This window comes from Convolutriloba macropyga, chromosome 2 (genome assembly GCF_964194025.1).
Source record: "Convolutriloba macropyga chromosome 2, txConMacr16.3, whole genome shotgun sequence".
Lineage (NCBI taxonomy): Eukaryota > Metazoa > Xenacoelomorpha > Acoela > Convolutidae > Convolutriloba > Convolutriloba macropyga.
Window position 1 is genome coordinate 61,687,308 of NC_134469.1, and position 72,089 is coordinate 61,759,396.

The 72,089-nt window shown below is 36.4% G+C and overlaps 1 protein-coding gene across 1 annotated transcript; it reads right to left on the bottom strand.

Moving 5' to 3' along the window:
• Positions 1 to 18,307: 18,307 nt before the first annotated feature.
• Positions 18,308 to 47,919, bottom strand: LOC142334579 (ubiquitin thioesterase zranb1-B-like). The gene is made up of 6 exons (XM_075382715.1): positions 46,369 to 47,919; positions 45,824 to 46,229; positions 36,524 to 36,763; positions 35,178 to 35,359; positions 28,287 to 28,468; positions 18,308 to 18,899 (listed from the first exon to the last, which is right to left on the bottom strand). The coding sequence occupies exons 1-6, from the start codon at positions 47,912 to 47,914 to the stop codon at positions 18,567 to 18,569; spliced, it is 2,889 nt and encodes a 962-aa protein (XP_075238830.1). The 5' UTR covers positions 47,915 to 47,919; the 3' UTR covers positions 18,308 to 18,566.
• Between the last annotated feature and the right edge of the window lie 24,170 nt (positions 47,920 to 72,089).

The window sequence follows — 72,089 nt, forward strand, 5'->3', positions numbered from 1 at the left end:
TTGCTAAGTTTGACCAACTGTTTGGGCAATATGCCTGAAGTGGGCAGGAATGGCTTGGCGTTGGGAAACAATTACCGAAAGAAATTGGAACAGGTGTCCTATGATCAGGTACATTTTCAAAGAGGCCGGTGTTATTAATGGGCCTGGTAGGGGCGAAAGTATTTTCAGCCGGAGGAAGTGTCCCACTAAAAACTGGCAGTTAAGTATTTGAAGCTGTAGACAATTGTGGGAACACACAATTTGCGCCAGTAGAGCTCTGCTTAACAATTGTTGGCTTGACAATCGGTTCTATTGGTTGAAGGGGCTGATGTTGATTGCTTGCTACGTTGTCAGAGTCTGTTTGTTCCAGTGCTGATGGCTGGAGACTATTCTGTACAAAAGAACTTATGGCTCCATTGGAGTTTTCTTGCAAAATTCCCATGGCGGACTGCACTTGTCTATGGATAGTAATCGGGTTGGATGTTGATTGATGGTCTGCCAAATTATTGACTTGTTGCTGTCGGGTATATTGCAGACTTTGGACAACTCCCGGAGACTCAGGTGCAGAAGCAACCGCTATCACTGCGTGATGAAGCGGCGCTGCTTGGACGAGTTGAAGTATTTCTGAAGGAAAGTTCATGCTTCTTCACAGTTTGTGCGATTTCTACTTTTAGCTTTGTCAAGCATGCTGCATCGTTGAGAGAGTCTTCAGCATCCACATTTTCCGATTGTGTAAGCTGGTCGACAAGTTCGTCTAGTTGTGACATCGTTCTCTTGAATTCATCATGTGTTACTGACACAACTTCGGGTTCCATACCTGAGTGTATTTGATATTCCAGCTTCTGTTTGAGCTCTTTGACAATGTTTAGTTTTCGGTGAAACAATCTAACTGTTCCAACTATTGATGGCTTTCGACCTCCCAATTTTTTTATTGGTCTAATTTTCTGAACTTCAGAGGTAAATTGAAAGGTCAAGTGGGGTGAAAATAGGTCCCTTGAAGGACACAACGTGCGCAATTTGACCTTCCAGAGGTAACTTTGAGGTGAAGTGGGGTAATCTTTTGACCTTTTACAGGTCAAGTGGGTTCACTGTTTGACCTTTTAGAGGTCAATTAGAGGTCAATTGGGTTAACCTTTTGATCTTTTAGAGGTCACTTAGAGGTCAAATGGGCTTACTGTTTCACCTTTTAAAGGTCAAGTAGTGTGACAGTTTGACCTCTCAGAGGTCAAGTGGGGTTGACAATCTGACCTTTAGAGGTCACTTAGAGGTAAAGTGGGTTGACTGTTTGACCTTTTAGAGGTCAAGTGGGGGTGACTATTTGAATTTTAGAGGTCACTTAGAGTTCAAGTGGGTTGACTGTTTGACCTTTTAGAGGTCAAGTAGTGTCACTGTTTGACCTTTTAGAATTCAAGGGGTTGACTATTTGACCTTTTATAGGTCACTTAGAGGTCAAGTGGGTTAACCTTTTGACCTATTAGAGGTCACTTAGAGGTCGAATGGGCTGACTGTTTGACCTTTTAGAGGTTAAATACGGTGACTGTTTGACCTCTCAGAGGTCAAGGGGGGTTGTCTATTTGACCTTTAGAGGTCACTTAGAGATCAAGTGGGTTGACTGTTTGACCTTTTAGAAGTCAAGTGGGGGTGACTATTTGACCTTTAGAGGTCACTTAGAGGTCAATTGGGTTGACTGTTTGACCTTTTAGAGGTCAAGTAGTGTGACTGTTTGACCTTTTAGAATTCAAGGGGTGACTTTTTGACCTTTTAGAGGTCACTTAGAGGTCAAGTGGGTTAAACTTTTGACCTTTAAGAGGTCAAGTAGGGTGACTGTTTGACCTTTTAGAGGTCAAATGGGTTTACTTTTTGACCTTTAAGGGGTCACTTAGAGGTCAAGTGTGGTGACCGTTTGACCTTTTAGAGGTCATTTAAAGGTCATTTAGAGGTCAAGTGGGTTGACTGTTTGGCCTTTTAGAGGTCAAGTAGGTTTACTTTTGACACTTTAGGGGTCACTTAGAGGTCAAGTGTGGTGACCGTTTGACATTTTAGATGTCATTTAGAGGTGAGATAGTGATTTTTGGAAGTCACTTGGGATCTCTGGAGGAAAAGAGATGACTTTCGTAAGTCACTTGGTGGGTCCCTGGAGGACAGTGGGTGACTTTTGTAGGTCACTTGGGGTGTCGATAGGGGACAATGGGTGACTTTTGTATGTCACTTGGGGGTCCATGGGGGACAATGGGTACCTTTCGTAGGTCACTTGGGTGGCCCCTGGAGGACAGTGGGTGACTTTTTTAGGTCACTTGGGGGGTCGCTGGGGACAATGGGTGAATTTTGTAGGTCACTTGGGAGGTCCCTGGGGGACAATGGGTGACTTTTTTGGGTCACTTGGGGGGTCCCTGGAGGACAGTAGGTGACTTTTGTAGGTCACTTGGGGGGTCGCTGGGGGACAATGGGTGAATCTTGTAGGCCACTTAGGGGGTCCCTGGGGGAAAATGGGTGACTTTTTTGGGTCACTTGGGGGGTGTCACTGAAGGACAGATGCACTGCAAGCTGGTTCTGCTGGCAGAACACTGGAGGCTGTTGGTGCAGCTGGTGATGGCTCCGGTTGGCCTGAGTGGGCTGGCTGGCGATTGGAGGGCAGTAGTGAGGGTCTAATGCAAGCTGGTTCTGCTGGCAGAAGACTGGAGGCTGTTGGGTGCAGCTGATGATGGCTCAGGTTGGCCTGAGTGGGCTGGCCGGCGATTGGAGGGCAGTAGTGAGGGTCTACTGCAAGCTGGTTCTGGTGGCAGAACACTGGAGGCGGTTGGGTGCAGCTGCTGATGGCTCAGGTTGGCCAGAGTGTGCTGGCTGGCGATTAGAGGGCAGTAGTGAGGGTCTACTGCAAGCTGGTTCTGCTGGCAGAACACTGGAGGCTGTTGGGTGCAGCTGCTGATGGCTCAGGTTGGCCTGAGTGGGCTGGCTGGCGATTAGAGGGCAGTAGCAAGGGTCTACTGCAAGCTGGTTCTGCTGGCAGAACACTGGAGGCTGTTGGGTGCAGCTGATGATGGCTCAGGTTGGCCTGAGTGGGCTGGCCGGCGATTGGAGGGCAGTAGTGAGGGTCTACTGCAAGCTGGTTCTGCTGGCAGAACACTGGAGGCTGTTGGGTGCAGCTGCTGGTGACTCAGGTTGGCCTGAGTGGGCTGGCTGGATCCTCTTCATCATGCTTGTCATTAAAATCATTGCAAAATTTTTCACCGGACCCAAATTCTTTAATGTAACAATTCAAAATAAACGCACACGACTATAATAATTGCTTTGATGTCCGATATATGCTAGTTGTTGATTATTTCAATGCGCAGTACAGTTATTACAGTACAATTCCCGAAAATGAAAACCCAAGTAGGAAAAAGTGGTAATCTAAGGGATGGGTATTACCTGAAGTTAGTCACGAAAATGTTAATGCTGATTCTTTATAGTTTCACAATTTTTATGCATTTCTTATCTGTGCGACGCTTTCCATTGCTCGACAGACTTGACTCATCTCCTGTTGTTTTTGCTGCCAGTGCTTCTCCATTTGATAGAGACTATCTCACCACAGCCCAATCACATTAAACCACTGTCAACCATTGAGGGCCAAACACTTCGGATGGTAGAGCATGCTTCCGTTCAATATGTCGTGTTAATGGTAATTATTTCCAAAAGCGCCAAAATGAAAACGCTTGATCCCGCAGTGATAAAGGTTATCTTCAAGGTTTCAATTCCCATAGTTTCTCTTGTTTGGTTCCTTCATACATCAATAACATCATTTTACATTTTACGGTTACAGTCGACTTCTCATTCTATTACAATTTTGGGTTATAAAGTCATAAGAATCAATCTTACAATTGCGGTAAAATCATCAAATGTGAGGCATTAACAGATAGGACTTATTCCTTACACTATTATAGTCAAAGAGTTATCATTCCTCGTACTGTGATAAAACTACAGAAAGCAACCCATACCATGAACTGATCACTATAAAAGTTTATACGTTCAGTTTGAGATTGTTGGAAATTCAATGACACTCTGCCAGACATGAGACTATCAGAAACAAAAAAACGACAATAACAAAAAGGAGCAAAATTCGCAAAGTTTAAAACTTTAACTGAAAAGCAATATCAATGAATGTGAACAAAGGGACTGTGATAAATCGAATGTTGCAAACGATACACAAAACATTAACATTAACTTGTTGCAGAAAGACAAGTGATACCACAATTCATGCTTTCTAGTGAGACCATTTCCATCCTTCTATAAAAAAGTTTTTTGATCGTTTAAGTTAAGCACATAGTTCCCCGATCCCCAATAGAAGTGTGGATCAGTCATTAAATATGGTGTCATTGCTCCGAACCCACTTTGTGGTGTGAGGAACTATATTCTCAACTGGTTATTTTTTTTACTTTTTCAATTTTCGCCGATCGATATATTGATCGTACAGTTTTGTGAGTTGTCCCGTTAGAAAGTTTGTCAAGCATGGAATTGAAAATTAAAAAGATATTTTTCGCTTTCATCCAGAGTTATCGGGTTTTTCTGAACAATTTTATTTTTGTTCAGTTTAGCTAATGTTTTTCAACTTAAGATTGTTTTAATCAAATTGTTGAAAACTACTCTTACACAAATAATTACTTACTATAAGACGAGCCACATTGAAAAGGCCTCATTTAGATCTCATCTAGAATTGTTGCAATCAAGAAGAGTGGCAATCAATTGCAAGGCTGTTCTTTTTATCTTTTTGCAAGTTTCGCGTTTTTTCCTCATGCTAATAACTGACAAATCAATTTTTTACAAAAAATCGCTAAATAACTTAAAATTTATTAAATTTCAAATGAAGCCCATTGTTTTCGGGATATCTTTCTATTCCAAAGTCCTTTTGTCCTTAATTACAGACTTAATTGGCCTCATATTGTGCTCTAAGTAAAACTTTGTCTATGCTTGCCGTTGAAAGCTAACGTTTTTAATTGCTTTGATAAAAAGAGAGATGAAAATCGAGTTATTTGCGGATATCTCATTTTGTTTGATAATCTTTTTTGAAGTCACGCTTCAACAACAATGACAAATCACTTTGTTGTTGAACTTAAACCTAAATGAACATATGGAAAAAAGGTGAATGGATTTTTCTGAACGCCTTTAACACTTTTTCTCATTTTTCGTTGATTTTCTGGTTTTTGCCAGTTTCTATTGTTCCTTTTATAGTCGTAGGGATCATTCTGATTTTAAAAAACTTTTCATCAACGTCCTACCGATAAATAAAAATTTTTATTTCATGCCGTCATTTGAAAGCTTGTGGTACAGTTGGGAAAATATGTACTAGATTTTGACTTCAATTCACTTAGGTATGATATATCTAAGACCTGTACAGTGTTCACTTGATGCCATTTTGCCTCTGTCTAGGAACGATGTATATCTGTTCGTACCGCACACATTTACTTAGTTATTCATTTTTCTCTTTAACTTAATCCAATTCAGTTGTTTTTCTTTAGCTCCTCTTTTGAGCCAAGTAATTTGAGTGAAACGTACCACGTTTCCAAACCAAATTCTCAGTGTGGAGTTGCATCGGCTATCCAATACAATCGCAACAAACTGTAAATTCAAGCACCACTTTTGAATATGGACTTGCATCGCGAATCCAATTTATCTAAATTAAACTGTACTTATAAAACAATTGCTAGTTTACTCGTTGGAGCATCACATGGCGCAGTCTGCAACGTGCTCTGCTCAGGATTGAACTTTTTTGGAGAAAAACCTACCCTGGAATCTCCACTACGATGGAAAAGATGGCGAATAATCTTCAAACTTGCAATTCCAGCAAAAGAAGAAATCTCGAACGACATTCTACGCGAATTACTTCCTGAGAAAGTAACCCTACCACTTGAACCGATCCATGAGGAAAATTTAGACAATAGCCCTGCTCAAAGCGAACGCGATCGCAACATTCGCAACGGATAACTACAGAACACTTGGCAATGCAAATGTCAAAATATTTAGGCTGCGTGTGGCGATCAACCTTGGCGAACAACTCTGCGTGGCAATCAACCTTGAAAATTTTGTTGCAGCAAAGCCATCTCCCTCTTTTATCTTGGTCTGGGCACAGAAGAGCATAGAAACTTCGGTTCCCGAGAGCCGACTGACAGGATTAATGAGAAAACAACAACGGAACTGCGAGATATTTTTGACAATGTCTTCACAAAACAGAGAAACATAACATTCGATCGCTATACCTTTTTACAAGGAAGAAAGATGAAAGAAGAAACCGCTGAAAAATTCTTTGGATGTTTGTTTGAATTTTCCTTTAATTGTGATCTCGGTAGCCATGAATAATCGATATTTCGAGACGTCTTCACCCCAAATACACAGGACAGAGAATTTCAACAGGAACTCTTAAAGGAAACACGGACCCCTAAGACAGCGCTAAATTTAGCCATCATTGTAGGGATCGTCTTTCATCGCCGACACAAAATATCGGGAACTTCAGCTTATACAGAGACTAGTTCCAATTCCAATCCACCTGTCATTAGTATTCAAAAGAATTGGAACAGTTCTCACTCCCTTTTAGGGAACTTTAAACAACAGTTTTTCCTAATTGTGGCAATACGTGGTCCCCTATTCATAGTCAAAATTGTTGAACCTGGGGCAAAACATGCGAAGGTTTTGGCATTCATAATTACATCGCCAAATTTTGTCGAAAATCGAGAAAATTCTAAGCCCAAACCTCGAGTGGAAAACGTTGAGGATCCGCAATCTGAGGCTTTAACAGTAGAAACATCACAGTTTTTTTTACCCTTAGGTCAATCAAATCGATAATATGCTAAATCAGCAAAACTTTTATGATGCAAACTACCACTCGGATTACGATGAGACGGAGGATGATTGCTCAGCAATTATTGGAGTTCATCAAACTCCCCGAACGGGCTCCAGTGGACTCCAGCAGCGTTTGCACTATTATACACAAAATATTAGCAAACGCTATCGCTATGAATCAAGCATAAGCCGACTGTCAAAATTGATCAAATAACAGAAAAGGAATTGTGGAATGTTTTCTACAGTGTCTTCACAAAGCAAAGAAACATACATAAGATTGCTATAATTTTTAACAAGGAAGCAACTCAATCGATAAACTGTTAAAAACTTTTCTGGAGTATTGTGTAAACTTTCCTATCATTGTGATCTTGATAGCTATTGAGAATCAACAATTTGAGACGTCTGCATCACATATAAACAGGTCGCGGAAATTTAATGAGAACTCTTAAAAGAAACACGGACCCTTAAAAAATCGTTCGAAGGAGCCATCATTTTACGGATGGGTATTTAAAACCAACTTAAAATATCGGGAAGATCGGTTTAAACAGAATGTAGTTCCAATTCCAATCAAGCTGTCAAACTTATTTAAAAAGAATTCGAACAGCACTCACTCAACTCTAGGGAAATTTAAACCTACTGTCTGTCCTAATTGTGTCAATGCGTGGTCCCATAGTCATAGTCAAATTGTCCGAGCTCAGGACAAAGCATGCAAAAGTTGTGGCAGTCACAACCTCTTTGCCAAAGTTTTTGGAAAGCCCGGAAAAAATAGTTAGCCAAAATCTCGAGTGAACAATGTTGAAGATCCCCAATCTGAGGCAGCAACAGTAGGAACATCGCTTTTAGTTGACGAGTAGGTCATTCAAATAGATAATATGATAAAACAACTAAACATTGATGATGGAAACTACCACAAGAATTACCATGAGATGGAGGATAATTGCGTAGCAATTGTGTAAGGTCATCAAAGTCTCCGAATGGTGGAACCAGTCAACATACAAGTGCTTTCATGAAATGTCAAGACGAAACCGCTAGTCCAATCCAGCAGCATTTGCACGGTTATACACAAAATATTAGCAAACGCTGTGGTTATGAATAATGCAGAAGCCGACAGTCAAATTTGATGAGATAACACAAAAGTAATTATGGGTTGTTTTTTACAGTGTTTTCACGAAACTAAGGAACATAACATCCGATTACTATACTTTTTTAACAAGGAAGCAACTCAAACGATAAACTGGTGAAATTTTTTCTGGAGTATTGTGTGAACCATTCTGTCATTGTGATCTTGATAGCTATTGAGAATCAATAATTTGAGACGTCTGCATCACATATGTGCAGGACGCGGAAAATTAATGAGAACTCTTAAAAGAAACACGGACCCGTAAAAAAGCGTTCAAATGAGCCATCATTTTACGGATGGGTATTCAAAACCAACTTAAAATATCGGGAAGGTCAGTTTAAACAGAAACTAGTTCCAATTCCATTCAAGCTGTCGAAATTATTCAAAAAGAATTCGAACAGCACTCACTTAACTTCAGGGAATTTTAGACCTACTGTTTGTACTAATCGTGGCAATGCATTGTCCCATAGTCATAGTCAAATTTGTCGAGTTCGGGACAAGGCATGCAAAAGTTGTGGCTGTCACAACATCTTTGCCAAAGTTTGTCGATGCACAGAAAAAATAGTTAGCCAAAGTCTCGAGTGAACAATATTGAAGATCCCCAATCTGAGGCAGCAACAGTAGGAACATCACTTTAGTTGACAATTAGGTCAATCAAATAGATAATATGCTAAAACAACGAAACATTTATGATGCAAACTACCACACGGATTACCATGTGACGGAGGATAACTGCGTAGCAATTGTGTAAGGTCATCAAAGTCTCCCAATGTTGGAACCAGTCAACCTACAAGTGCATTCATGAAATGTCGAGACAAAAGCGCTAATGGACGCCAGCAGCATTTCCACGGCTATACACAAAAAATTAGCAAACGCTGTGGTTATGAATAATGCAGTAGCCGACTGTCAAATTTGATGAGATAACAAAAAAGTAATTGTGGGTTGTTTTTTTACAGTGTTTCCACGAAACAAAGGAAAATAACATCCGATTGCTATACCTTTTTAACAAGGAAGCAACTCGAAGGATAAATTGTTGAAAATTTATACGGAGTTTTGCGTAAATTTTTCTATAATTGTGATCTCGGTTGCCATTGAGAGTCGATTATTCGAGATGTCTTTAACACTTATATGCAGGACGGAGAAAATTAATTAATGCTCTTAATGGAAACACGGGCTCCTAAGGAAGCGCTGTTTCAAAATCGAAAAGAATTGGAACAGCCCTCGCTCTAACTTCAGGGAACTTTAAACCTACTGTCTGACTTAAATGTGGCAAACTTCGGTCCCCTGGTCATAGTCCAATTTGCCGAACGCGGGCAAAGCAAGCAAAAGTTGTGGCAGTTACAACCACTTTGCCAAAATTTGTCAAAAACCGAGGAAAATAGTATCCGAAATCTCAATTGAACAATGTTGAAGATCCGTAATCTGAGGCAGCAACAGTAGGAACATCATATTTAGTTGACGATTAGGTCAATCAAATAGAAAATATGCTAAAACAACAAATTATTTATGATGCAAACTACCACTCGGATTCCAGTGAGACGAAGGATGATTTCTCAGCAATTACTGGAGTTCATCAAAATCCCCGAACGGGCGTTAGTGAATTCCAGCAGCGTTTGCACGGTTATACACAAAATTTTAGCAAACGCTATGGCTATGAATCAAGCATGAGCTGACTGTCAAAATTGATCAAATAACAGAAAAGGAATTGTGGGATGTTTTTTACAGTGTCTTCACAAAACAAAGAAACATACGTCCGATTGCTATAACTTTTTAACAAGGAAGCAACTCAAACAATAAACTGTTGAAAACTTTTCTGGAGTATTGAGTTAACTTTTCTGTCATTTTGATCTTGATAGCTATTGAGAATCAATAATTTGAGAAGCCTGCATCACATATATGCAGGACGCAGAAAATTAATGAGAACTCTTAAAAGAAACACGGACCCCTAAAAAAGCGTTCGAATGAGCCATCATTTTACGGATGGGTAATTAAAACCCCCTTAAAATATCTGGAAGGTCAGTTTAAACAGAAACTAGTTCCAATTTCAATCAAGCTGTCAAAATTATTCAAAAAGTATTCGAACAGCACTCACTTAACTTCAGGGAATTTTAGACCTACTGTCTGTAATAATTGTGGCAATGCGTGGTCCCATAGTCATAGTCAAATTTGCCGCTCGGCACAAAGCATGCAAAAGCTTTGACAGTCACAACCTCTTTGCCAAAGTTTGTTGAAAGCCCGCAAAAATTATTTAGCCAAAATCTCGTGTGAACAATGTTGAAGATCCCCAATTTGAGGCAGCAACAGTAGGAACATCACTTTTAGTTGATGATTAGGTCAATCAAAAATATAATATGCTAAAACAACGAAACATTTATGATGCAAACTACCACACGGATTACCATGAGACGGAGGATAACTGCGTAGCAATTGTGTAAGGTCATCAAAGTCTCCCAATGTTGGAACCAGTCAACCTACAAGTGCATTCATGAAATGTCGAGACAAAAGCGCTAGTGGATGCCAACAATATTTGCATGGTTATACACAAAATATTAGCAAACGCTGTGGTTATGAATAATGCAGGAGCCGATTGTCAAATTTGAAGCGATAACAAAAAAGTAATTGTGGGATGTTTTTACAGTGTCATCAAGAAAAAAAAGCAACATTACATCCGATTGCTATACCTTTTCAACAAGGAAGCAACTCAAAGGATAAATTGTTGAAATGTTATACGGAGTTTTGCGTAAATTTTTCTATAATTGTGATCTCGGTAGCCATTGAGAGTCGTTTATTCGAGATGTTCTCATCAGTTTAAAAATGCTCTTAAGCAAAACACGGATTCCTAAGGAAGCGCTGTTTCAAAATCGAAAAGAATTAGAACAGCCCTCTCTCAACTTCAGAGAACTTTAAACCTAACATCTGTTTTAATTGTGGCAATCTGTGGTCCCCTAGTCATAGTCAAATTTGCCGAGCGCGGACAAAGCAAGCAAAAGTTGTGGCAGTTACAATCACTTTGCCAAAGTTTGTCGAAAACCGAGGAAAAATAGTTAGCCAAAGTCTCGAGTGAACAATATTGAAGATCCCCAATCTGAGGCAGCAACAGTAGGAACATCACTTTAGTTGACAATTAGGTCAATCAAATAGATAATATGCTAAAACAACAAAACGTTTATGATGCAAACTACCACACTGTTTACCATGAGACTGAAGATGAATGCGTAGCAATTGTTTACGGTCATCAAAGTCTCCGAACGGTTCAACCAGTCAACATAAAAGTGTTTTCGTGAAATGTCGAGACAAAAGCTCTATTGAATTCCAGCAGCTTTTCAACAATTCTACGCAAAAGTTTACCATTTGCAGTGGCTATGAATCATGCAATAGCCGACTGTCAAAATTGATCAGATAATGAAAAAGGAATTGTGGGATAATTTTGACAGTGACTTCAGAAAACAAAGAAACATACATCCGACTGCTATAATTTTTAACAAGGAAGCAACTCAATCGATAAACTGTTGAAAAACTTTGCTGGAGTATTGTGTAAACTTTCCTATCATTCTGATCTTGATAGCTATTGAGAATCAATAATTTGAGACGTCTGCATCACATATATGCAGGATGCGGAAAATTAATGAGAACTCTTAAAAGAAACACGAACCCGTAAAAAAGCGTTCGAGTGAGCCATCATTTTACGGATGGGTATTCAAAACCAACTTAAAATATCGGGAAGGTCAGTTGATCATTTATAATCTTTCTATCCGACAAATTAACAAAAATGAAAAGTGAAATAGTAATATTTTGTCAATGCAAAATGATTTTCTTTTATTGGCTGAATTACTTTCTGCTTTCTTTAACTGTTTGTAATTTTTTCAGCATTTCTCAATGTTTTCATTTTTTAAGAGTTTTATTTTACTTAGTCTCGACAACGACACGCCTATAACTTTCAAAATTATTTGATTTCAAAGAAATTATGGTTGTAGTTTTGAATTTCACCCAATTTATTCTTCTTTTTTTCACCTCGTTATTTTGTCTCTTTAAAGACAAGTCCCATCTGCTTTCTAGTTAAAAGCAAGTGTATTTGAGTAGTTTAGGTATTGGTTGATGCTATTTTCACTTTTTTAATAGGTGCTTTTAGATATTCAATTTTCATGGAATTGATATTCTTGTTTTAATTTTGTTTATTTTGTTGTATGTTTTATATTTGATCAGAGTGCTGCGGAGCGCAGGTGTCGTGAGCACTCTAATTTAGCATGGCGTTAATTAGTTAATTTACTAGTTCGGGTACTGTGACAATTTATTCACTCAAACATCTATGTTCGAACATCTCTTCAATTGGTAACAAAAATGGATCAACGAGGTCGGAACATTAAGTGCTAACGCATATTACCAGGCCTCTTTCATATCCCATTAAGAGTCCTCCTCTTTAATTCTCAAAACGTTTTGATTGCGAAAAACATTCCAACAACTAGCTGGTATATTTCACACAATCTTTTTTGACAAAAATTGGAAAAAGTTAGGAAGTTTCAGTCTGATGACATATTAAAACTGTAAAAAAGTGTAAATGTAATAAAGCCAAGTCTCGGTTCTCCAATAGCTGAAAAATGCTTCAGAAAAGTAAAAGAAATTTAAGTGCAAAAAAAGAAAAGTGCTGTAAAGGCTGAAACAATTTTAGTGATCATAACACCTAAAATCAGATTTTTGATGTAATTTTTTGGATATTCTTTCCGAAAAATACAGTACATTCCCAATGAACATTTCTTACAACTCCAGAAAATTTTTAAACTGCCCCTGCATTGCCCAAAAAAAAGAAACCTATATTTAATTTTTAAAAAGTAAAACGACAAGCACGTTTTTGTTATTATAGAAAATGAAAAACTCAGAGGATTCAAGATACTCAATTAAACAACCCTCAAGACGCTGTGAAGTTCAGATGTTCTTTGCGTTGAGTTTTCTAATTTACCTTAAGCCTCGGATTTGATAATCAACAATTTAATCTCTTCATTTTTCCTATTTTTGCTACGTCAATGTAGATCACTTATTAGCAAATCTTCCTAACACCCCATTGCCGCCTCCTTGAAACTGCAATAAACAATTTTCTTCGTTTCTCCACAATCGTTTAGACACATTTGTCTCTAAAAGTTTAGATAAATTGTCAGGAAATGAAAACTTATTACGCCACTTCAGATAAAATATTCAGATTCGCCGTCTAACACATTTCCTGGAGTCACTCTAATCGGCGAATCGCTGTTTTACGCATGTATTTTACGCACATTTATTAAGATCAGGAAAATAAGCGAGTGCAAAAACTCCAATATGCTGGAATTTTGGTATATATGTCGCTAGTTTTTGCATTGTAGTGTGTGAATACCAGCGACAGGTCTAATTGATTCTAATCTTTTGATCTCGTCACTCTTTTCCGCACGCTGGATGATGGCGGCTACTCTTTACGTATTTTCTGAAGTTTTTCTTCGGAAAAGAGTTTTGTTTTAACTGAGAGATTTATGAAATTATTAAGTCGGATTAATTAATGACCTAAACGTAGCAATTTAAAAATCGAATAAATAGTGACCGCCGAGATGACACAGGTATGCTACAAATTGCTGCGAAAATTAGCACACCGTTTGGGGGATGTCGCCGATTTTCGCAGTGCTATTGTCGCCAGAAATCGCAGTCAGAATTAGAGACAGAATAACGCCAATTTCTGCTGATTTCGGCCAATTTACAAAATACAAAAACCAAAGAAATGAACTCTAAAGCTGCCTGCAGTATTTATGCACCTTTTTGCCGCTGATGATGTATTTAGTCCGGCATCGGAAAACTACATATTTTCATGCTTATTTGATGTCTAATGAAGAAACATTCTCTTCCACAATTGGGCATTCAAATTTGTCCATACAGTAAACGTAGACCGAAAGGTTGCAAAGTTTAGAAATCCCGATGAGTTAGGTTACACTTCAGTTAAGAAAACGTAGGTTAACAGGTTTTCATAGGGCAGGCCAAGTATCAAATTTTTAAATCTGAATTGTTTCTGAACTGTGGGGCTGTAAACCTCAAAACAACAAAATTAGATTTGGTAGGGCGCAAGCACCATATTCTTCTTCTTTTCAGGTTGTTATGAACAAGTATTCCTTGATTGGTCAAAAATAATATGACGAGAATATCGAATTTCAGAGTTTGCTAAGGGACAGTAGACATTACTAAAGCGCAGTCATTGTTCGTAGTCCTACTAGGTTGCTGCTAGAAACCAGCTTAGCATTTTTAGTGGGAAACTTGTTCGCTCATTTTGTCAGTGTTTTTCTCGAAATACATTGCTTCATAGGTTCTGGCATAACTGAATGACCATCTGTACCAAAGTAACCTGCAATTTACACAGCTTTTTAAAACTCGGATCTTTGAATCTAAATCTAATAATACTGTCCTCAGTTAGTTTTCGTTTTTAATCGGCTTCCCTTTTTTAGCTTGATATAAGTTTCAGTTGCCTCATTATTTTGGATAAGTTTTAGAGATCGTTATGAATGCATTCGATATCAATTAACAGGTATAGTTTTACCCATCTTTGGTCGCATCAACCAGAAGAGCAGCAATAAGGGAACAGATAATGAAGCGACCACACAAACTAAAAATCGAGTCTTCTCAGAAGTGAAACATTGTTCCCAGTTCAACCAGTGTATTGTCAGCCAGGTTTTGAAGAAGAGTCCAAACGAAAGCCCCGCTCCTGTCTTTGATTTTCCCTGATTGGCCAGTTAATTCATCACTTCGTAATTTTATACGGATTGAGAACGGTGACGAAGAACATCCATGAAGATGTTACAGTGGTGATTAATGTACAGTACCCCGATGAGCATGCTGCCCCAAATCACAAACGATCTCCACTATTTTGATCTTCTAATGTGGCCTCACGGCGACGACAAATCAGAGGGTGCCCAGTTCAAGGTTTGTATGCAACACGAGAAACGTTGTACTCGGAGCTCTGAAAACGTTTGGGCGTATTTGAGCGGAATACGCAACGATTACTGAAAAGGAAAAAAATGATGATCCGGCAATCGGCAGAGCGCTGCACTTCACTGCCAGCTGACTTTAGGACGAACATTAAGAAGCTCGAAGTTGTGAAAAAGTTAAAAACTTAAGAAATTACATCGTTGGCAATTGCAGGGTCTAATAAGGAGTGCACCGACCGTGGTTCACATATTTCTTACATAAGATCAAGTACGGAGAGCAGTTTGCACGCGTAGATCGGAGAATTATAAGAAGTGTCCATCACGAGAGAAGTCATGTTTGTCAAAAAAACGAAAGGTAGTGACCAGTACTTATCCATATACACATTTGAAATCATCGCATGATATTCGGTGCCGTAGACTGTGTCGCCACAGACTGTTCAAAAGCCAACTTATTTATATTTATAGAAGCAGAAAAACTTAACCTCATGGCTGATTGCAATGCGCGACATGCCAAAACTTTCATCATGGCCGTCAGGTCGTTTTGCTGCTGCTGACGTGACTTCGTCTCCGCGACCTTAAGTTTTCATAGCGCAATTGAGAAGTCAGATTCTGTCAAAGTAGCAAAGGATTGAAAGAAATGTTCTCAGCAAGAAATAACTTTGGTGTCATTGTCCTTTCAAGCGCTGGGTAGTTTGCCTTAAAGTATAAACAAATCGACATACTTGGAGACAGAAGACGCTATCAGTGGGAGGGATTTTCTATTACATTTCACATGGTGAGATTGGTGCGCCCAGTAGCCTCAATTCGTAGATCTGCTATGATGATGTTAGCCCGTCTAAGACTAACAGTTATCAGACTATCAGTCACGTAACAGTGCTCGAAACGCGAACTTTCTCAATAAACAGGATATCTGCCGTTCTAGAATCTGGCAATAGAGATCTGGAATTTTATACGTTGCACGCGTGTGTTGGAAGAGAATAACATGGTTCCGATACCTAGAGAAATCTAGACCTGGAACGATTGGACATGCCCACCTTATTTCAACATGGAAGCCTTAACTGCTACTGAGAAGCAGCTTCCGTTGATACAGCTGATAATGACTGCAATTATCACAACGGGGATGCGGGCACTCCCTTACTGGTTGACATACGCTCTGGACACGAAAATACATTGACTGAGGGCGCTTTAGATCACCAAATTTAAATTAGCGTGACAAATTTCACAGAAGTCGAATCGGTAATCCGAAACCTAATCAGATAAATGCTTAATTTAGATTGACATGTCCCAATTTTAGTATTGCTAAAATTATTTCGAAGGAAATAAAACTCGTATAAAACAATTCTATACTCACGAGTCTATAAGCCGCTTCTAACGGCTTATAAAAACTTCTACAAAAATTTTGTAGGCTGGACAGCCATGGCAAACATTGCAATCGATAGTTGAGCTGATTTTCTTAGTCGGATACTTTTTGCCATTCGTTAGTGACCTTCATCAAATAATGTCCTCTAAATTATGTCGTTAATAAATATTTCGACACGACCATTTATCTGTAAAAGGGTAACAGCTCCCCATTCGTGTCAAATATTTTGTTCCTCGCTCGATTGCGCTGCTAGGTTACGAAGAGATTGTGAAATTTGAAAAAGAGTGGATCAAATAAGAGTTATTTTCAACTTCAGCATCAAGTGAATAGAAGAGTGAACTATGAAAATGTATTTATTCCTATTGCACAAAGCTTAGTATTCGGAAATGTAATTAGAGTAGTGGTAATGTTGTATACTATGTGTATATATACGTAATCTATAGTTTAGGAACTAGTTCTAGTTTTATCTATAAGCTAACATCTATGGCGCAATAATACTTTTATGCTTCCCTCACAGCAACTTCCCAGGCATTTTGAGGAGTGACGTAGGATAGTAGTGGGTGGAAGGAGGGCATCGCGGCGAGGGGTAAGGGGGAGGGGTTGTGGTGGGTTATGAATGTAGTTGTGGTAGCAGAAGGAGGTTATATATCAATATGTGTGAAGAGTAGATATGCAATGCAACAAACGCTAACTAGTTGGAGCGGTCTCCCACCCCCCTCTCCCCTGGAAAGAATATGACCTTCTCCAACTCATTTTCATAACCTCATCATATCATGGGTTAACTCTTATGACTAGCACCTATTATTGTGCTAGAGAAACCATTATCAGTGAATATCAAAATTCGTTTGTTTGTTCACAGTCTAAGAAGGACAAATTTTCATAAGGGTAGGAGGAAATAGACCACTCCAACCATTACACCGCAGAGGTATACCCAAATCGTCACGGGCGTGCCCGATGCGTGTATCTCGTGTTCGTTTTTAATAGGTTAATAGGAGGTTAGTAGGAGGTTGGGGCATACCTTTGCGGTGTAATGACAGTGCCTCCAGCGGGCAAAAAAGGATTCCAACCCAGGCATGGTGATGTTTAACTAAATAAATAGTCATTCATTCATTCGTGAAATAGTTTAAATATTACTCTCAAAAGCATCTCAAAATGAATGAACAAACAGCTCATAATTATGAATACATAAATCCAGCGGTTAGTTAATGTGCCTGTGAATGTATTAGCAATTAATAAAACAATGTTGGTAAAAGAGCACAGCAATGAACGCAAGAGCATCTAGGTACAAGATAGAAAGTCTGTCTTAAACACAGGACCACCGCACTTAGTTCCAATTACGTGCGTAGTTTGTTCACGTCGCACTGCAAATTGAACAAATTTTAAATTGGACTTTTGATTACACCAAGCTGACTGGTAGCTCTCACGTAACGAACTTTTTCAATTTGTACTTCAAAGAGACAAATTTCCATGGTCAGTCAGAGCAGTTTAATTTCTTTCAATGCGAACTGCAAGAAACAAGCAAAATTTTTTATCTCTCAACATCATCTAGCTGGCTTTATAGTTCGTGAGAAAATACAAAAACTGTAAGCTAAACTACACAACCTAATCCTCCACCCTAATTCGAGATGGCGCTTTTTCTAGGGATATCATTCTTCGACAGGTCAAAGGGAGAAGTTAAGTGAGCCTTTTTGCATACTTTCAGTTACACGAGAGCACGAAAATAGAAACTAATCAACGGTCCAATGTTCACATTATAGCACTAATGTATTAAACAGTCTTGTCTATGAAATCGAGGAGCCAGTATTTTAGTTTTAATTTACATACGGTAATAGATACGCGGGAACACGTCGTACTTTCCAAGTTGATTCAGTTCTTCAGGCACAAAATGTAATGAAGCTGATCAAAGCAGCATCCTTGTTCAGAACACTGATTCTTTTGAGTTACCTTCTGCCGTGTTCCTTTGTATTAACCAGAACAACAAAAATCCACAAATATTATAACTAAGGTAAGGGAGGTCTATTAAACTAAACAATGCTTTATATAAGAGCTTCTCAGGCCACACTTATTTGGTTCACAATGAAGAGAAAACAAAGCGGAAATCGCCAGAAGGTTGGCAAATATTCTATCAGTTTTTTTAATATGCGCTCCATGTTATTTCTGAGCAAAATATAATTCAAAAAAAGTTTGAAGTTTTTAATGACATGCGCATGTCAGCATATCTTCTACCACCAAATTAACACAGCACCACGTTTCAGTTCATATTCCTTCATTTGTATTAGTTAATGTTGCCCTCGCTCTACATTTGTGTCAGTGGCTCATATTGCCCCTTTAGTACTGATAGGGGATTTTTTGCCATATACTCCATCTACTGTATTGTGTTGGTGAAGAGTGCAGTTCTGCTACGCGTCCGATTGTCAATGACGTCATCCTGGTGATGGTGGTGGTGGTGATGGTTACTCTCATCCTCGTCCTCTGACTGATTCATGGAGCTGGCCATCAGTCGGTACCGCTCCAGCCAAAGGTCGTTCATGTGGTGCACGAGCGGGTGCGTCCCCGAGGAGGGGCAGGGAAGTGGGGTTGTTGTAGGGTTGTGAGGATTGTTAGAGCTGTTACTGGACAAAAATCTGGCCACAAGTATCCCACCAGGGGTCACTATGCAGTCCAGCATCTGATTCAACAAGATGTCTTCCTGGCCAGCCTGCAAATAACTTCAGTCATAAGTTTTTGAATAGATGTTTACTAGCCAATGACTTACCTACAGGCCTCACATGTAACCTAATATGTTTCAGAAAAGCTATTTTAAACTAATCCGGTTTAACTAGTTGAAATGTTGTTTCATGAAGCTTCATAGATTTGAATAATCAGAACTATTTTTTGCTGAGGCGCCTAAACGCGGGACATCGTCTCACGAGTATTGGCCCACGTTAATAAAACTCGATAAATAATGACATTGCGAATTTGTTGCAGCAACTGTAGATAACTAATGAAAGCATAAATCATCCAACATCAGACGAATTGCTCTCGAACAACAGGCTGGGCCAATTTAATTTAGAGGGGTTGCTAATGTTTTATGGACGAAAAAAAACGAACCCACAGGAGTTCCAACCATTGACCTCCAGGTTGGCTGTCTGCCATCTTAACCACTCAGCTACAAACGCTTTGATCATCAACCCCTCTCATAATTGCTTTTATATTAGCAACAAACAATGAGAGCAAATGAGATCACTAAAAATGAAGCACAAAGTGTGAAAAAGTCAGTCGAAGTCAAAGAATGTTCTAGAACAAAACCGCAAAAACGATCACGCAAAATTTTGCAAAAAAAAGACCAACATGAAAAATCGGACATATCAAAACAATCAGTAGTTCGGATATTGATTCAATATATCTTTTTTCTTTCGTTCTATAGCAGGGCACTATCGGGCAAAAACGTAAGCTCCAACAACGTATTAGCATTAATATAACAAGTAACAACATTATATCAGCAAGAGATCTCAGACAGTTTTTTCTAGGCTTTTTTACTGGTTTTTCGTCTGATGTTATTGACGTCAAAATCAAAATCGGTTCATAATCGGCAAACAATCGCCTAGAAAACTAAAAATATTCAATCGAAAACCACAAAAATCGGTATATATCGCGGTTATATTAGCTTTAACAAACTTTTTCTGATCTTTCTAGGTAAATTAGAACGTAATTTATTCTTAATTGGAACGATTTCTATACGTAATTGTTAATTAGAAATACTCAACTCTAATTGGTTAATATTCGTTTATTTACTCAATAACAACCTCTGGCCTGGAAAATTTTGGCAAAATGGAGAGTTCGACGCTATCGGGACCATTACGGAGTTCTACAATCCGAGAGGTTGGGTATTAAACCCTAGGGTTGGTTTCCTCAACTACCGAAACCAAGTCACCGGTCAACAGGTGTTGCCCGGCAAGCGTCTGCGACTTAGACCTTCGGTTCAACGTCGGTACGTAATCTGGGATCCAACGGACCAAATAGTGTTAGCGTACGACCGAGCACGCCGGTGAGGTTTACGATGTTCAAATTCATTGCTGCCAACAAGAGACGGATACTCGTGGAAAATTCTACCAGAATATGGTTTGGCGTTATAACAATAAAATCACTAGGATCGGCGCTTGCGGGCGTCAGCCGACGCGAATTAAGGGCATGCTCCACAAAACAAAAGGTAGTGAGTAACACACCAGTCAGTCGACAAGTGCCCAGAATAGTGTAAAACAAGCGCTTGAAACTGCGTACAGACCTCTCCCAGATACAATCCTGATGTGGTGTGCTGGGGGTTGAACCTCCATACCTGTGTGATCAAGCTCAGTTCCAATGTTTTACTTTGCAATGTTTTCACGGAGCTTTTTCTCCGCTACAAAAAAGTTGGTACCACTGTCAGACCAAATCATGGCGGGTGTACTCCTCCGTGACACACACTGCTCAACTCCCATCACGCAAAAACTGATGTCCATTGACGTAAATATCTCAACATGAACAGCGCGAGTAGTAAGACAAGTAAAGAGGAATCCCGACCATTTTTCAGTAGCGCGGCGGATAGTAACGCAAAACACCCCAAAGTAGTCAACGTCAGAGTTTGTGAAGGGAGAATGATAAGCAAGTCGCTTCTTAGGTAAGTTAGACATGATTGGTTTCAAATTTACGAATTGGAACTCAATCTACCTCAGTCAGTGTGCTTTGATGGAGCCAATGATGTTAGTACCAAATCTTATATTTAGTACTGCATAATTGATCATACGTATTCAACGCCCTAATGGTAATGCTTTCCATGAGTTTGTTCAAAAAACGATTTTACAAAGGGGTGACGTGCATCTAAGACGATTGGATAATATACGTTCAAATCAAATTCCTTTAACCGCTTGATGCCGCCAGAGTAACGGATTAGTCCATTTTAACTAAGAACGGCGAATGTGGAGCGATTCGGCTACGCGTAACAAATCTTTTGGTTTTTCATTCAGTTTCAAAGGACTCTCCTGATACCAAGTACTGGACATGACGCTCAGCTTCGTCAAGCTCAGTAGGGTCAGTACTGGTACCACCAAGTTACGGTACCCGGCATCTTTCGGAAGGAGTCGGAGAATGTATGCGGCAATGCGCAAATATTTTTAACAAGTAACAAACTTATCAAACGGGAAGAACGAAGGATTGGGAGTTGTCTATTTTAACAGATGTAGCCAGAGATACAACGTCTTCAATAGCGAGTGCTTTGTTTGCGACAAGTTTGATTTTACTGATGACTTCTTTGATTGGTACCAACCAAAAAACTGAGATATTTAATAAAAGTGCACTTTTGACCCAAATGCTTAGTTGCAGAACTTCAGCGGAAATTTTAAGCGTACAAGATTCTACTGGATCATCCTTAGTTGAGACGTGGTTCCAGTGGTCAACGCTGGTATACTCCAAAATTTCGCTAGCGCTTTGTCACGAAGATTTGTTGCTTTTCACTAGATAATCCATTGAAGAACAGTCGTGCAGTCAGTCCACTTGATTACTTGGTTATCAGTTAAATTAAATTCCCAATTATATTCTCTTTTCAGCCAACCGGCATTCAGAGGAGCTTGCAATTCCAGTTTAGTTACAGTCTTCACTTTCATTGATGCCACTTGCGCATTCCCCAGTACAAACGCAAATTCTGTTTTTTCCTTGCCAAAAGGAGTTGTGACTGGAGCTTTCAGCAATGCGCCGTCACTGAAAACATCCTGGGAACTGTCGCCGAACATATGAAATTCTCTGTTATCAAAGGGGTCCAGTAAAATAACTTCGAGGCATTTTGATGTTTTCAGGTTCTAATAAGTCCGCACGCCAAGACAAGCCTTTGAACCTTCTCCTGCGGGAGCCCATCATCCTAATGTTGTCCTGTACACAGCAGATGTTTTTTCAGAGCAGTCTAGTAAACGGGGCGACAAGACCAATGGGGTCAAAGAACTACAAGAGAAGATTTAGGACCAAGCGCTGAGTGAGTGACTTGGCAATAGCACAGCTGGTACCCCTACTCACAATTAAGGTGTCACTCGTGTGGTCGAACATTAGCCCAAGCACGTGCGATGAATCCTCCTGGCATGAAACAACAGCCTTGGGCACAGTAGATGGAAGGGCACCATCAATTCGATCAGCCAGGTTGGGCTCATTGCTGACAAACTTAGTAAACTTGAAAACACAGAGATGGAGAAGATGTACCAAATCCTCCGGTCTATTGATCGATTTCTCAGCAGACTCTACTGAGTCAAGGTAACCATCCATGTAAAAGTTTACAGGGACTGCTTTGACAGCGTCGGGGTGAAACTTGTTATTGTCCCGCGCAGTGCGTTCTAGCACAAAGTTCGCGCAAGTGGGCTTGTTTTTAGCTCAGAAAATATGGCGCGTATATTCATACACTTTAACGTTTTCTGTGAGGTTCTCCCGCCACAAAAAATTAACTGATGGCTGATCCGATGGTAATACGCTAAACTGTAGAAACATTCCCTCGATGTCGGCAGAAACGGCGGAAGCAGAGTGTACATAAATGAGGTTTTGGAGCAGATCAGAAACAGTGATCACGGTGATCAACGAGGCACCTTAAAAATTTGCTGCTCCGTTAAGCACCGTCAGCACCTTTCCCGGTTTGTTCGAGTTTAAAGCCGGACGTTGAGTTAGGTAGCCTTTTCTATCGGTCCGGTTCTCACTGTGAGCGTACGGAACCTCGCTGGCGTACCCTTTATTTAGACTTTCCCTGATGTTTCACTATACTTTTCCCTACTGGTCTTCATCATTGGCCAGTCATCTTCCAATAGATAGAAATTAAGAAGGCGGGAAACGTAAATATTTGTGAGCTGAATGTCTGCTGAAAATCATTCAGACGTTGTACTTTCCGCCGTCAAGCTTGATGTTACTCTCTAAGATATCTTGAGCCCGTGCATCCGCAGCAGAGTGTGGAACAACATGCTGGCTGGCTCCAAAAATCTGCATATCATACCACGATTTTGCCTGGCTTCCCAGTTCAACATCCACTTTAAAGCACGTTCAGGTTAAACCCGAACTTGATGTTAAGGACCGCTTAAGACCCAAACTACGAGCAAGCCTACGGCAACGAAAAAACGCTTCTTATCAGCAGCGAAGTATTTTAACGGGCGGATAGCATGAGAGACATCCTGTCCGAATAGCAACTCAATTTCTTTATATGAACAAATCAAAGGATCAATAATCGCTAAGTGTGGGTATGTCTCCTGCGGGAGCTGTACGTTCGAAGTTCTGATGCTCTCTTGGTTTCACACTCAGTTCGACAACCCTAGTGTCAAAGGCGTGCTCCGTGTTTACAACCTTGTCAGTTAGTTTTAGTGGTCTATCGAGCAAAGCGAGTATATCTACGAGAATACCGTCCACCCAAGAGTCACTGCAGGGGATCACACAAAACTAATGTCTAAGTGTAAACCAGAATAACTGACCGATTCTAATTCAGTGACCTCAGGGAGTCCCTTAACCTCAGTAAGAGAAGACAACGTTCTGGTCCTATTAGAGGACTGTTGACTAGTAGTTGCTTTTTTGGGCTCTGTTGCAAGATGGCTGATAAAAATTGGAATTTGTTTGGATGGTTAGACCCTATCTGCTCCATGCGGTAGCGAGATATGTGAACTATTGCACCCTTCTGCCCGGCACTTTCTTGGTTGAGGACATTGGCGGAATATGTGCTTGTCCGGTGAGCACGAAAGGCAAGGCTATTTATCCGCCAACAACTTAGCTCGATGGTTTGGAACCTTTTCAATGAAAACTTGACACTCCCACGAGCAAGGGTTACCCTTGCATACAAGATACCAATAGTATTGGCCTACAGAAGGTGATTGCATTTGCTTCTTTGTTTCCCTTTGGTGGGAGTTTGGTGCAAACTTTTCAGCGTGTTTTGGTCTTGGCTACCAAAGTGTTGTTATCTTCAGGTTTTGCTTTGGTTGCGCTCTGTTTCATATGATCGTGTGCCTCAGGCTTCGCTTTCAGCCAATCATTAAGGGCAACGAGCGTTGGCTTAACCCGAAGCTTTTCAACCGTAAAGAGTGACCAAGACTCATGTTTGGTGCTGGGTTGAAAGCAATCTGGGAGGGGGATTTTAAACGAGGGGAACTTTAAAACCCCGACAAGGCTGGATAATGCTGCAAATTAGATTATGCTGTTATCACTATTATGCATTTTAAAAGACGGAAAATTGCCTAGTTTATCAAAATGAGCACTTATGACCGCCTGTGGCTGGCAAAATTATCGTTCTACAGTCTTTAGTGCATCCTTGTAGATAACATCACAGTAGGTGGCCTCGGCAACTACAATCTCTGCTTTACCATTGACGAGCGTTTAAGGTAAGTCAAATTAACGGCACCAGTGAGCGGCTGCGAGTAAATCCAGCTTTTGAATTGAATCATACAACTCGTGCCATAAAGGACCGCAATTATACTGAGCAATTTCCACTCCAAATTGTCAACCACGAGGGATACTGTGCATATTATGTTCAGGAGGACCAGCGAGGCAGATAACTTTATGCATTTGATTATAACGAAGACTGACAATTCTCGGCTGCCCAGAATATGCCCCATATCCCTCTTGGCCAACAATTTGAGCCAAATACGAGTTTTTGGCGATGAGTATTTGAGCCTGCAGGCGCGGTGGGAAGAAAGGGAGCATTTGATGCGGGGATGAAACATGTCTTCCCGGAAAGAGGAAGACTGGCGTTTGGAGCTCGAGGAACAACACTTCCTTACATACTAACATACTACATCGAAAAACAAACAATTAGACGCAAAAAAAAACAAAAACTGAGGTTTTGGGAGAACAAGTTTAATGGAAAAACGAAACAAGGAGAAGTGAATAATTAAAAGGAGCAAACACATGCGGACAATGCGATATTGAAACAAGGGACGAGGAAAAAATGTATGAATGCAAGCATTTTTTTTGTACGCAGGAGTTTGTGATTTTTTATTCCTTTTCATTTCTCATTGTATTGAGCAACCTCAATTGACGATCCTTCGAATTGAAATCTAATCGATTTTGCCACTTTGTCAAGAAACTAGGCTGATGATAATGTACCATCCCTGAGAACTCTGATATACCAAAACAATCAATAGTTCGCACATGAAATGAAATCATTTTTTTTTCGTTCTATATGCTAGCAACAAGAGATCTTAGACGGCAGACTCTTTTCCGGTTTTTCGTTTTGGTTTTGTTTTTGTTTTGAGTTATGGACTTCGATATCGGTTCACAGTCACCTAGAAAACGTGAAAATATTAAACCGAAAACCACCTTAATCGGTACATATCGTGGTTATATTTACTTAAAAATAATTTCTGAACTTTCTACATATATAAGAACGTATTTTATTCTCATTTTGAACGATTTCTATACGTGTTTATTATTTAGAAATACTCGATTCTGATTGGTTAGAATTCGTTTATTTACTGAGCAACCAACACGTAAAGATTAACACATTGACAATAATTGCTTCAAACTTCGTTCAAGAGCGATACGACAATTTAATATTACAAAAGACGAATTGAAAGGTCAGATTTACGATACCATGACACTGGGAGAGTGTAGACAAAGGAAAAAACGATGATTATAGATGATAGAGATACTTCAACACGCAAATACATAGTTTTACAACAAATTTTTTGAATAAGGTTATCAACTTATAAAAGATAGATCACAAGGCACTTGAGAATTCATTTAGTAGTGTAGTCATATTTTTTTCCTTACTGTTCGAAAATTTTCGCCACAATTATGCTCCCTTTGATAAAATCATACCATGAATAACCAGCAGTTGCAAAAATTTTTGGGTCGAATTTAATGTCTAAGTCGCATTTAAGGTCTAAGTGGAGAAAATAACTGGTGATGTTTTCTTTGTATAGCAGCGTCGGCGTCATTATTTTTTGAAAAGCGGTTTATATTCGAGGAAAACATTTTGAATGAGTAATTTTTGCTTGGCGTCCATAACGCATCTGAAGGAAAGCATACGATGCAGACAGAAACTTTGAAACGTGAGATGAGTCAAACTTCTGACAAAGGTTTCTCTGGTTGAAAAAAGATTTTGCAAACCAGGTTGGTTGTATATCAAATTAATTTAGTAATGATCGATTTGAGCCATTTCAATCCAAAGCTCTGCACTACAACTGACTCAATGACAATGCTCTCATCACTTTTATCCTTGCATGTACAGGAAGATTTCTGGCCGGAAATCAAACATTGCTCAGTAACAGATGGAAAACTTTCTTAGAATACAATGCAACAAAAACCATACCAACATCAGAAACCAAACGTACGAAAAACAATTCGAAACAAAAAAAATCAAAAACAGTCAAATGAAAATAAAAGAAAATGTTAAAAAGAATCAAGAAAAGAAAGAGAGAGACAGAGAGAGAGAGAAAGGAAAAAAGAAATTGAGCGAAAGAAAGAAGGCAAGAAAAAAACGAAATCGATAGAATGAAGGAAAATGGGACATCAAAAAGAAAGAAGCCGAAATCATGAGAGAGCAAGTACAAGAAGAGCGAGATAGTGAGCAGGCGCAAAAAGCAAAAGTTTGAGTGCAAGAGCGGGAGAGACAACAGTTCAAAAGAGAAGATAAAACAGATCCTGGGTTAGACAAAAACCGGTTCTCATAAAAGGATGAATTTGCTAATGAGAACAAGATGGATGTGCCCAGGTCAAGGAAAGTGTCAATAAAAAGGAATTGTTGACAAGCCTTTGCGAATGCTTTTAGAAGTCAACAAACACAGAATTGAGTTTAAGGGCTGGCTAATTCAAGGGCTTTAATTTTTCCTCGGAAAAATTGAAGCAGATCATATACCGGTCAAGTTTGGTATGCAAAAATTTTTTAGTAAGTCCTTAATATGAAAAAGTTCTCTATTGAGCGCTATCAAATTTGTATTTATTTCCCGACCTCAGTTTTGTCGTATATAATGTTTTGCCACCTAACTTTGGCTTTTGCAAAGGCACCTTTTGGGGTTTTTACACTTTCGCATTAAAAATCTTTCGTACAGTGAAGCTTTGACAAAACAAAACTCCATCATCCGCCTTTTAATCGTGGACGTTTTTGGTGAGTGACTTTTCCTTCACAAATTTTCAAGACGACCATTTTCATCAACAACAAATTTTTGACAATGAAAAAAACTTTTTTTCAGTCACAAACCCTCATTGTCTTGACACAATTTCGATCTTTTACCTTTTCAGGATCAAGAGTTTTTCGGGCACAGACCGTTTTCTGAACAACTAATCGGCCAATGATTTTTTTGACACCATTTTTGTTTATTGAAACACCGATTGTTGTGTTTTTCTATAGCAAAGAAATTTCGGCAACAAGCCTTACCGCAAAGCATTTTTTGGTAGATGACACGAGTTCTTAGCAACACTCTGGGTCGATGACCTTTTGGCAACACTTTTCGGTCAATGCAATGACCTTTTAGAAACATTAATCGGTCAATGACCTTAAGCACATTTTTGGGTCATTAACCCCATTTAAGCGACCGCTTAACCGTGCTCTTTGGTAGTATTGTTAAAATATGCTGCTCAGTGATGCCTCTAAAACATGCCGCCTTATGTGTTCACGCGATTAATATATAGATAGATGTTTATGTGATATGTTGCTATCATTCAGACAGATGATTATTTGACCGAATCATTCTTTCACAAAGTTTGGAAAGCGCGCATGTAACTGAATTGGCTGAAAAATCGCGACAATCAATTTCGCAATTAAAGAAATTAGTTATAACTACTTTCAAAGACTCGCTGAGAAAACCTCTCATCTATAACTTAATTTATAAGCATTGTGAGATGAGAAACCACTAAAATTGCCCCATGTTTCAATGCACAGGCCGGGATTTTTGGGTTTTCGAGAGAATTGTTGAGATTGAGGTATCATATTATGTATTCTTGCTACGCAACAAATCGAAAATAAAATCTTTGAGTGATGACTCTTTCTAGATATTTCAAAATATTGGCAACTCTCTTGGTTTTATATAATTGCTAAAAGTACTAATCAAAATTGGAAGTGACCAAAATAGCCAACAAGGTTTGAAAACTGTGCGATAATACTGAGTGACTGTTTCTAGCCTACCTCAGAGTTGAGGAGGAAGTGTACTGGGAGTTGGGCGAGGTCTGCATCCACCAGGGGCAGGTAATAGTTGGGGCTCTCGAACTTTTGAGGATTGTGAGGGTTTGGCGATGCAGCACGATGAGCTGCACAATGCTGCATAGGGGCGTCATTTTGCTGACTGTACACAGTTCCACTTGAGCACACTGCAAAAAATATATACTGTAACAGTTCATTTTTTATTTGGGGTGTGATAAGCTTGTTACTTAACACTGCGGGTAACAAAACACCCATATTCAACTTAATTGGGCAGTGAGAAACCGGTTACTGAGAACAAAGCTACGGGCAGCCGAATCCTCAACTGATACAGAGAACAAATCATGATAGTAGAGTTCATACTGTTTAGACCAAAATATCGAATAACATAGCCGGCAAACTGCCGGAAAATAGCCGCCGATGACTCGCTTGACGAACATCGGGATTGAAACAGAAAAAATAAGAGATACAAATTGACAGAATGTTTCTAAGTCCCAAAAAGTGTTCTAATTTGGTGTAATTAGATTCTACAATTATACTAAATTCAGCTTCTAAACCGAAGGCTATTAAGCTTAATACTAATACCACAATCGCTCCAATGAACTTTGAAAGCCCATTGCACTTTGGCAAAAACAGGGCTTGATCAATTTTGGTTTGCTCTTGTGACTTTGACCGGGTTCACTAAATTGCGTAATTCAATGAATGAACGAATTTATAATCCATTCAGTTGCAACAGTTAGTGACATCGGTCACGAGTCAAACGTGAAAGTCGTGAATTAAGTAAAAAAAAACGTGATCAAAAGGTAAAGCGAATTTAAAAAAACAGCAGAACTGGCCACAATCCGAAGAATTTTCATTCGCAAATTTAGACCTAGAATGGAACCTAAACGGATTGGAAAAACCAATTTAAAAAATATGATAAAAAACTTTAAAACCATAAAAATTAAAGAAAGGTCAAATTGCCGCATTAAAACACTCGCAAGAAATCGAAAGAAATCACTCGCGAGAAATCGAAATTTTGTTCAAACGCCATTCTTTCAATCTACTTTAAAACTAGTGAAAAGAAATTGACGCCGCAAAACCACTCACTTTTTTGCTCCACTTTCTGTTTCGGCATGAAAAAGCAATTTCCTCAATTCGACTTCAAAACACAGTAATGTGGGAACAGATCTTAAAAAAGACAGCGCCCCAATACAATTCAAATTCTCGGAATTATAAAAGAGCGCGTAAATAATAGCCGTTAGGAGGCTGACGGCGGTTATTAAAAATCCAACAAGCCATCGTCATAGTACGTATATTGCCCAAAAACAGAATTGATTACCCTAAAACATAGATGACAACGGATACAGATATGATTTTTGAGATTATGATGCGAAAAGGCAATTTAAGAAGGGGTCATTAAAAACTATTAAAAATTTCTCAATTAAGAAACATTATCAGTAAACCCTGTTACAGAGCAATCCAGTCTTGACCTTGCTATGATATAGATTAACCTCGAAAAACCTTAATATTTGTGTTAAACATTTATGTTTATTTGTCCTTAATATTATTGACGATCAGTTGTCTTCGTCAGTAGCTGCAGTCTAGTAAAGCCAGCTTTAGCTTAATTGAAGTGGAGTGGGCGGTGAGCAGGGCGGGGGAGGGTAGAGTGTGGGGTGGGGTAGAGAGCGTGGGGTGGGGTAGAGAGCGTGGGGTGGGGTAGAGAGCGTGCGGTGGGGTAGAGAGCGTGTGGTGGGGTAGAGAGCGTGGGGTAGAGAGCGTGGGGTGGGGGGTTTACGGGTGCAATAAGGAGGAGAGGGGGAGAAGTGAGGGGTTTTAAGAACCACCCTTCTTCAATTCATAAATTTGTCTCGTAAAATGATTCATTGTATAGCATCTGATTCATAAGGCTCTAAAAGAATTTTATGCCCTCAGGTCTTCACCTATTTATTCCACTTTTGAGGATTAAGGCTAGACGAAAAATCGGTCACGCAAAAATGCGTTAAAACAGCCGATGCAAAAAAAGACCTTGAATTTAACCGGCAGTTGCGAATAATTATACAATAGAAACTAGCAACTTTTAAAGTCGAAAGTTCAAAACTGATGTCAACGTTCTGAAACAAAGTCAATGTCAAAACAGAAGTCAAATTTAAAGCCATGGTTATAGTGTTCTCAAGTGAACTTCAAAAACTTATCACACAGGTCAGATTAAAACCCACTGCTTGTTAGTTAAAGAAATGACGTCACGCACATAAAAGTAGAAAAATACCCGGCAGATTGCCGGAAAAAAAAGATTTTTGTACAAAAATATTTTTTCAGTCCGATTTATTTCGTAGTTGAACATAACGTACTTCTGTTTCATAGAGAGAGGCTACAGGGGCTACTATCAATACCAATAAGCATTAGAGATGGTAACTAAGACTTATAGGAACGACGTTCAAATAGCGGGCATCTAAAATTGGGCTTCATGGGTTTATCCCGTTTCTACTTCTGACTTCAATTTTTTATACTGACTCTGTTCATTTTGAATTGCTTTGCTGCGCAACTGATGTTCAAAATCACTTCTAGCAGAGTGAGAGAAGAGAGAAACTAACCTGGAGAAGTCAAAAAGATTTCACGCAAAATGTTGAAAAAGCGGCAAAATGAGGTAAAGCTAAACATTTTTTTATTCAACGAAGTAAAAAAAAACATAACAGGACAAGTCCTGACGTACAATTCAAAGAATTTCCATTGACTAAACAAAAACTGGACCTAGAACGGACAATGAATGGATTGGGAAAACCATTTAGAAAAAAACCGATCCAAAAAATCGAAAACAATAAAAATCAAAGTGAAATTGCCGCATGTGAACAAAAAACCACTAGCGAGAGCGAATTTTTGTTCAAACACCATTTTCTCATTCTACTTTAAATTTAGAGCGAAAAAATTTCACGCCTCAAAACCACTCGCTTTTTCGTTCCACTTCCTGTTTCGGCGTGACCAAAATCACGACTTCAATTTGACTTCAGAAATCATGAAAATGTGTGAACAGATCTTAAAAAAACATAGCCGGAAGAATTCCGGAAACGACTCGAAATGAAAATCTATTTAACCGCCATCCAACTACTCCTCACGACTCCAAGTTGCGGCGAGTAGTTGGATGGCGGTTAAATAGACTTTCATTTCGAGTCGTCTCCGGAATTCTTCCGGCTATGTTTTTTTTAAGATCTGTTCACACATTTTCATGATTTCTGAAGTCAAATTGGAGACGTTATTTTGGTCACGCCGAAACAGGAAGTGGAACCAAAAAGCGAGTGGTTTTGCGGCGTTAAATTTTTTCGCTCTAAATTTAAAGTAGAGTGAGAAAACGGTGTTTGAACAAAAATTCGCTCTCTCGCTAGTGGTTTTTTGTTCACATGCGGCAAATTCACTTTGATTTGATCAAAATCACGACTCCAATTTGACTTCAGAAATCATGAAAATGTGTGAACAGATCTTAAAAAAAACATAGCCGGAAGAATTCCGGAAATGACTCGAAATGAAAATCTATTTAACCACCATCAAACTACTCATCAGAAAAAACTTGCCACCACTAATTTATGATTTTCTCGAAACCAATCCATAAAACAAAAGTAAAAACAAAAAAATCAGATCTGTTAAAAAATGATAAAAACTCTGATCAAATTTTGTCATAACTTGAGATACCGAAATAACTATCTCTGCCAAAATTACTTCATCAAAACAACTAGTACTTACCAAAAGTGAATGTTTTAAAAATGTTTGAGGCCAAATTATGAAAAAAGCTCTTAAAAACAACTTGCACTAAAAAACTGGAAAAAGTTAGAAAATTTCTTAATATTACAACTGCAAAAAAATCCAATGAAAAATTATTTCAGCCAATAAGGCAACCAGATGCTCGCAAAACAATTGACAAGTCATAATATTCTATGAAACTTGTCTCAAAAAACAAAAAACCCGAAAAACTGCAACAAAAATAAGAAAAATAGTTCCAATATTCGCCATTTTTTGTCATATTTCTCAACAAAAAAATGATTCATATCCAAAATTGCCCATAGTTATTACTAAACAACTAGAACAACTATTATGAACCCTAAACCTCCAAAATGCCATAAAAAATAAAGGAATAGAAACGGCATTCAAACACAAATTCAACAAAAAAACTATAAAAACTAGATGAGTTTTTTTAATAGTACAAGGAAACATAAAGCCGAATAAGGTTCCTTTGCAATTAGAGCAAGTTCCAATAGGGTGGGTAAGACACTTGTGTAAGATTAAAAAAAGGAAAACTGCAAAAAATGAGAAAAATGGTTAAAAATTTCTCAATTTTCCGGTCATTTCTCCTTAGAAAAAAAGATTTATACTAAAAAACTTTAGTCAATTGGTATCCGACAATTCCTTAAGTAACATGCTTCTATTCAAATCCCACTTAAAGCAGTAAAACAAAAAAAAACAGTTAAAAAATCATTAAATTTCGTCTGAAAATCAGCAAAACTGATCAAAAACCTCCAAATTAGCATTAAAAATCAAATTAACTAATTGAAACCTTCAATTCCTATCAAAACAAACCTAAAACTAATACAATATCATAATAAAACCAAACCTCATAGCCATCAAAAGTTGCAAAAAAACTGCTTTTAAAAGCCGCACGTGAACAAAAAAAATTCATTCGCTTAGAAAAAATATTTTCACACATCAATTTCTCGCTCTCTCAAAAACAGCGGTATGAACAAAAACCACTCTCCTTTCGCTCCGCTCTTCACTTTAGTTCAGCACCAAAATCACACCAAATTTTTTCCCGAAACATTTAGCCGGAAGAATTCCCGAAACAACTCGAAGGATAAAATTGCCCCGACTTATGACTTAATAAATAGAACAACTATTGTGAACCCTGAACCTCCACAAATGCCATAAAAAATAAGGAAGAATAGAAACGGCATTCGAACACAAATTGAAAAAAAAACTAGAAAAACATAATGCGTTTTTTTAATAGTAAAAGGAAGCATATAACCGAGTAAAGTTTTTTGCACTTAGAGCAATGAAAAGTTCGCAAAACAATGGGCAAGTCATAATAGGCTAAGAGACTTCTCAGACTTAAAAAAAAAAGAAAAAACTGGTTTGAAATTTCTCAATTTTTCTACCAATTTCTCAAGAAAAAAGAATTGACACCAAGAGAAATTTAGTCAATTGGTAACCGAAAATATCTTAAATAACAAGCTTCAATTCGATTCCCACTTTAAGCATTAAAACAAAAAAAAGGCTAAAAGCATTAAATTTCGTTTAAAAATCAGCAAAACTGATCAAAATCCTCCAAATTAGCAGTAAACCCAAATTAACTACTTGAACACATCAAATCCTATCAAAACAAGCCTAAAACTAATACAATATCATAAGCAAACTTCATAACCATCAAAAATTGGAAAAAAACTGCATTTAAAAGCCGCACGTGAAAAAAAAAATTGCTCGCTTAGAGAAAATTTTTTCAGACATCAAAATTGATTTAAAAAAAGTAAAGAGATTAAGAACAGTTAGTAAAATCTGTCATTGAAAAGTGCTCTAAATACTTTCCATTAAAACCTCTAGAAAAGTTCCTAACAAAAGCTAGAGTACTAAAAAGTAGCAAAAAGCAGAATCAGAAGATTTCAGCAAAAATTCAAAAAAAATCACAAAAATTCGCGGAAATCTTCATAAAAATTACTCAATTATCTTTAATAAATTGACTCAAAACTGAAATCAAAATCATCAACACGGATCAAAGACAACTAAATTGGACAATAGGCGTCCCCAAATGCTAGAACACAAAGAGCATATAAAAACAACTTGAAAGAACTGTTAGAAACTAAGCCTTTTTGATTTCACAAGAGCACAGAGAGCCAAAAAACGTTAAATGGAGCAAAAAGAAAACCGAAAAACTTCCAAAACAATAGGAAAACCGAATAGGCTAAGAAACTTCTCTAAGTTTAGAAAAAAGCGAAAAACAGCAAAAAATTAAGAATAATTAAAAATGTTTCAGTTTATTGTCATTTTTCTTAACAAAAAAATTGTTTAAAACCTAAGAAAATGTAATCATTTGGTATCTAGAGACTCAGTAACTAACATGCGTCTATTCAAAGCCCATACAAAGCAATATAAGACAAAACGCAAAAAATTGATAAAATTCGCCTAAAATTCAGCAAAATAGCTGAAAAACCAGCAAAATGGTATAAAATTCTTATTAATGACCAAAAACCTACAAACCACCATTAAAGCAACCTTAAAAAGCACACAATATCATAATAAGACTTCTAAACCAAAAAAAAATTAACAAAAAAACGGTTTCAAAAAGCCGCACGTGAACACAAAATTTCGCTCGCTTACAGAAATTTTGTTCACACCTCAATTTCTCGCTCTCTCGAAAACAGCGGAATGAACAAAAAACCACTCTCTTTTCACTCCCCTCTTCACTTTTGTTCAGCACCCAAACCACTCAAAAATTTTTCACGCGTGTCATTTCCTGCTTCAAAATTCACTCCAACTAAAGTGATTAAAAAAAGGACTTCTCCAATACTCCTCTTCGAGTCGTAAAAATGACTTCTCCAATACTCCTCTTCGAGTCGTAAAAAAAGACAGCGCCCCAATACAATTCAAATTATTTGAATTGATTGTAAAAAAAATAGGATCGCTATAATAGCCGGCTAAAATGAGGGCGGCTATTAAAAAAGGCAATAAATTGTTCAAAGCTTGCTGCGTCAAAAAATTTAAAACGAAAAAGAGCGTCGCACTATGAAATAAAAACAAAAGCCAAGATCAACGCAATATCGCTATGCTTAGCTTACAGCTTCGCAGCTAAAAAAGCGAGACAACGGCAACAAGCTCGGCTCAGCATACAGCTACTCAGCTATAACAAAATGCCAAAAATAGTACCTTGGCACTGAGCGTCAGTCGAGTTGGGGGTGCCAGATGAGGCTGAGAGACCCGAAGACGAGGCTGTTGGGTTTTCTAAGGTCACTAGAGCTGAGAAGTGTCCAGGTGTATAGCTCAGGCAGATAGGGTTCCGGTTGCAGAAGGAAGCCTCCCACAACAGAGGTAGATAAACACCCTCAAACCTATTCACAAATCAGTATACATAAGAGTATGTACTCAGGTAATTCAGTGTTTTTTTTATCACTTCAACTTCTCAATAGCAAGGCAATTTGTTTATTACAACCTAATTAATATACAAATGACCCGCTGAAAATGTTCCAGCAGTCAGAACACTGTTTAATGTACCATATAAGTAAAGATTTCAACATTAAGTTAAATATAAAATTCCCCCACACCGCAGCTTTGATTGAAAATTGATTCAAGGGATTAATGTTAACGCATGTTAACAAAATCAAGTTCTCCTCCAGCCACCATTTGCATTGTTGCAAAAGTGCATAAATTAACATCCGATGTTTCTAATGCTTCAGCTTTTTTAACAAGGTATTTTGCAGCAAAAAAACTATTTCCTGTTTCTATTATCGCTCCACCAACTCATTGAGTCAAACGTGAAAAATTTCCCATAATTCGTGGTTGCTTAAAGAATAGAAATAAAGTTTAGCGCTTTCTGATGCGTTTGTAGACCAAAAATGCAAATGGAAGGTTAAAATTTTGCGGAAATTAGCGAAATTTATATTAAGAAATTATTCTTCCTTAGATACGGCTGATGGGGGAACCTCTTCCTTTGTGCATTATTTGTCCCGTCAAGTGATAAAGTCACATAAATTAATTTGAGAATTCACCATCAGATATTTTCAATCAAATAAAAAACTCAGTATAAAAGTAATATTCACAAACAACCAACTAACGTCAGGAGAATTGCTCTGAAACCTCTGGCGAGCGATTGACTTAGGATCAAACTATAAGAGAACTGAATGCACTCCGGGGGCTTTACCTGTTTACCCCGTTTTTGGGGACAACAAATCAAAGGGTCAGACGAAAAAACCGATCAAAAAGTCGGCAGTACGCAAATTCTCAGTAAAAAAAGACCAGTAGGACTAATATAATTGATACAATCGTGATACAAACAATATGACTCAGATGCAGTTCTTCAGATTAACAGTGTTAAGAGTGGGTTTGTAGCATTCCTACAGCTTTCTAACTGATTATTGCACCATAACATAAATTAAGAAGCCTCGAGTTGCCAAAGCATACAAATCTGCAGGCGCTAAGTACAATATTTAAAACTACAGTAATTAAAAACTAGTCACAGAGGACAGCCAATTGACGGTTGTGATAATCATACTTACTTTGCAGGTGATATCTCCTCTCCACGGAACGACTTGATCATCCTCACCCCATACACAATTATTGGTCTGCGCAGAATGTGGGCCAACACGAAGATGTGCAGCTGCTCCAGAGGCTGTCCAGGCTGTGCCGCCAGTCTGGCCAATGTGGCCCACTCTTCCTCCAGCTGCTTACCATCCAGAGAAAAGCCAACCTCTGATGCATTGCGTACTTCCTGCTCTGCCCAGCGCTGATATAGAGCCCTATCAAAATAGCGCACAACTTCAGTTAAGGCCATCTAAAAACTACCGTTATTTTCCACGTTGGGAAGCCTTTGGAAATTAGAGCTCAGGGCAGAGTGCGCTTGCGCATCAAGCTGAATTCGACTGGCCGAACGATTCCCAAAGAAATATTCTAATTTTCATACACCAATTTTGCTGCATCTTGAGGCATATATATAAAATACCGAAAAGAAAAATTGAGTTAACTAACTATGATACCCAAAAACAAACATAGTCGCAAAATTGCGTAGAAAATAGCCGGGACAAAACTTCTTGACTTCAATTGGAATTGAAAGAAGAAAAAAAATTAACAGCCTCCTATCGAAATCTAAGTTCGACGTGTGTTTTATGGTACACAAAGAAGAGCTTATAGAAGAAGTTAGGGGTACTAAGGTTTGAGGATCGGTTTTGGTATACTATTGACCTTCATTTAACATACGAGTTAAAATTAAACTCATCAATTGTAGGCAGAAGTCATTTTTTTAAGAGTTGAGTACTTATGGAAGTCAGTGGCGTCAAAGTAAGAAAACCACACAACTACATACAAAAATTCTTAGCGATAGCAGAAAAAATTTTAGAAGTCACAAAATACCTTTTAGCAGATCTAATGCCTAAAAAACGGCAAAATGAATTTATGTTTAATTTTGGGACTCAGCAATAAGACCACAAAAGCATGTAAGACCACAGAAGCACGTAAAACAAAAGCACGTAAGAGCAAAGAATCCAATTTTCTATCTCGAAAACCCGGTGTTAAAATCTTAAAAACAATGAACTTAAGCGACTGATTAGATTCACCTATCACTCCATAGCAACCGATGAAATCTACTATTCATGAAATTAAAAGATAAAATAGCAAAAAGTAACAAATACCAACAAAACTCAAAAAATTAGTAAAATTATGGAAAGCAATAGCTATGAAAAGAGAAGAATATTTCAATTAATTTAGTCACCCTTAGCAACAGATGATACTTGTCATTAGGGACACCAAGAGAAAAGACAACAAATTGAGCAATAAAATCTCGTACACCTCAAAAATTTGATAAAATTTATAGAAAACAATAAAAGTCAAAGTCATAGAAAGATCTAGCTTTGAACTGTAAAAATTAAACTGGTTGAAACAGATCATATTACCAACTAATGAAACCTGTCCCTAGTGAGATCAATTGATAAGACAACAAAAAGTACAGCAAATACTCTCAAAACCTGTCCAAAACCACTAGTCAAAAGCTCAAGAACTTAATTAGGTTCACTTGAGCCTCATTATCAATCAACAATAATGTCATTAATGATTCTAGGTGAAATAACAGAAAAAAAGCAAAACTCAACCTTTCAAAAATGACAAAAAATAGTGTCCATGTAAAAAAACATTAGCTGCCCGTCGATGAGTTCAATCAGTTACAAACAGGCAACAAAACATGTGTATCATAGTAACAGCACCCAAGAAAAGAAACACAGAAAACAGCAGTCAAATAGTCGCACGTAAAAAAATTTCGATAACCTAATATTTGGTGAAAAGCAAATTTCTTACTCCAGTTCAAAAGTACTTGGAGATATCAAGCCTCAAACCTACTCGCTTTTTCGCTTTCTTTGCTACTCAAAGCTGACTAAAACCACCACTCTAATTAGGCTTCCTACTGGCCTGAAAAAGTCCAAAAAAGTGGGAACAGACAACACAACAATACAAGCCAAATACTTTGGATTGTAAAAAAACGACGCCGGAACAATTCCGGAAGTAACTTGGAGTAGAAAAATGATCATCCTCACTGATCTGACGCAACACCTTACTTACTACACAATTTGGAACAATAGCAAAAACGTTACATCAAGTTGCGACTCCAAAAGTACAGGGAAGACCTGGTAACACAGTGAAACAGGTAGGTCGAAACATATCAATTGAAAGACAAGGTAGCAGGCTCATAAAGTAAAAAAATAAAACAGATAACTTTTGAGATTTCGCCTGAATAAAATTTCAGATGAAAAGAGTTTATTCCACTCAACAGCGACAGCATGCGAGAACCAAGGTCTTCCAAAAATAGGGCCAAATTTGGGAACAAGTAAATTGTAAAAACATTGGGACCTGGTAACCGTCGTGTTTTGTTTCATTAGTTCCGACAAATACAAATGGGAGTTTGCCAGGCTGATTTACAAAGCGCTGAGCATACAATAGGATTTTGAACACAATCCGTTGCCTAATTGGGAACCAGTTTAGCTGCTTCAGGTAAGACGAGGTTGGTGTTGAAGGTGACAATCGAAAAACCAAGCGCGCGGCAGAGTTCATTATTCGCTGAAGTTTTGCTAACAAAAAGTTTGGCAGACCATAAAAAAGAGAATTACAGTGGTAAACATGTGATAACACTAAACTCTAAATAATTCAATTAGGACTGATGTTTTTCCTTGATCACGATTTGACCACACTTTACGGAGATAATAAAAAGAATTCGAACAAAAAAAAGTTGACCTGTCGTTGCAGAGTAAGTTGACAATCAATATAACAACCTAGAACTTTTACCTGTTCAATGTAGTCACCATCTTCTGGCAAACGTAACAGACCATGTTTAACAATTTTACATTTCCGAGTAATCATTTACTCAATCTTATCCGCATACAATTTCAATTTTGCATTGCTGAACCAACGTTGAATCGAGGTCAGAATATCATCAAACATGCATTGACTGAGGGTCGCACAGAATACAAAATAAAGAACGGTATCATCTGTAGAAACGATACATTATTCCCAATTCTTTCAGATTATCTTCTAAAGGCAGCATGTAACAGGAAAAGGGCCAAGAACTGACCCTTGTGGCACACCCGTCTTAACATTAACGACACCAGAAAGACATCCTTTTATGATAACTTGTTGCGAAAGATTCGAAAGATAATTCTGAATAAACAGTAACAACACCGATTGCAAACCAATCTTTTTCACTAATATCTCAAAGAAAAACTGATTATCAATAATATCATACGCAGCGGACAAATCTAACCCAATATAAATATACATCACACAGCACAACTCGTCTAGATAGCAAAAAAGATCATTAAAGAATTCAAGCAAAGCCGTTTCCGTTGAAAGCGAGCAACAAAAAGCCCTCTGATACTTGCTCATGAGATCATTGGATTCCAGATAGAAATTAAATTGCTCAAAAACAACTCTTTCCATTACTTTTGACAGGATTCGTAGATTTGTCACACCGCGATAACTCGACAACAACTCAGAATCAAGGTTAGACTTCTTTATGAGCGGCCTCACGACTCCTTGTTTGAATTGATTTGGGAAGTATCCTGTCTGGAGAGTTAAAATAATTAAAGCAATGAAGTAGTCCGGAGAATTTGTTGTCATAATTTTACAACCTCGCTGGTATTACATCACTCCGTGCCGTACTGTTTTTGTAAGAAGTAATTGCAAATCACTCAGCGTGAAAACCTGAAAAGTGTCCAGTATAGTTGTATGTGAATCACTCAATTTTAAACCATTCGTTAGATGTATTGAAACTAACTCGGTTTCCATTTTCTTAACAAAGAAAGCATTAAACTTCTTTGCTAGAAACTCAGGCTTCCCTAGTGACTGCGGCAGGACATTATTTTTTCCTAAGAGGCGCTGCAGCACTACTGAATACCTAACACGCTTCTTTTCACTTACGACACATTCTCGATCTTTTCATCGTTCTTAGCTCATGGTTAAAGAAAGGGCACGTGTGATTTCTCACCTATTTAGTTTTCAGAGGATGGTTCTAATCAAAATAGCTGATTTCGTTCATTCAAACTCTGTTCCAAACAATCTCAGGATTATCTCTGTCGATCGGAGCAACAACAAATTTCTGCAAACGCTACCACGTCGAAATTCTCGTGCTTTTGCAGAAGGTCAAAGTGCACAACTCCATGATCAGAGCTTGTAACGAAACTTACAAGAGGTTCTGATACTTCAACCTCCTCGGATGTAATAACCCAGTCTAAGATTCCACCACTTTTGTGAGTTTGCAGAGTTGGCAGAGTAACTTGCTGTTGCAAACGAAATTCAACCAAAATAGAAATCCAATTTCCTGACAAATCATTTGATAGCAGCCTAGAAATATTGATATCACCAACAACAAGTAATTTTTTGATTAAAAGCGCTTTCTCCTAAATAAAGGATGCTAACTCACTTATAAAAACACGTATATTATTATTTGGTCTACGGTATATACAAACCAAAAGATACACTGACTTTCCCAGCGTAAGTTCAAGAAAAGCCGCCTCCGCGTTTGTAAAACACTTGTTTGAAAAATTATCGACACGTAAAATTCCAACACCACTAATCCTCCGCAACTTTTTTTCTTTTCTGTTTGCACTCAAGTAACAAAAGCCATTTGGGCAACACCGCAGGAGATAGAACTCATCATTTATCTTTGATCCACGTTTCTTTTAAAATTATGAGGTTAAAAACATTAGCTTCAACAAGATTTCTTATTTGCAAGGTATTCTTGTGAACCGATCTTGCATTATGTAACATACTTTTACACGGTCATTGAGAGATTTGAAATTAGATAGTCATGTATCAAAGGAGGCCAGCCATTCCCTCGCTTTCTGATTTAAATAAAATCGTGAAAATGACAATCTAAAAAAACACTGAACAAAAATTTTTAAAAAAACCGTTTCCAGACAATATTCGAAATCCTGAAAAAAAAATTAGAGCATTTTGCATCGCTGGTTTCAGTAAAAGATGTCCCGCCTTGCTTTCAAGTGACACTTCACTGTAGGATCAACTAAAAAATTCCTCCAAATTAGGAATTGATTAAGATACGACAAGAGAACCAAAAAAATTGAAAAAACCGGCAAAAAAAACTTTGACAAAAATTGCTTAATCAACTCAGGCAAATGTTCGCCAGCAAAAATCAATTTAGCGACACGAACAAAAAACACTCTTGTCTCAGGTTTTCAGCAATTTGATCTTAACACTTTGTTGTCACGCATTTCACAACAAAAGAAAAGTTAACCAAAAAGATTAACGAAAAACATAACCGAACAACGTCGGGAAATTGCTCTCACACGACCCGCGATCGTCGTCTTCGTCAGTAACTAGAGCTACGGTTTAAGGAGGCTAGCTTTAGATTAATTGAATTTGTGTCAGGTGAACGGGGGAGGGGCGGTTGGGGTGCAACGGGGGTGGAGATTGATGCTGGGAGGCGCGAGTATGGCTGCGCGGGGTCGTCCTTCCGGCCAGAAGGAATTGTAGGGTTTATATTTGGGGTTCCAGGTTGAAGTGGGAGAGGGGTAAAGTGGGAGTAGAAGTTGTAGGGGGTGAAACTCTAAGAACCGCCCTTCACATCATGAATCTACGTCTCCAATACCTTTTCAGTGAATCACATACATGGAGAGTGGTAAGCCGAAAACTCTCAGAGGACTAAATCCCTCTGTGCGTAACCTATTTATCTCGTTTTTGAGGACGAAAAGTCAAATGTGTCAGGAAAATAATTGCTAAAAAGTTTGTTTGAGATCAACCAAGCTAAAAATTTCAAACAAGTACAAATACGGACGAAAAATGTTTTATGCAATGAAAACTAGTGGTCTAATATCAACAAAGCCCTAATAAGCTCACAGACATCCCGAAGAAAGTGAAAAAGAGTTTTCAAAAATCTTTAAAATTCATCATATTTTTGTCTTTTTGTCAAACTTCAAATCAACATAGCATAAGAAACCTGTACCCTTGCCAAAAAACGCGAAAATAGACATAAAAGCTTAAAAAGAGTTGGGACACATTCAAATTGATATTAAATTCAGAATATTTACAAACAGAAATTTACTCACTTAGCGAAAGTTTTTTCACACCTACATTTTTCGCTCTTTCAAAAAAGGTATGAACAACATACTCGCTCCTTATTATTCTCCACTCTTCGAATTGATCACTGAAATATCATTTTCAAACTTTATTCTCTCCCTGAAATTCCAGTTTTCTTGCTCGCTCGCTTATAAAAAAAACAGAAAACCATAACGCCTCGAGTCGTAAAACATAACCGACTAACGTCGGACGAATAGCTTTCAAACGACCAGCGAAAAGTTGGCTTCGTCGGTAGCTAGCCACGGTTTAGTGAGGCCAGCTTAAGCTTAATTGAAGGGGCGTGAGGAGAGGGTAACAGATAACATTGAGCCACATAACAGCAGCTGAAGTACGGCATCAACTAAAGAGATAAAGAAAGAGGGAGAGAGTGTGTGTGTGAGAGAGAGATAAAGCGTGAACAAGAGAGCGAATGAAAGAAACCTCAACCAACAGAGACAGACTGATGATCAGAATCGACACTACAACTTTAAGTTTTCTGGCCTTGTTAGTAACTCAATCATAAAAAAGTGTTCAAAAACCTTTTTCGAGTCTGGCTTTTTGTCATGTAACCCATCTGCAAGACTTAAAACGCTTCGTTGGCCAGTAATGATTGTTAATCTCAGAATAGGACAAAAATATTCAAAATTTTAAAAACAAAATCTTGCTAAAATTCGTGACATTATTATCTTCAGAACACCATTTCATTGTCTCAAAAGACTATCCAGTATCCCTCTTTCAAGCCTTAAACAGTTTCGCTGGCCAATCAAGATCCATACGCACGGAACATAAAAATTTTTCAAAAATCTTTATAATTAAAATTTATCAAAAATATGCTAAAATCCGAGTCAATAACATTGATAACCGTTCCATTAAATCTGGAAACTAAGCATCAGCTTACTATCAAACCTCGAAGGAGGTCCCTGGTGCACGAACAAATAAAAAAATCAAAAAATATTCAAAAAAACTTGAAAAAATTGCATAAGATTTTGAAAAAATTGCTTGAATTCGTGATATTAATATCTTGAAAAACAAAACATTGCATTCGAAAGCTACGCAGGAACCTATTACCAAAGCCTTGAAGAGTTTTCTTGCCGCTTGAGGCTGGAAAAAAATATTTAAAAAAAACCATCTAAAAAACAAGATTGCCAAAAATTTTTCAAAAAATGCTAAAACTACTCATGTTAAAACCCTTAGCAACACTCCATTGCATTTAGAAGCTATACATTCACCTATTATCAAACACTAGAGGAAAGTCCTTGGCTCTTGAGGCTAGATAATACTATAAAATGACAAAAACTTTCAAAAAACTTGAAAAAATTGCAAGTTTTATGAAAAAAATTGAAAAAATTTGTAATATTAAAAAGTTGAATACTATTCTATGGGCAAAAAAAATTATTAAGTAACGTATCATCAAAGCCTACAGGAGGTTTCCTGCTTCCAGGGGCCAGAAAAACTTCGATAATGACAATAAATCTTGAAAACTTTGAAAAAAAATATCAAGTTTTATCAAACAACTGCTAAAGTTGGTGATGTTAAATCGTTGAAAACCCTTTCATTACTCTTAGAAACAATGCAGCAACCTATTATCAAACTGTTAAGGAGTTTTTTGAATCTTGATGAATGATTCGACTCTGCAACTTCTACTTACTGAAAGTGCAAAATTCATAGAAGATTTCACATTTCGCGCCGAAAAAATGTTTGAAACCATTTTTTTGTCTCTGGAGTTTTGTCATTTAACCCATCTGCAAGACTTATAGATTCGTTGGCCAGTAATGGTCGTTAAATTCTGAAAAGAAAAAAACTAAAAATTTAAAAACAGTTGCAAAATTAAACGAAATCTCGCTAATAATCTTGATATTAAAATCTTCAGAAACATTTAATTGTCTCAAGAGACTATCCAGTATCCCTATTCCCAGCCTTAAATAGTATCACTGGCTCAAAGATCCAAACACATGAAACGTGATATTTTTTCTAAAATTTGAAAATCATTTAATTTTATCAAAAAAATGATAAACTCAAGTTATTAAAATAAAGATAATCATTCCATTAACACCAGAAACTATGCAACAGCTTATTATTAAACCTCGGAGGAGGTCCCTGGGACACAGATGTGGAGAAAAACCAAAAACATTAAAAAAAATTGAATATTGCAAAAATTTTTTTAAATAATTGCTTAAATTCGTGATAATAAAATCTTTAAAAATATTCTTATACATTTCGAAATTATGCAGTAGCTTACTACCAAACCATTAGAGATTTCTTGGCTCTTGAGGATGGAGGAAACGTCAAAAAATTGCAACTTTTTTCAAAAAATTGCTAAAATTTGTGATATTAAAAAGTTGAAAACTATACAATGGACAATAAAAAATGTTCAGCAACTTATTATCAAACCCTAGAGGACAATTTTTCGCCCTTGAGGCTGGAAAAAACTGAATATTGACAACAAATCTTACATTGAAAATAATTAATTTTTGTCAAAAAAAATGCAAACTTCGGGATGTTAAAAAGTTGAAAACCATTCCATTACCACTAAAAACTATGCAGTAATATGTTATTAAACCCTAGAGGAGGTTCGTTGACACCTACGGCTGAAAAATTCAACAAAACAAACATTTTCAAAAAACTTGAAAAAATTGTGAAATATAGTATAAATTTGTGTTTTGCCTGGATTGCTCAAACATTAAGCTCTTAAAATGGTGATAAAAAGTATGTATGTCTGGCAAAAGACCTTTATCAACTTTAAACAGCCTGAATTTTAGAGTGATCCAACAAAAACTTCGAAAAATGACGAAACACGAAAAATTACATTTTGGGCACAAAAACTCCTAAAAATGAGCTTTTCACTTTAAATACGGCCTTCCCGGTAGCTTCATCACGCTAATTCTTGAAGGACTACTTAACGCAGCTATTGGCCTCTAATGAAACTTAATGCCCGCTGGGCGCTACCTGTTTATCCCGTTTTTAAGGACAAAAAGTCAAATGGGTCAAGTCAAACGAAAAAATTAGTCAAGCAAAGAATCGCATTCAAAAAAGATCATCAGGACTAATATAATTGCTAAAAACTTCGCTTGATATCAATTAAAAAGGAGCGCAATATTGGCCTGATGAGAAGCTGAGAGCGGCTGTTAAAAAAACTCGTTAAAAACTTAAGCAGCATTTAGACAAAAACACTTTTAAAGCTTTAGCAGTCAAATTCAGTGACGCAAACTCAGTGTGGAAATACAATCGCTTACAAATTGTCAACTTACCTGTTAGTTTGGAATTGACTAGGGATATTCTCTAGACTGTGCGTACTATTATTAGCGGTAGCCCCAGCCGCAGTCGAAAGTTGAGTCTGTGTTAGATTTAATGCTGATGAACTATTTGTGGATTGACAATGCGAGGGAATGGATGTTATTCTAAGGGTCTCAGCCAGCGATTTACGCAATAAGTTCTGTGAGTCAAACACTCCCCAAGTCGCTTGTAATACAGCGTCCAACAAACAGTCACCCGCTGTCCGGTTCCACAATGGACGCAGTTTGCTTTTCAGCTTCACAGCTACTTCCCGACTCCAGTTGATGACGCAGTTCTCTACTTCTAGCTCCCTTTTAACTGATTGATCAAGTATTTCGCTCATTAGCATTTTTTGAATGATGCGCGGAAGACGGTGAATTTCTAAAAGCAACCAAGAAATATTCAGTTAATCTAAAAACACGCAAATTTCCCCACAATGGCCGAGGCCCCAAAAACTTCACATGACAATTGAAATATGAAATTATTGTCTTAATTTATTTAGATCAACCACCTTTATTACCTGCTGGCAGACCAAATGTCTGTACGTTATCCTGAAAGACTGCACATTTGAAGCTTCCGCCTTTCATTCGCATGCTATTGCTAATGGTGCGCATGATCTGGTTCGTTAAATCGCTCGACACAGCACACGCTGGGTACCTGATTGGAGAATTCAAAGTGGTTGGCTTCTCATGAGACATCAGCATCTCAATTATTCTTGGTCGCTTGAATAAAATTGCTATCATGGTTAAACTAAGACGTTCCACGACTCCTGGAATGTCGAGAACTGTCGCTTCGTATGCAGACAATGCCCGCTTTTTGTCTCCTCCCGCTGCTAAATAAGCTTCAACTGGGTCAACGGCGCCAACCGATATGGCCCAACATGCCTGTAAATACATCCAGTCAAGCTTGCTCACTGAAAAGCGGTTGTTGCTCTGGAAATACTTTTGCTCATGTGGCTGAGTTATTTCTTTACCATATGGCTCGCCCGTAGGAATAGCTTTCTTCTTAGACTCTACAACTGGCCCTCTCTTTTGAACGCTCAGCTTTTTCAAGCGTTCATCAATAGTGAATACAGCTTCTCGGTTTCTGGGATGCGTTTTTCCTCCCCCTTTCCGGTTAATTGTAACTGGGGGCGAGATTTTTTGACCATCTCTATTCTGTTGATCGTCTGGAACTGAGAGCACACGTTTCTTACCACAAGTTACACATTTAAGAACCTTTCCTAAATTATCACAACTACAATATATGCATTGCCATTTCTGCTTTTTTAATTTCCTGGCCGCTTTAGGATCATTCAAAGATATCGACGACCCTCCGCTTCCTTCGTCGCTTGATACGACCTCAGGAGACCTAGATTTCGAGAACGAATCACTATTGCTTGCGTCCCCACTGGGATTTCTATTTTTGGTCCAGTTAGGAGGAGCACGACATACAACACAGACACGACTTTTAGGCCAATTATAGAAAGTACACCGCGGACAAGACCACTTCTGAGAAGAATCCAAAATGATATGTGATGCCTGGTTTGAGTCAAGCTCGTCGGCCAACGATGCACTATCAATTTTCGCTTGAGATGATATTGCAACTGATTCGATCAGTTCCATAGTCTGAGGACCTTTGGGATTATTTACGCAAATCGGTGCCTCTTGGTCAAAGTTGTTCCTATTCTCCCCTACATTGAACCCATCGAGTGATGAGGAACTCCGGAAAGTTGGCTCCAAGCATGATGAAGATGGAACTGGGGATGGGTTGCGAAACTGTGCTGCACTTTCGTTCTCCAATTTTGAGGAAGATATCTGATAGCAATTTTCTGCTTCAGTTGAATCACAAGCCAATGGTGCTGTGCACATTGAACACCTGGTTGATTTAGAATAATTGATGTACGTGCAACGAGGACACGCCCATCTTCCATCGTCTATGACAACTGCTGATTGACCAGCTGCATTCCACTTGGTTTCACTATCTAAAGCTTGTGGCAATGCTTCTGATTCCACTCTCAATTCACCTCTATTTACCCCATCTTTGTTACTTTCGTCATCTGCTTTCATGCCATCATTTTGGAGCATTCTAAGTTCTAAAAATATACGTCTGGGTGGTCGCGCGCTCTATACTGTCCCTCCCCCAGTGTTTTTATAGCCCCCAGTTACAAATTTTCAAAAATCAATAGAAAGGGGGTTTGCTCTTCAGCCGCGTAGGACAATCCCCCTACTATGAGGCATCACTGCAACGAGTATAATTTTAAAGACAAGGCACTATAGCTCCTTTAGAGCTGCGTCATGGGAACTAAATTTCTATATAAACTTAGACATCACTGCATCGTATATAATTTTAAAGACAAGGCACTAACATAACCGACTAACGTCGGCTAATTGCTCTCAAACGACCGGAGAAGGGTTGGCTTCGTCAGTACCTAGCCACTGTTTAGTGAGGTTAGCTTTACCTTGATTGGAGGGGCGTGAGGTTAGGGTTATAGACGATGACCTCACGCCACATAACAGCCGCTGAAGTGCGGCATCAACAAAAGAGTTAAGGAGAGAGAGAGCGAGATAAAACATGACGGAGAAAGAGGAAAGAAACGCCAAACAAAACAGAGAGAGAGAGAACTAGGAATTTTTTCCATGATGAGATTCGACACTTCAACTTTGAGTTTTCTAGCCTTGTTAGTAACTAAATCATTTAGAAAAACTGAAAGTGCAAAACTCAGAAGAAAAGTCTCCACATATCGCAGTGAAGAAAAAGTTTAAAAACCTTTTTCGAGTCTGGATTTTTGTCATGTAACCCTTCTGCAAGACTTAAAACGCTTCGTTGGCCAGTAATGATTGTTAAACTCAGAATAGGACAAAAATATTCAAACAACTTAAAAACAAAAACTTGCAAAAATTCGTGACATTATTATCTTCAGAACACCATTCCATTGTCTCAAGAGACTATCCAGTATCTCTATTTCAAGCCTTGAACAGTTTCGCTGGCCATACGCAAGGAACAATTTTTCAAAAAGTTTTTTAATTAAATTTTATAAAAAACTTGCTAAAATTCGAGTCAATAACATAATGATAACCGTTCCATTAACTCTAGAAAACTAAGAAACAGCTTGCTATAAAACCTCGAAGGAGGTCCCTGGTGCACGAACAAATAAAAAAAATCGAAAAACATTAAAAAAAACTTGAAAAAATTGCATTAGATTTTAAAAAAATTGCTTGAATTCGTGATATTAATATCTTGAAAACAAAACATCGCATCCGAAAACTACGCAGTAACCTATTGCCAAAGCCCAGAGGAGGTTTCTTGCCTCTTGAGGCTCGAAAAACCTAAAAAAAAAACAATTTCAAATAACAAGATTGCCAAAAACTTTTTAAAAAAATGCTAAAAAAGGTGACCTTTGAAAAAAACTCCATTGCCTCTAGAAACTTTACAGTCACCTATTTTCAAACACTAGAGGAAGGTCCTTGAACCTTGAGGCTAGTTAATACTATAAAATGACAAAAATTTTCAAAAAACTTGAAAAAAAATCGCAAGTTTTATTTAAAAAAATTGATAAAATTTGTGATATTAAAAAGTTGAATACTATTCTATTGCCAAAAAAATTATTCAGTAACGTATCATCAAAGCCTACAGGAGGTTTTCTGCTGCCTGGGGCTGGATAAACTTCGATAATGACAATAAATCTTGAAAAATTTGAAAAAAAAATTAAGTTTTTATAAAACAACTGCTAAAGTTGGTGATGTTAAAACGTTGAAAACCCTTTCATTACTCTTAGAAACTATGCGGCAACCTATTTTCAAACCTTTAAGAGGGTTTGTTGAACCCTGAGGCTAAAAAACCTTGAATAAAAACAACAAATTTCCAAAAACTTATAAAAGGCTAGTTTTGTCAAAAAAAAGCTAAAAATCCTTTTGTTAAAATTTAAAAAAAATTTCAGTATATCTAGAAAATATAAAATAACCTATTAACAAACCCTAAATCGTTGGCTCTTGAGGCTGAATAAACCCAATAAACGAAAAAAATCACAAACCTTAGAAAAGTTTTCAAGTTTTGTCGATGAAATGCAAAAAAAAATCGCGATTTAGAAACCATTCTATTAATACTAGAAACTAATACTAGTAACCTATCATCAAATCCTAGAGTGGGTTCCTTGACACCTAGGACTGTTAAAACTCGAGAACTGACAAAAATTTGCAAAAAGCTTGAAAAGGTTTTCAACTTTTGTCAAAAAAATGTAAAAATTCGCGATGCTGAAATGTTGAAACCATTCTATTAACACTAGAACTAACTATGCAGTCCTATTATTAAACCCTAGAGTGGGTTCCTTGACATTTAGGGCAGTTGAAACTCGAAAAATGACAAATATTTTCAAAAAGCTTGAGAATAATTTTGAAAATTAGTCTAAATTTGCGTGTTTTTAGAGAGCGGTTTTTCCTAAGTAGCTAGCTACGGTGGGAAGGGGGTCATCGGGGTGCTGATGGCTGTGGGGCAGCAGCACGGAGTGGGGGGTGGGGGCAGTAGTGGGGTTTTCAATAGTGGGGTGTCTTCAACCTCCTAGAACCGCCCTTCACATCTTAAGTATAAATCTCCAAAGCAGTTTGTGCTGAAACAGAGCTGAAAGGCTCTATGTGCACTTTATGCCCACTGGGTGCTGCCTGTTTATCCCGTTTTTGAGGTCGGAAAATCAAAAACGTCAGACGAAAAATCGGTCAAGTGAAAAATCGCATAAAAAGACCGACAGGACTAATATAATTGCTACAAACGTCGTTTGAGAGCAATCAATAACTCTTTTCGAGCTGCATCAAGAGAATTGAACTTCTATATAAATAAATTTGTTTTGAATCTAGTCTCTTCTCTCGCAATATGGCACTGCAAGAACTGTCAATTTTAGTTGGTAGTTTGCAAACAAGGCACCTCCTGAGGCATATGATAGCGCTGCGCAGGAGATCAAAACTTATTCTCGTGGGTAAGTTTGTAATTGCTTCCGAGTATGATTCGTCTTTCTTTTCAGCAAATTTGCTAGCTAGTTGTTTTGTAGTGCGCGTTGCAGACGCTCCTGCTTCCCCCATACAGGAAAACCGAGCTGAACGAAGTTACTCTTCTCGACGTCGAGTATTCGTTGCTCATAATTGAGGCACTTCAATGACTCGAAATTGTACGCTTCTACCGAGGTTTTTAGGCGTGACTTGTCGAGTGGGTTGAAAATCTTTACGTAGAAGAAATAACGGCTGTACTTACACCCCATAGGCGATTCAGTTTTATGTCTAGTCTCTTATACTAGTAGTTTTGTGTAAAATGCACTTGCCCTGAAGCAACTCGCCCGGAGTCAGCTCGACCTATACATCAAAGCAAACGTCATGCCGGGTCTTAGCAGAAGTGTCGTTGATTTCTTTGTGCAGCATCTGTGAGTGTACCGCCCTTCGGACAGTGCACAGCATGTGATAGCGTAAAATTTTCACATGAACAATTAATAGGCGTATTGTTGAAGGCAATGTTATTTTTAATGCGAAGCCCGTCTCTAAATTCGGACTTTGTTACTGTGAAACCCTGACGATTAAGTTGTAAAGCCGTGAGCCAGTTCGAGACGCCTATTTCCGAAGCCCTTTCTTTCACGTGCCGTTGCTCGGTCTGATGGCTTTCCACGAGATGCTTCTTACGCGATCGATTTTTGTTCAGGCATGTGGTTCCATGGTCGTGCGTTATGCGTTATTTGGTGACATCCTCATCTTCAAGAGAAGCATATGCGGTCAGGGAGGTGGCGTACTCTTTTTCTTAATCTATTGGTTCCTTGATATTAAATTGGCTTTCCCGGCCTTTAGCAGATACAAATCGCCAATAGTCATTGTAGATGGAGACACCCGAGAGTCGAAGAATTACGTTAGTACGTGAGTTTGAATGTTCCGCGTCTGTGAAAATATTCCAGGAATTTGATTTTGTCCTAGACACGAAATTTACTTTTCGCAGAACGCTTCTTGTGAGCCAAGTGTCAAAGTTTTGAAGGGATTTTTTGCAGATTTCTCTAATTTTTTCAACAAACTGGCATAACTTTTAGCTCTGGTCCCATAGGCTTTCTCATTGCCTATTACACATCCTAAAACGCAGCAGCCGTCAACAATTTCAACCTCTCTCCTCAAACAATTTGAAAGCTTTGATCTTTGAAGCTTCTTTTAATATTAATTGAGACTTCGGGGCGTTTACGGTGTAGCCAAAATAGCTACAATGTTCAGTCAGTTGTTTGAAGAACTACCTTTGTTCTTCAAACAACTGACTAACTACTCCAAACGTCCTAATGCGCTGCCGTACCGTTTTTTGGACAAGTGCGTTTTCTGGACAAGACTTAGCAAGGGATGGGTGGCTACTCAATACATAGCCATAGGAATTCATGGCCAAGGTCCCTTTGAGTTGTGCCCTATAGTCACTACACTGTTTCACCAGCAGCGTATAAATTGGACGGGGCTGATATGAGTTTTGAACAACAACACTAAACACGTGGCAAAGTCTCTTGATATTTTTAACTACCAAATTACGGTTGAATCAGTTAAAAGGCATTTTTTGCGTCTATTAGAGAACAGCTTTACATAAGTATCATCTTCTGAGCCCACAGTTTTAAATTATATGTTGTTATATAGCACCTTACTTTGTAAGAAAATATCATGTGCGGTGGTGGATCATTAACGATCTTTGCTCACTAAAGTGGAGAAGATAAGAAAAAGAATAGATTAAGAAATTTAACCCTTATGAGTAAAATCTGACAAAAAAAAACTGGACCAACAATCTGTTGGAAGCCCTTCACCTCGCTCCAAATCTTTGTCCTCTACTAATCAACACAAAAATTGAACTGAAAGAGATTGGGAAACTCTGTTCTTATCAAAGATTTTACGGAAAATCTTTGAAAAATTTTACTCAGAGCTCAACTCATGGACCCTGCTCTGCAAATGTAACACAGCTCAGAAAGTTATACATTCTACTCTTTAATGACGGGAGCAAACTTTTGTGTGAATTACACAGAAACCTAAACTCTCTCTCTATTTCTCTATCGAATGCTACATGATGTTAATGTAGCTGTCTCGCAAATATTCATTTTGCAGGCAATTTTAGCGGGATGCAGGCGCTTATTGCCGTTTTTAACTGGTACCATTAACTAGTTCCAATTGCTTAGTAATAATAAAAAATATATTAGTAGTAGTTTGTGACTGCTTATTCACAATTTGCTTTCGGTAAATTTTCTGCATCTAAGCCATGTTGAATGAAATATGGTCCCCGTATAAGTGGGAACAGGAAGGACATCGTCAACATCAAGGGAACATGGTAAGGAAGGCGGAATATTGTTTGGTGGTTGTTTAGGACTGATGGTATTAAATCCATCAATTTGGCTACCTCTACAGATTTTTCCCAGAATTCAATTATTTCCAGGTGTCTGATGTTCTCACTGCACTTTAAAATCTAGTTTACGTCATTTGGTGCTCAATCACATTTAGGACAGCGGCTATCATTTTTTTCAAAGATCGTACTCAAGTGAGTGTTTAGCAGCGGCAGTGTCCAGTTCTCAGTTGTGCTAAACGAATACGTGCCATTTGTGGCAGCATTTGTTCTTCTTCTGCTGTCTTGGGCAACGGTGTACCTGGTTGCTTGCTGTCTTTGTTTAACTGAGTATAGACCGTGTGTCTAAGGACACTTTTGAGCTCATTTTTGTATTCTTTGCGATTTAATTGTTTTTTATTGTTTGAGACTTGTTTGTGTGTTGTACATATAAGTAGCATTCGTTGTCGGTCTCATGGAAACAAAACTGCCTGAAGAAGTTTTTTATGATCAGCACGACGGCTCTGAAAACTGCCTGCTAGAAACAATACTTAGTAACTAATATTGTACTATAGCTACTAAAAAATATTTCTGTATTTCTGTATGAGCGATGACAGACAGCATTTCACCCTCGTTTTCTAAGTCATTGATGTTGGACATGTTTACACTGCCATTAACTGCGCAAAGATCAAGGTTTTATTACTTTTGCAGGTGATTGCAGCTAGTATTGCTGCTGGTGGAAGCCCAAACGGGAGCACTGTATTTCAAAACACTCCGACGGATAGCTTTTTTACTGAGAGTCTCTTATTTGTGAAGCCCCAGTCACTAACAGCAATTTTTTTCAGCATGATTTTGCGCTTTTGGAAATTCTTTTTGGTGCTTTTTCCATGCTCTCCAAAATTGAGCGTGATATCAAAAAAAACAACCAGCACTTTGACTTGGGACTCTAATGGTATTAGTGAATTGTTAATAGTGAGCTCAAACTTGGCCTCCTTGCTGCAAATTGTGAACACAGTTGCATTTCATTTCCAGCTGATACCTTAAGTTTTCTTGATTTTAGCCAGTCGTGTTAAATATTTTGGTATGGAGTTATGATGTCTAGTAATTCTGCAATCTTTGGGTGAGATGTAGTTAAAATGTTATCATTACCGTAAGACGTTATGTTTATACTATTCGGGGGTAGAGGCAGCTCGCTCTTGTAGTAGTAGATTGTAGTCAACTGTGTCAAAAACTGCGGTGAGGTCTAGGGCTAATAGTAGAGTTTAGATGTAGGGTTTCTTTTGATTAAGGTCTTTTTTGCATATTGTTGATGAAAATATTGAGAGCTGTTGTTGTGCAGTGCTCAGGTCTAAGGCCGTGCTGATATTTTTAACCTATATTTCACAGAGTCTTTTTGTAATAATTTTTTGTTGGTTTTTCAATTGGGAGAGGAGTGCAATTAGTCTGAAGCATTTAGATTCGCCTATGGGTTTTCACAACTCGCGCAGGGTTATAACCCGGCCAAGTTTCAGGTGTTCGAGATTTTCGTTTACACAAAGGTTTATGACGTCAGTGAGGTACGTCTGGGCTATTAATGCCTGTGAGCATTTGAACGACTACTAAAAGTGGCAAAAGGTTTCTATTAAAATCGTAGGCATTACCTGTTTGTCTTGTTTTAGAAACTCAAAGTCATAAATAAATATGCCGAATGCACAGGCCGAAGCCTTGAAAGACAAATGCGGCACAAAATTAGCATCAATGAAAAATATGGAGATTTCCAGAAATATGGCAACAATTGAGAAATTTATTGAAATTTTTTTTGCATTGTTGAAGAGTTCAAAAACACCTCGTTTTCTCTGGAACCGCTACAGAACCTGCCTTGAAGACCTTAAAAACTTTCGTTTTTTCAATACGCTTCATCAAATTTGAAACTGATTAAAACTACAGAAAAATTGTAAACAATTGCAAAATTAAATGATATGTTGCAAAAACTTGTGATATTAAAATGTTGAAAGTCATTCCATGGCCAATAGCATTTCTTTCACTGCTATACCCTTAAACCATATAGTAGTTTTTATGTCTCCTTGGTCGCAAAAATTTAATTAATTTCAAAAAATGCTAAAAAAAATATGAGAAACCGTTTTTATCAAAATTTTGTTAAAAGTTATGATGCTAATATGATGAACACCATTCCATTATCACGAAAAACTATGCAGTAACTTTTTGTAAAATCCTAGAGTATATTCCTTGAAACCTAAGGCACAGTATTTTCACAGTATGGGAAAATTTTTCAACAAAAATTGAAAAAATTGAAAAAAGGAACTTGTTAGAATTTGCTGATTTATGTTTTGAGTACCAAAACATACATATTTTAAATTGGTCACCATATAAAATTTAATTAACGCAAAACACTTTTGTTATTTTTTACAGACCTCAATTTTGAACTGGACCCACAAAATTTATTTTAAAAATACAAGAAAACTAATAAAAAATTGCAGTATTTTTGGGCTCAAAACTCCAAAAACTGAAACATCAACCTTGAATTACGGCTTCCATGTAGCGTCAACCCCTTAAGCACTTAAAAAATTACTAAAAGCGGCTAAGGGATTCTTGTTAAACCTGAAGCCACTCAGCATTACCTGTTTATCCCGCTTTGAAAGTTCAAAATTTTGGAAAAGTTTGGAGAATTTTCACAAAAAAACGTAGCTGGACAAGTTCTGAGGTACAAATCAAATAATTGAATGTAAAATTAGAGCTACGTGGAACTACTTTTCCCGACCAGCAGATCAAATGAACAGCGCCAGCCAAAAAATCAACAATCTAAAAGGTTGAGTAACGAGAATGAAATCAAATAAACAAGAATATAAAAATTGATAAAACTCTTTGAGGTTTTTACCCTAAGGAACAAATATGATCCAAAAAATATGACCACCAGCACAGGCCAAAAATATGAAACATCACTTGGCCAATAAAATTAGCAACAGTTGAGAAAAAAATTAAAAATGGATAATGAAGATTTCTTTCCACTGTGTTGAAAAGTTCAAAAACAGCCTGTTTTCGCTATAATTTTTCCAACAGAGCTTGCCTTGAAGACCGTAAAAAGTTTCTTTATAGCGAAACGCTTAATAAACTTTAAAGTTGACTAAACCTACAGAAAAATAGTAAGTAATTGCAAATTTTAAGGAAATGTTGCAAAAACATGTGGTACTAAAATGTTGAAAATCATTCCATGGCCAGTAATTTTTTTAAAATTTTATGTTTAAACCATATAGGAGGTTTCATGTCTCCTTGTTTGGAAAAACTTGTATAATTTCAACAAATGTTAAAATAACTGAAAAAAAAGTATATCAAAATATGGCTAGAAGTTCTGAAGCTAAAATGATTAAAACCATTTTGTTACAACTAAAAACTATGCATTATCCTCTTGTAATTCCCTAGTTAGGATCTTAGACACCGAGGGCGGAAAACCTCAAAAATATGACAAACAATTTCAAAAAAAAACTCGAAAAAAATGTGAGAATTCTTACCAGTATGCTTGTTTATCTTCCGACTACCGAAACATATAGTTCTTAAAATGTTCGCACAAAAGTAACCTAATTCCCGCAAAAAACTTTTATTAACTTTTACAAACCTGAATTTTAAGCTGCATCAACAACATTTTTTTTATTGCAACAAACGCAAAAAATTGCAACAATTTGGGCACAAAATTTCCTAAAACGGATACTTCAACCTTGAATTAAGGCCTTCCAAGTAGATTTACGCGCTTAAGCATTTGAACGAATACTAAAACTGACTAAGGGTTTCTATTAGAGCCTGCAGCTTTCTTAGCCTTACCTGTTTGTCCTGTTTTGAAAGCTCAAAGTCATTAATTTTCAAGTTGTAAAAAGCATAAAGAGCTCGAATTCAGGTTGGGAAAATTTCACAAGAAAACAGCAGAAGATTTTCTGAAATAAAATCGATATAGCTGAATATACTTAAGAACTATGTAACCTGATCAGCAGATCAAATCAACAGCGTCAGTCAAAAAAACGAACAATCTCAAAGGTTGAGTAAACAAAATGAAATCAAATAAACGAGAATAAAATCAGTGCTGAAACTCTTTAGGTTTTTACCCTGATGAACAAATTTGATCCAAATCAATATGTCCACCAGCACAATCTGAACCTTTGAAACACCAACTGGCCATTAGATTTAGCAACAATTGATTGATATGGCAAAAATATATTAAAAAGGAAGACTTTTTGAAGAATTCTTATTTCCGCTGTGTTGAAAAGTTCAAGAACACGTTTGTATTCTCTGGAATCTCTCCAGAGTTTGCATGGAAGATCTTAAAATGTTTCATTGTGCCGATACGCTTCATAGAGTTTTGAAATTGACTAAGAAACTCCTGAAAAATTGTAAACAAATGCAAACTGAAATGAAATGTTGCTAAAACTCGGGGCATTAAAATGTTAAAATTCATTACATGGCCAAAAGCAGTTTTTTTAGTTTATCTATAAACTATATGGGAGGCTTCAAGTCTCCAAGTTCCAAAAAAAATAATTAACTTCAACAATTGATATAATGATTGAAAAACGGTTTTTTTCAAAACACTGTTAAAAGTTGTGATGCTAAAATGAATAAAATTATTCCATTACCACTAAACGATCTACAGTAAAATTTGTAAAATCGTATAGGATGTTCATTCAAACCTAGGGCTGAAAAACTCAAAGTTTGATAAGAGTTTCAAAAATAGTTGAAATAAATTCTAAGAATACGTTTGAACTTGCTGGTTTATGTTTCGAGTACCAAAACAAATATATCTTAAAATGGTCAACAGATGTGATTTATTTCCCGCAAAAAACATTTACTAGGTTTTACAAACCTCAATTTTAAACTGGATCAACGAAATTTTAAAAAAATTACAAGAAACTACAAATAATTGCAAGAATATTGGCTCAAAAAATGATAAAAATGAATTAACAATCTCGAATTACGGCTTTCCAAGTAGCTTCACGCCATTATGCATTTGAATGATTACTGAAAGCGACAGGGGACTTTTGTTGAAACCCAAAGACTGCTCAACATTACCTTATTTCTCCCTTTTTGAAAGCTCAAAGTCATAGAAAAGTTGTAGAAATTTCACTTAAAAAAATCTTAGCAGGACAAGTTCTGAAAAACAATTCAAATAATTTAACAAAATTTTGGTGCTACGTAGAACTTATTTACCTGACCAGCAGATAAAATGAGCAACGCCTGCCAAAAAAGAACAATCTCAAAGGTTGAGTAACCGAAATAAATCAAATAAACAAGAATATAATCATTGCTAAAGCTCTATAGGTTTTTACCCTGATGAACAAAATTGATCCAAATAAATATGCCCACCAGCAAAGGCCAAACCTTTGAAACACCAATTGGCCACTAGAGTTAGCAACAATTGATAGGTATGGCAAAAAATATATTTAAAAAAAGGAAGATTTATTGAAGAATTCTTATATCCGCTGTGTTGAAAAGTTCAAAAACACGTTGTATTCTCTGGAATCTCTCCAGAGTTTGCATTGAAGATCTCAAATTGTTTCATTGTGCCGATACGCTTCATAGACTTTGAAATTGACTAATACTACTGAAAAATTGTAACTAATTGCAAATTGAAATGAACTGTTGCTAAAACTTGTGGCATTAAAATGTTGAAATTCATTCCGTGGCCTAGAGCACTTTTTTATTAGTTTATCTATAAACCGTATGTGAGGTTTCAAGTCTCTTAGATCGCAAAAATGTAAATAACTTCAACAACCGATAATAGGTTTGAAAAACCGTTTTTTTCAAAACACTGTTCAAAATTGTGACGCTAAAATGATTAAAGTTATTCCATTACCACTAAACGATCTACAGTAAAATCTGTAAAATCGTATAGGATGTTCATTCAAACCTAGGGCTGAAAAACTCAAAGTATGACAAAAGTTTCAAAAAAAATTGAAACAGAATATAAGATTTCGTTTGAACTTGCTGGTTTATGTTTCGAGTACCAAAACATATATATCTTAAAATGGTCAACAGATGTAATTTATTTCCCGCAAAATGCCTTTACTAGTTTTTACAAACCTCAATTTTGAACTGGACCAACAGAAATTTTGAAGAAAACACAAAAAGATTTTTGGCTCAAAACACCTGAAACTGAAATATCAATCTCGAATTACGGCCTTCCAAGTAGCTTCGGGCCATTATAAATTTAAATGATTACTGAAAGCCGCAGGGGACTTTTGTTGAAATCTGAAGACCGCTACGCATTACCTTATTCTTCCCTTTTTGAAGGCTCAAAGTCATAGAAAAGTTGCAGAATTTTCACAAAAAAAATCATAGCAGAACAAGTTCTGAAATATAATTCAAATAGTTGAATAATGTTGTAGAGCTACGTAGAACTAATATAACCAACCAGCAGACCAATGAGCAACAACAGCCAAAAAAGAACAATCTCAAAGGTTGAGTAACTAAAATGAAAACAAATAACCAAGAAAGGAATCATTGCTAAAGTTCTTTAGGTTTTTAACCTGATGAACAATTTTGATCCAATTAAATTTGCATACCAGCATAGGCCTAAGGTTTGAAACACCAACTGGCCAGAAGAGTTGGCAACAATTGATAGATATGCAAAAAATAAAATTAGCAACAAATAAAAAATATGCCAAATACATAAAAAATACATATAAAATTTGGAAAATTTGATGAGGATTTTTTTCTCGCTGGTTTGAAAAAATGAAAAAGTCTCCAGAGCTTGCCTTGAAGACCTTAAGATGTTTCATTGTGCCAAAACGCTTCATAAACTTTGAAATTGACTTAAATTACAGAAAAATTGTTTACAATTGTAAACTTTAATGAAAGGTTGCTAAAAATTGTGGCATTCAATTGTCGAAAGTCAATTTTTTTAATTAGTTTATCTTTAAACCATATCGGAGGCTTTATGTCTCCATGGTAGCCAAATTTTAAATGATTTTAACAAATGCAAAAATGTTTGCCAAACCGTTTTTGTCAAAATATCGTTAAAATTGTCATGCTAAAATGATGAAAACCATTCCATTACCACTAATCACTATGCAATAAAAATTTGTGAAATCCTAGAGGATGTTCTTTGAAACCTAGGGCTGAAAAACTTGAACTATGTCAAAAAAATTCAAAAAAAATTTTAAAAAAATGGTCAAAATTTGTTTAAACTTACTGTTTTATGTTTCGAGTAACAAAACATATATATTTATATTTACATATAGATATAAATATATATATATATATATATATATATATATATATATATACATATATACATATAAATATATGTATATATCTATATATATACATGTATATATATATATATATATATATATATATATATATATATATCTTAAGATGGTCACCAAAGCAAATTTATTTCCAGCAAAAGACCTTTATTGACTTTTACAAACCTCAATTTTAGACTGGACCAACAGAATGTTTTTAAAAACACCAGAAAATATAAAAACTGCAACATTTTAGGCTCAAAACTCCAAAAATTAAAACTTCAACTTTGAATAACGGCTTTCCAAAAAGTTTCACGTCTCGGTTGAACGGTTACTAAAATGGGCCAAGGGTTCATATTTAAAGCTGAAGCCAGCTCAGCATTACTTGCTTATCCCGTTTTGAAAGCTCAATTTCGTAGAAAAGCTTAGGAAAAAATCACAGAAAACCATAGCAGCACAAGTTCTGAAATACAACTCTAATAATTGCATAAAACTTTAGAGTTACGCAGAACTACTTTACCTGTCCAGCAGATCAAATGAACAGCTCCATCCAAAAATAAAGAACAATCTCAAAGGTTGAGTAAACAAAATGAAATCAACTAAACAAGAATGGAATCCTTGCTAAAGCTCGAGACGTTTTTACCCTGATGAAGAAATTTGATCCAACTAAATTTGCCCACCAGCAAAGACGAAAGCTTTGAAACGCCAGCTGGCCAAAACAATTAGCATTAAATAAGAAATATGGCAATTACTTAAAAAAATAAAAAATGAAAAGAGCTTTTAATGAAGATTTCTTATTTCGGCTGAGTTGAAAAATTCAAAAACACTGCTTTCTCCGGAATTTCTCCGGAGCTTGCCTTGATGACCTTAGAAAGTTTCATTCTGACAAAACGCTTCATACACTTTGCAATTGACTAAAATTAGAGAAAAATAGTAAACAATTGCAAAATTTATCGAAAGTTGCCAAAAATTTGAGGTTTTAAGATGTTGAAAGTCATTCCAAGGCCTGTACTTTTCTTAATTAGCTGATCTTCAAATCATATATGAGGCTTTATGTCTCCTTAGTAGCAAAAATTTAAAAAATTTTAACAAATGCTAAAATGATTGACAAAGATTTTTTATCACAATACTGTTAAAAGTTGTGATGCTAAAATGATGAAAACCATTCCATTACAACTAATAACTATGCAATAAAATCTTGTAAAATACTAGAGGATGTTCTTTGAAAGCTACGGCTGAAAGGGCTGAAAAGCTCGAACTATGAAAAAAAAATTCAAAAAATTTTTGAAAAAAAGTGTCAGCTTTCGTTTAATTTTACTGTTTTATGTTTCGAGTAACAAAACATATATATATATATATATATATATATATATATATATATATATATATATATATATGTATATATATATATATATATATATATATATATATATATATATATATATATCTTAAGATGGTCACCAAAAAAATTTATTTCCCGCAAAAGAGCTTTATTAACTTTTACAAACCTCAATTTTAGACTGGGCCAACAGAATGTTTTTAAAATACCAGAAAAAAACTGCAACATTGTAGGCTCAAAAACTCCGACAATTAAGATTTCAACATTTATATACGGCTTTCCAAGTAGCTTCACGCCTCTAGGCATTTGAACGATTACTAAAAGCGGCCAAGGGTTTATATTGAAACCTGAAGCCCGCTCAGCATTACTTGTTTATCCCGTTTTGAAAGCTCAATTTCATTGAAAAATTTGGGCAAAAACTCACAGAAAACCATAGCAGGACAAGTTCTGAAGTACAATTCAAATAATTGCAAAAAACTGTAGAGTTACGTAGAACTACTTCACCTGACCAGCAGATCAAATGAACAGCAACCAAAAATAAAGAACAATCTCAAAGGCTGAAAAACCAAAATGAAATCAACTAAACAAGAATGGAATCCTTGCTAAAGCTCTTGACATTTTTACCCCGATGAACAAATTTGATCCAATAAACATGCCCACCAGCAAAGGCCGACGCTTTGAGACACCAACTGGCCAAAAAAAACTAGCATTAAATAAGAAATATGGCAATTACTTAATAAAATAAAAAAAGAAAAAGAAAGTTTAATGAAGATTTCTTATTTCCGCTGAGTTGAAAACTTCAAAAACACTGTTTTGTCTGGAATTTATCCGGAGCTTGCCTTGAAGACCTTAAAGTTTCATTTTGACAAAACGCTTCATACACTTTGCAATTGACTAAAATTACAGAAAAATTGTAACCAATTGCAAAATTTAACAAAAATTTGTTAAATTTTGAGGTTTTAAAATGTTGAAAGTCATTCCATGTCCAGTACTATTTTTATTAGCTTATCTTCAAACCATATATGAGGCTTTATGTCTCCTTGTTAACAAAAAATTAAACAGTTTTAACAAATTTTAAAATGATTGACAAATCGTTTTTATCAAATTATTGTTAAAAGTTGTGATGCTAAAATGATGAAAACCATTCCATTACAACTAATAACTCTGCAATAAAATCTTGTAAAATACTAGAGGATGTTCTTTGAAAGCTAGGGCTGAAAGGGCTGAGAAGCTCGAACTATGACAAAAAAATTCAAAAAATTTTTGAAAAAAATTGTCAGCGTTCGTTTAAGTTTACTGTTTTATGTTTCGAGTAACAAAACACACATATATATATATATATATATATATATATATATATATATATATTTATATCTTACGATGGTCACCAAAACAAATATATTTCCCGCAAAAGACCTTTATTGACTTTTACAAACCTCAATTTTAGACTGGGCCAACAGAATGTTTTTAAATTACAAGAAAAAAAACTGCAACATTGTAGGCTCAAAAACTCCGAAAAATAAAATTTCAACCTCTAATTACGGTCTTCTAAGTAACTTCAAGCCTCTAGGCAATTGAACGGTTACTAAAAGCGGCCAAGGGTTTATATTGAAAACTGAAGCCAGCTCAGCATTACTTGTTTATCCCGTTTTGAAAGCTCAATTTCATTGAAAAATTTGGGGAAAATTCACAGAAAATCATAGCAGGACAAGTTCTGAAGTACAATTCAAATTATTGCAAAAAACTGTAGAGTTACGTAGAACTACTTTACTTGTCCAGCAGATCAAATAAACAGCTCCAACCAAAAATGAAGAACAATCTCAAAGATTGAAAAACCAAAATGATATCAACTAAACAAGAATGGAATCCTTGCTAAAGCTCTTGACATTTTTACCCTGATGAACAAATTTGATCCAATAAACTCGCCCACCAGCAAAGACGGAAGCTTTGAAACACCAACTGGCCAAAAAAAACTAGCATTAAATAAGAAATATGGCAATTACTTAATAAAATAAAAAAAGAAAAAGAAAGTTTAATGAAGATTTCTTATTTCCGCTGAGTTGAAAACTTCAAAAACACTGTTTTGTCTGGAATTTATCCGGAGCTTGCCTTGAAGACCTTAAAGTTTCATTTTGACAAAACGCTTCATACACTTTGCAATTGACTAAAATTACAGAAAAATTGTAACCAATTGCAAAATTTAACAAAAATTTGTTAAATTTTGAGGTTTTAAAATGTTGAAAGTCATTCCATGTCCAGTACTATTTTTATTAGCTTATCTTCAAACCATATATGAGGCTTTATGTCTCCTTGTTAACAAAAAATTAAACAGTTTTAACAAATTTTAAAATGATTGACAAATCGTTTTTATCAAATTATTGTTAAAAGTTGTGATGCTAAAATGATGAAAACCATTCCATTACAACTAATAACTCTGCAATAAAATCTTGTGAAATCCTAGAGGATGTTCTTTGAAACCTGGGGCTGAAAAACTATGTCAAAAAAATTCAAAAAAAATTTTAAAAAAATGGTCAAAATTTGTCAAAAATATGTATACATATATATACATACATATATATATATACATATATACATATATATATATATACATACACAGGGTCTTTTGTGGGAAATAAATTTGTTTTGGTGACCATCTTAAGATATATATATATATATATATATATATATATATATATATATACATCTTAAGATGGTCACCAAAACAAATTTATTTCCCACAAAAGACCCTGCTTGGCTTTTACAAACCTCAATTTTAGACCGGACCGACAGAATGTTTTTATAAATACCAGAAAAGAAAAAAACTGCAACATTTAAGCTCAAAAACTCCGACAATTAAGATTTCAACATTTAATTACGGCTTTCCAAGTAGCTTCACGCCTCTAGGCATTTGAATGATTACTAATGGCGGCCAAGGGTTTCTATTGACACTTGAAGCCAGGTCAGCATTACTTTTTTATCCCGTTTTGAAAATTCAATTTCATAGGAAACATTGGGGAAATTTCACAGAAAACCGTAGCAGGACGAATTCTGAAGTACAATTAAAATAATTGCATAAAACTGTAGAGCTACGTAGGACTACTTTACCTGACCAGTAGATCAAATGAACAGCGTCAGCCAAAAAAAAACAATCTGAAAGGTTGAGTAACCAAAATGAAATCAAATGAACAAGAACATAATCATTTCTAAAGCTCTTGAAGTTTTTACACTAATGAACAAATTTGATTTAAATAATTTTGCTCACCACCACAGACCGAAGCTCTGAAATACCAATTGGCCAATAAAATTAGCCACAAATAAGAAATATGTTTAATACTTAAAAAAATAAATAAAGAAAAGAAATTTTAATGAACATTTCTTATTTCCGCTATGTTGAAAAACTCAAAAACACCTTGTTTTCTCTAGAATTTCTCCGAAGCTTGCCTTGAAGACCTTAAACACTTTCGTTATCTCAAAACGCTTCATCAAATTTGAAACTGACTAAAACTACAGAAAAAATGTAAATAATAGCAAAATTAAATTATATGTTGCTAAAATTGTGGTAATAAAAGGTTGAAAATCATTCCATGGCCAACAGCGTTTTTTATTAGTTTATCGTTAAACCATTTTCAAGTCTTCATGTCTCCATTAGTGCAAAAATTTTTAAAAAACTTCAATAATTGCTATTATGTTTGTAAAAACTGTTTTTATCAAATTATTGTAAAAGGTTGTGATGCTAAAATGATAAAAACTATTCCATTACCAGTAAACACTATGAATTATTATTCTGTAAAATCCTAGAGGATGTTCTTTGAAACCTGGGGCTGAAAACTCAAAGTATGACAAAAACTTCCAAAAAATTGAAAAAAATTGTAAGAAATCTTTTAAAACTTCCGGATTATGTTTCGAGCACCAAACCATATATATCTTAAAATGGTCACCAAATGTAATTTATTTCCCGAAAAAGACCTAAATAATCTTTTCCAAACCTCAATTTTAAACTTGACCAACAGAATTTTTCTTTAAAAAAACACAAGAAATCACAAAAGATTTTGGGCTTAAAAACACCTACAACTGAAACTTCAATCCTGAATTACGGCCTTCCAAGCAGATTCACGCTTTTAAGCATTTGGACGATTACTGAAAGCGACTAAGGGTGTCTATTGAAACCTGAAGTTCATTCAGTCTTACCTTTTTGTCCCGTTTTGAAAGCTCAATGTCAAAGAAAATTTGGGGAAGTTTCACAGAAAAACATAGCAGGACAAATTCTGAAGTACATTCCAAATAAATCCAAAAAAAATTTTTAGATCTACTTAGAACTACTTAACCTGACCAGCAGATCAAATGAGCAGCGACAGCCAATACAAGAACAATCTCAAATGTTGAGTAACCAAAATGAAATCAAATAAACAAGAAAGGAATCATTGAAAAGGTTCTTTAGATTTACAAACCTGATGAACAAATTTGATCCAATTAAATATGAAAACTAGCACAGACCAAAGCTTTGAGAAACACCAATTGGCCAATAAAAATAGCAGGAATTGAAAATTAAGGCAAAAACTTGAAAATTAAGGCAAATTAAGGAAAAAAAGACATATAAAAAAATGGAAATTTTAATGAAGATTTTTTGCTTCAACTGTGTTGAAAAACTCAAAACGACATTGTCATCACTGGAATCTCTCCATAGTTTTCCTTGAAGACCTTAATTTTTTTGTGCCAAAACGCCTCATAAAGAATGAGAATAAATAAAACCAGAAAAAACGTAAACAATTGCAAATTTTAACAAAAGGTTGCTAAAAATTGAGGTTTTAAAATATTGAAAGTCATTCCATGGCCAGTAAATCATGTTTATTAGTTTATAATTAAATCATATATGAGGCTTCATGTCTCCATGATTGCAAAAATTTTAATAACTTCAACAAATGGATTCGAGCCTTTAAGCAATTGGACGATTACTGAAAGCGGCTAAGAGTTTCTATTGAAACCTGAAGACCGTTCAGCATTACCCGTTTATCCCGTTTTGAAAACTCAAAGTCATAGAGAAGTTTGGTAAATTTCACAGAAAGTCATAGCACGAAAAGTTCTGAAGTACATTCCAAATCAAAGAAAAAAATGTTAGAGCTACGTAAAACTACTTTCCCTGAACAGCAGATGAAATGAACAGCGTCAGCCAAGAAAAAACAATCATAGCTTGCCTTGAAGACTTTAATTTTTTTTGTGCCGAAACGCTTCATAACTTTTGAGACTGACTAAGACACAAAAAATGTAAATAATTGCAAATTTTAGGTTGCTAGAATTTGAGGTTTTAAAATATTGAAAGTCTTTCCATGGCCAGTTCATTTCGTTTATTAGTGTATCTTTAAACCATGTATGAGGCTTCATGGCTCCATGTTTGCAAAAATTTAGATAATTTCAACAAAAGCTAAAATGTTTGAGAGAGTTTTTATGCTGAACAGATGAAAGCCATTCCATTGCAACTGAACACTATGCACAAATCTCATGTAAAATCCTAGAGGATGTTCCTTGAAACCTAGGTGTGAAAAACTCAAAGTATGACAAAATTTTTTTAAAAAAATAAAAAAAAAATTGTAAGAAACCATTTGAATTTGCTGGTTTATGTTTAAAATACCAAAACAAATCTATCTTAAATTGACCACCAACTGTAATTAATTTCCCGCAAAAGGCCTTTATTAATTTTTACAAACCTCAATTTTAATCTGGGAAATACGTCCTTCCAAGTACATTAAATCCTTTAAGCTTTTGGACGATTGTAACAACTTTATGTAAAATTTTAAGGAAACCCGAAAAATTGCAATGCTTCGGGCTCAAAAACACCTAACACTGAAAGTTCGACCCTGAATTACGTTCTTCCAAGTGGATTCAAGCTTTAAGCATTTGGATGATTAATGAAAGCAGCTACGGTTTCCTTTGAAGCCTGAAGTCCCTTCGGCATTAACTGTTTATCCCGTTTTGCAAGCTCAAAGTCATAGAAAAGTTTGGGTTTGTTTCACAAAAAATCATAGCAGGACAAGTTTTTAAGTACAATGCAAATCATTGAGAAAAATTTTAGAGCTACGTAGAACTACTTTACTTGACCAGCAGATCAAATAAACAGCGTCAGCCAAAAAAAAATCTCAAAGGTTGAGTAATCAAAATGAAATCAAATAAACAAGAGTATAATCATTGCTAAAGCTCTTGAGGTTTTTAACTTGATGAACAGTTTATTTTGCCCACCAGAATAGGCTAAAACTTTTAGAAACCAATTGGCCAAAAAAAATTGCAAAAACTGTAAAATACGGCAAATACTTGAAAAACTATTTAAAAAATGGAAGTTTTAATGAAGAGTTTTTATTTCCGCTGTGTTGAAAAATTCAAAAACATATTGTTTCCTCAGGAACCTCTCCATAGCTTGCCTTGAAGACCTTAAATTTTTTCGTGCCGAAACGCTTCATAAACCTTCAAAATGACTAAAACCACAAAAAAAGTAAACAAATGCAAATTGTAAAAAAAAATTTGTGGTTTTAACATACTGAAAGTCATTCAATGGCCAGTACGTTTTGTTTATTACTGTATCTCTAAACCATAAATGAGGCCTCATGGCTCCGTGGTTGCAAAATATAAATATTTTCAACAAAAAGCTAAAATGTATGAAAAACTGTTTTTATCAAAATTTTGTTAAGAGTTGTTACGCTGAAAGGATGACAGCCAATCCATTGCCACCGAACGCTATGCACCAACTTCTTGTAAAATCCTAGAGGATATTCGTTGAAACATAAGGGTGAAAAACTCAAAGTAAGAAATCGTTTGAACTTGATGGTTTATGGTTCGAGTACCAAAACGTATCTATATTAAAATGGTCACCAAAGGTAATTTATTTCCCGCAAAAGAACTTTATTAACTTTAACAAACCGCAATTTTAAACTGGACCAACAGAATTTATCTAAAACTTTAAGGAAACCCAAAAAAATGCAACGCTTTGGGCTCAAAAACACCTAAAACTAAAACTTTGACCCTAACTTACGTTCTTCCAAGTGGATTCACGCCTTTAAGCATTTGGATGATTACTGAAAGCGGCTAAGAGTTTCCTTTGAATCCTGAAGAACCTTCGGCATTACCTGTTTATCCCGTTTGGCAAGCTCAAAGTCATAGAAAAGTTTGGGTAAATTTCACAGGAAATCATAGCAGGACAAGTTCTGAAGTACAATGCAAATCATTGAAAAAAAATTTTAGAGCTACGTAGAACTACTTTACTTGACCAGCAGATCAAATTAACAGCGTCAGCCAAAAAAGGAACAATCTCAAAGGCTGAGTAACCAAAATCAAATCAAATAAACAAGAGTATAATCATGGCTAATGCTCTTGAATTTCTTAATCTGATGAACAAATAAATTTGCCCACCAGAACAGGCGGAAAATTCTAAACACCAGTTGGCCAAAACAATTAGTAAAAACTGTAAAATATGGCAATTACCTAAAAAAATTAAAAAATGAAAGTTTTAATGAAGAGTTTTTAATTCCGCTGTGTTGAAAAATTCAAAAACAATTATTTTTCTCTGGAATCTCTCCACAGCTTGCCTTGGAGACCTTAAACTTTTTTGTGCTGAAACGCTTCATAAACTTTCAAACTGACTAAAACCACAAAAAATGCAAACAACTGCAAAATTTAACGAAAAGTTGCTAAAATTTGAGGTTTTAAAATGTTGAAATTCACTCAATGGCCATTACGTTTTGATTATTACTGTATCTCTAAACCATATATGAGGCTTCATATCACCATGGCTGCAAAATTTTAAATATTTTCAACAAAAACTAAAATGTATGAAAAAGCTTTTTTAATCAAAACTTTGTTAAGAGTTGTTACGCTGAAAGGATGACAGCCGATCCATTGCCACCGAACACTATGCACCAACTTCTTGTAAAATCCTAGAGGATTTTCGTTGAAACATAGGGGTGAAAAACTCAAAGTAAGAAATCGTTTGAACTTGATGGTTTATGTTTCGAGTACCAAAACATATCTATCTTAAAATGGTCACCAAAGGTAATTTATTTCGCGCAAAAGAACTTTATTAACTTTTACAAACCTCAATTTTAATCTGGGAAATACGTCCTTCCAAGTACATTAAATCCTTTCAGCTTTTGGACGATTACTAAAAGCGGCTAAGGGTTTCTATTGAAACTGAAGCCCGTTCGGCATTACCTGTTTATCGCATTTTGCAAGCTCAAAGTCATAAAAAACTTTAGGGAATTTTCACGGAAATTCATAGCAGGAGAAGTTCTGAAGTACAATCCAAATCAATGGAAAAGTTTTAGAGCTACTTAGAACTACTTTTCCTGATCAGCAGATCACAATAACAACCTCAAAGGTAGAGTATACAAAATGAAATCAAATAAACAAGAATATAATCATTGCTAAAGCTCTCGAGGTTTTTAACCTGATGAACAAAATTGATCCAAATAAATTTGCCCACCAGCAGAGGCCAAAACTTTTAAACATCAATTGGTCAAAACAATTAGCAAAAAATGAAAAATATGGCAAATACTTAAAAAACTTTTAAAAAATGGAAATTTTAATGAAGATTTTTTTTATTTCTGCTTTGTTGAAAAACTCATTAACACATTGTTTTCTCTGGTTTCTCTCCATTGCTTGCCTTGAAGACTTTAAACTTTTTTGCACCGAAACGCCTCATAAACTTTGAAACTGACTAAAACCACAAAAAAAAACAATTGCAAATTTTAACGAAAAGCTGCTAAAATTTGAGGTTTTAAAATGTTGAAAGTCATTCAATGACCAGTACCCTTTGTTTATTAGTGTATCTTTAAACCATATATGAGGCTTCATGTCTCTATGATTAAAAATTTAAATAGATTTCCAGCCAATCCATTGCCATTCAACATTATGCACCAACCTCTTGTAAAATCCTAGAGGATATTCGTTGAAACCTAGGGGTGAAAAACTCAAAGTAAGAAATCGTTTGAATTTGATGGTTTATGTTTCGAGTACCAAAACATATCTATCTTAAAATGGTCACCAAAAGTAATTTATTTCCCGCAAAAGAACTTTTTTTAACAGGTCAAAGAAAGAGCGTCAGCCAAACAAAAGAACAATCTCAAAGGTTGAGTAACCAAAATGAAATCAAATAAACAAGAATATAATAATTGCTAAAGCTCTTGTTTTTTTTATCCTGATGAACAAATTTGATCCAAATAAATTTGCCCACCAGCACAGGCCGAAATTTTTAAACATCAATTGGCCAAAAAATTAGCAAAGACTGAAAAATTTGGCAAATATTTAAAAAACTTTTGAAAAATGGGAAATTTTAGTGAAGATTTTTTTATTTCCGCTTTGTTGAAAAATTCATAAACACATTGTTTTCTCTGGATTTTCTGGATAGAAAAGCTAAAATATTTGAAAGAGTTGTTATGCTGAAAGGATGAAATCCAAAACCATTGCCATTGAACACTATGCACCATACTCTTGTAAAATTCTAGAGAATATTTGTTGAAACCTAGGGGTTGAAACCTAAGTATGACGAAATGTTTTAAAAAACAAAAAAAAATGGTAAGAAACCATTTGAACTTGCTGGTTTATGTTTAAAATACCAAAACAAATCTATCTTAAAATGAGCACCAAGTGTAATTAATTTCCCTTAAAAGACCTTTATTAATTTTTAAAAACCTCAATTTTAATCTGGACCAACAAGATTTTTCTAAAAAAAATTAAGAAAACGCAAAAAGTTGCAAAATTTTGGTCTCAAAAACACCTAAAACTTAAACTTCGACCCTGAATTACGTTCTGCCAAGTAGACTCATGACTTTAAGCATTTGGACGATTACTGAAAGCGGCTAAGTGTTTCTATTGAAACCTGAAGCCCGTTCAGCATTACCTGTTTATCCCGTTTTGAAAGCTCAATATCATAGAAAAATTTGGGGACGTTTCACAGAAAATCATACTATAAGAAGTTCTGAAGTACAATTGAAGTCATTGAAAAAATCTTAGAGATACATAGAACTAATTTACCAGACCAGTAGATCAAATGAACCGCGTCAGCCGAAAAAAAAACAATCTCAAAGATTGAGTAACCGAAATGAAATCAAATAAACCGGAGTATAATCATTGCTAAAGCTCTTGAGGTTTTCAATCTGATGAACAAATCTGATCCAAATAAAATAGCCCAACAACACAGGCCGAAGCTTTGAAACACCTCTTAGCCAAAAATTTAGCAACAATAGAAAAAAATGGCAAATACTTCAAAAATTTATAAAAAATGGAAGTTTTAATGAAGATTTTTAATTTCCGCATGACAATTTCCGAAGTAAAATCCAAACAATTGAATAAAACTTTTGAGTTACGTAGAACTATATAACCTGACCAGCAGATCAAATGAAAAGCCTCAGCCGA

What these genes read in the sequence shown, in the direction of transcription:
- LOC142334579 (XM_075382715.1), bottom strand. Translation starts at nt 47,914, where the DNA reads ATGCTCCAAAATGATGGCATGAAAGCAGATGACGAAAGTAACAAAGAT. An exon ending in AGTCAATTCCAAACTAACAG is followed by an intron (nt 36,764 to 45,823) that starts GTAAGTTGACAA and finishes CTATTTTGATAG; the next exon opens with GGCTCTATATCAGCGCTGGG. An exon ending in GAGGAGATATCACCTGCAAA is followed by an intron (nt 35,360 to 36,523) that starts GTAAGTATGATT and finishes ATTTGTGAATAG; the next exon opens with GTTTGAGGGTGTTTATCTAC.